Below are 56,815 nucleotides of genomic sequence, written 5' to 3'. Positions count from 1 at the left end.
GAGAAGACTCTTGAGAGTCCCTTGGACTGCAAGGAGATCCAACCAGTCCATTCTGAAGGAGATCAGTCCTGGGTGTTCATTGGAAGGACTGATGCTGAAGCTGAAACTCAATACTTTGGCCACCTCATGCGAAGAGTTGACTCATTGGAAAAGACTCTGTTGCTGGGAGGGATTGGGGGCAGGAGGAGAAGGGGACAACAGAGGATGAGATGGCTGGATAGCATCAGCAACTCGATGGACATGAGTTTGGGTGAACTCCGGGAGTTGGTGATGGACAGGGAGGCTTGGCATGCTGCGATTCATGGGGTAGAAAGAGCCGGACACGACTGAGCAACTGAACTGAACTGACTGAAACTATGGTGGAGGTAATGATGATAATGGTCACCTCTCAAAAGATCCCATGCATATACTGCTACACTCAACGTCTCCGACCCCGCAGCAGGCCAACACCAACCCACGCCTCCACCGAAAACTCCTGGATACCCACAGACATGTCCAGGACAGTCTCTTGTGGTGTCATTGCTCCTTTCTTGTGGGTCCTGGTGCACAAGGTTCCGTTGTGCTGTCCAGGGGTCTATTTCCTAGTCTGGTGTAAGTTCTGGCAGCTCTATGGTGGGGTTAATCGCAACGTCCTCAAGAGGGCTTATGCCATACCCAAGTCCGCTGCACCCAGAGCCCCTATCCCTCTGGCAGACCACCGCTGACCTGTATGTCGACACAAGACGCTCAAACACTGGAGATTGCAACAGTTTTCAAATCATTAATCACATAATCACACTCTCTTTGGCATACATCTTCAGTATTGTGATATAGTCTTCTATTAGAACCTGACAGCAATCTCCTTTAAGATTGCCTAAGACATCACCACACATTTTTTTTTTTTTTTTGGATGTATTTCACATCAGTCTCCATCATAGTGAACATGTTTGGTTCAGCTTGACTATTTCACATAATATGCCCCCATCTCTGCCTCCTAGAATGAGTACATATTTTCCAGTGTAATCTTCTTTGCCACTGTCCATGATACCCTGAAAAGTGAAAAATGAAAGTGGTTCAGTTATTTCAGACTCTTTGTGACCCCATGGACTATACAATCCATGGAATTCTCCAGGCCAGAATACTGGAGTGGGTAGTCTTTCCCTTCACCAGGGGATCTTCCCAACCCAGGTCTCCTGCATTGCAGGAGGATTCTTTACCAGCTGAACCACAAGGGAATCCCACAATGATAGCCTGGGGTATATGCCAAATCACTTTCCACCAAATTAACATCCCCATTGAGGATGAGAATATTTCCAAATAGTTTTATTTTTTCATTTTTTAATTAATTTATTTTTTTATTAAAGGATACTTACTTTACATAATTTTGTTGTTTTCTGTCAGATCTCAACATGAATCAGCCATAGGTACACATATAACCCCTCCCTTTTGAACCTCCCTCCCATTTCTCACCCCATCTCGCCCTTCTAGACTGATACAGTGCCCCTGTTTGAGTTTCCTGAGCCATAGAGCAAATTCCCATTGGCTATCTATTTTACATACTGTAATGTAAGTTTCAATTACCATATGTAATGCATGAAATTCTCCAAGCCAGACTTAAACAATACATGAACTGTGAAATGCCAGATGTTCGAGCTGGACTTAGAAAAGGCAGAGGAGCCAGAGATCAAATTGCCAACATCCACTGGATCATTGAAAAAGCAAGAGAGTTCCAGAAAAACGTCTACTTCTGCTTTATCAGCTACACCAAAGCCTTTGACTGGGTGGATCACAACAAACTTTGGAAAATTCTTTATGAAATGGGAATACCAGACCACCTGATCTGCCTCCTGAGAAATCTGTATGCAGGTCAGGAAGCAACAGTTAGAACTGGACATGGAACAACAGACTGGTTCCAAATCAGGAAAGGAGTACACCTTGCTTATTTAACTTATATGCAGAGTACATCATAAGAAACGTTGGTCTGGATGAAGCACAGGCTGGAATCAAGATTGCTGGAAGAAATATCAGTAACCTCAGATATGCAGATGACACCACCCTTACGGCAGAAAGTGAAGAGGAACTAAGAAGCCTCTTGGTGAAAGTGAAAGAGAAGAGTGAAAACGTTGGCTTAAAACTCAACATTCAGAAAACTAAGATCAGGGCATCTGATCCCATCACTTCATGGCAAATAGATGGGGAAACAGTGGCAGACTTTATTTTAGGGGCTCCAACATCACTGCAGATTGTGACTGCAGACATTAAATTAAAAGACGCTTAGTCCTTGGAAGAAAAGTTATGACCAACCTAGACAGCATATTAAAATAGAAACATTACTTTGCCAACAAAGGTCTGTCTAGTCAAAGCCATGGTTTTTCCAGTAGTCATGTATGGTTGTGAGAGTTGGACCATAAAGAAAGCTGAGCACTGAAGAACTGATGTTTTTCAACTGTGGTGTTGAAGAAGACTCTTGAGACTGCAAGGAGATTCAACTAGTCCATCCTAAAGGAAATCAGTCCTGAATACTCATTGGAAGGACTGATGTTGAAACTGAAACTCCAATACTTTGGCTACCTGATGTGAAGAACTGACTCATTTGAGAAGACCCTGATGCTAGGAAAGACTGAAGGCAGGAGGAGAAGGGGACGAAAGGATGAGATGGCTGGATGGCATCACTGATTCAATGGACATGAGTTTGAGTGAACTCCAGGAGTTGGTGATGGACAGGGAGGCCTGGTGCTGCAGTCCATGGGGTCGCAAGGAGTCAGACACGACTGAGCAGCAGAACTGAACTGACTGAATGTACTTTTCCATGTTACTCTTTCCATACATCTCACCCTCTCCTCCCCTCTCTCCATTTCCATAAGTCTGTTCTCTATGTCTGTTTCTCCATTGTTTTTTTGTTAATAAATTCTTCAGTACCATTTTTCTAGGTTCCATATATATGCATTAGAACACTATATCTATCTTTCTCTTTCTGACTCACTTCACTCTGTATAATAGGTTCTAGGTTCATCCACCTCATCAGCACTGACTCAAATGCATTCCTTTTTATGGCCAAGTAATATTCCATTGTATATATGTACCACAACTTCTCCATCCATTCATCTGTCGATTATTTCCAAATACTTTTAAGTGTAAAATTTCAGTGTTCTGATAAGGTGAGTCTTCATCACACACCACGTCTCTATGTCGTAGTCAACCAGGCAGTGGGCCAGTATCTTTCGATGTTCCCTCCACAAAATATGGGTGGGAATCACTTCACCAGCTCTGTACTGCCTGACTCAATTCTTTCATTCTTCCTTATACTTTGTTCAAAAGAGTGTCAACTTCTTTGCTTTGCACATCACCATTGTAATGCTGAAAGCCCTGCAACACCAGTTCACAAGGGTAAATTCTCAAATTGGCAAGGCTGCCGTTTTTGTTTGTTGTTGTTCAGTCGCTCAGTCGTGTCTGACTCTTTGCAGCCCCCTTGACTATAGTCTGTCAGGCTCCTCTGTCCATGGGAATTCTCCAGGCAAGAATACTGAAATGGGCTGCCATGCCCTCCTCCAGGGGACCATCCCAACCTAGAGATTGAACCCAGGCCTTCTGCACTGCAGGCGGATTCTTTACCATCTGAGCCACCAGGGAAGCCCGAGAATACTGGAGAGGGTAGCTTATCCCTTCTCCAGGGAATATTTCCAACCCAGGAATTGAACCAGGGTCTCCTGAATTGCAGGTGAATTCTTTACCAGCTGAACTACCAGGGAAGCCCATATATATATATGTATGTGTACGTATATGTGTGTATGAAAACCAAGCTTATTGATACAGAGATTGGTGATTGCCAGAAGTAGGGGATGGAAAAATGGATAAATTGGGGTGGGGGGCGGGTGTGGAGGTTCCCCTCTTTAAATAAATTGAATCTTAAAAGGGAGGAGGGGACATTATCATCCACTTACTATCATGGTTTTCATGCAAGTCTTAGAATTTTTGGTCCAGTTGATAGATAGATAGATAGATAGATAGACTGACAGATATAATTAGAGAGAGAGAGCTAGAGAGGTTAATTCACACAAATATATATTTACCAAAGAGAGAGAGAGAGAGAGATTTATTATGAGGAATTGAGTCATGCAACTAAGAGGGCTGAGAAGTCCCAGGATCTGCCCTCTGCAGCCTAGAAACCAGGAACACAGGTGGTGTGATTCGGTCTGAGCCCAAAGGCTCAAGAACCAGGGAAATAGTATTTACGTCATTGTACATGTGCACCACATCTTCCTTATCCATTCCTTTGTAGACAGACATTTAGGTTGCTTCCATGTCTTGGATATTGTAACTAATTCTGTTATAAACATTGGGGTGCATGTATCTTTGCAAATTGTAGTTTCCTCTGAGTAAATGCCCAGGAGTGAGATTGTAGGATTATATGTCCCTATATTTTTAGTTTTTTAAGGAATGTCCATACAGTTCTCCATAGTGGCTGTACCAACTTACCACCAACAGTGTAACAGAGTTCCCTTTTCTCCACACCCTTTTCAGCTTCTATTCATTGTAGACATTTAAAATATTTTATCTATTTATTTGGCTGCAAGAGGTCTTAGTCGCAGCATGTAGGATCTTTATATTCCTGAATATGAACTCTTACTTGCAGCACGAGGGATCCAGTTCCCTGACCAGGGATTGAACCTAGGTCCCCTGCATTAAGAGTGTGGAGTCAGCCCCTGGACAACCAGAGAAGGTCCTAACAGTAGACTTTTGGTGATGGCCACTCTGACTGGAGTGAGGTGATACCTCATCATAGTTCTGATTTGCATTTCTCTAATAGCGATGTTTAGCATTTTTTTCATGTGTTTATTGGCCACCTGTATGTCTTCTTTGGAGAAATGTCTATTTAGATCTGTTTAGATTTTTTATTAGGTTGTTTGTTTTTTTCATATTGAGCTATATGAACTGTTTGTATATTTTGGAAATTAATCCCTTATCAGCCACATCATTTGCAAATATTTTCTCCCAGTCTGTAGGTTGTCGTTCTGTTTTGCTCGTGGTTTCCTTTGCTGTGTGCACAGGATTCTTCAGAGAGTTTTCAAGTGCATGTTACCCCAGTTGGGCAACCACAGGTATAGGCAAACGTTTTAGAAGTTCATTGTGAAGGAGAAAATGTGGGGTCAAGGGGAGCTCTTTTTCAGATGGAAGCTGGCTTGTATGCTGATGGGAATGGTCCATTAGAAAGGAGATGTTGATGTTAACACGACTGAAAGACTGAACAACAAGGATTAATCTGTCTCCTGGTTAGAATGGGAAACTTTAAGAATCAAACCAAACCACCTCAAATCCACTTTGGAATGAAGAGGGGTATAAATCAGATACAGAAGATGTTGACAGAGCCCTGTCGGCTCGCTGGGAGCTTGCCGAGTGGGTGGAGACCTGAACTAGGAGGCTTCCTCCACCCCCACCCCTCCTGGCCCCTGCTCCCTTTCTGTTGGAGTGAGAGAGTGTCAGACTATATACTTGGCCTCCAGTTCAAGCATATAATCCATTAAAAATGGAAACCCTCATCTCCTGTGGTAGTGAACCAGGATGACTCTAGTTGAAAGATTTGGCGACTCTAGAACAACAGTTCAGAAAAGAGAGTACTTTAATGTTTACTGGAGCAAATGCTCCCATGAATTCCCCCAGAAGAGTATTTCTCTTTGCAAGTTCTAAATATTCTGTGGCAAGTCTACCAAAAATGTGAAAACTATAAATAGGGAAGAGTGGGAAGGAAAAGTGGGAACCTGTCATGAGGCCACTGAAAATAGGGAACTAAAAACTTTTCAGAGATTTGAAGTCAAAGGGGGCTAATATTACTTAGAAATGGAGCAGGAGGCACAAGCTCTAGAATGAAATGAAGGGCAGAAGAATGAAATTAGGGAATATAAGATAGAAACTTGAAGATAGAACAATGTCAAAATGAAGTCCAACTCTTGAAGAGGGAATTCATAGGGCATGGGCCCCATCTTAGGCCTGTTCATGCTGATCATGCTCAGCCACATCTCCCATGGACTCCAAACTCTGTGCTTAGTACCTATGGAAACAGCAATAGAAGGATAAGACCCCCTCCAGACAGGGGAACCTCGGAGATATCCAGGTTTCTCATCGTCTAAGAGAAAACATACACTAATCACCCCTGTCTCTGGACAGGCCATAAATTTTTCTGTATCTATCAGAGTGTAACCTCGGTCTTATTGATTATTGGCCAGTTGTTTAACTGTTTGAACACATAACACATGAATGATGGTATTTACCCTTCCTTTGTTTATGTAAGTCTCAAGGAATTTGGGCGGTGAGTTCGAACATGTACACATGGGTATAAAAGACTTTCACAAGTGCTGGTCGGAGTCCTTGGCTAAGAGAAGACTCTGCCTTGGGCCCACCGGTTTAATAAACTGCACTCCACTATCTGCATTTTCCTTCTGAGTGAGTTTGTTTCCCAGAATGCATGGCTACAACACTCTTACAAAAAGTATAGATCAAAGAATTAGGGAAGAAAATTAAGATATACTGACTGCTTACTCCTTGGAAGAAAAGTTATGACCAAACTAGACAGCATATTGAAAAGCAGAGACATTACTTTGCCAACAAAGATCCGTCTAGTCAAAGCTATGGTTTTTCCAGTGGTCATGTATAGATGTGAGAGTTGGACTGTGAAGAAAGCTGAGAGCTGAAGAATTGATGCTTTTGAACTGTGGTGTTGGAGAAGACTTGAGAGTCCCTTGGACCACAAGGAGATCCAACTAGTCCATTCTGAAGGAGATCAGCCCTGGGATTTCTTTGGAGGGAATGATGCTAAGGCTGAAACTCCAGTACTTTGGCCACCTCACACGAAGAGTTGACTCATTGGAAGAGACTCTGATGCTGGGAGGGATTGGGGGCAGGAGGAGAAGGGGACAACAGAGGATGAGATGGCTGGATGGCATCACTGACTCGATGGATGTGAGTCTGAGTGAACTTCGGGAGTTGGTGATGGACAGGGAGGCCTGGCGTGCTGTGATTCATGGGGTGGCAAAAAGTCAGACATGACTGAGCAAATGAACTGAACTGCAGTGATTTTGGAGCCCAAAAAAATAAAGTCTGACACTGTTTCCACTGTTTCCCCATCTATTTCTCATGAAGTGATGGGACCAGATGCCATGATCTTCATTTTCTGAATGTTGAGCTTTAAGCCAACTTTTTCACTCCCCTCTTTCACTTTCATCAAGAGGCTTTTGAGTTCCTCTTCACTTTCTGCCATAAGGGTGGTGTCATCTGCATGTCTGAGGTTATTGATATTTCTCCAGGCAGTCTTGATTCCAGCTTGTGCTTCTTCCAGCCCAGCATTTCTCATGATGTACTCTGCACATAAGTTAAATAAGCAGGGTGACAATATACAGCCTTGACGTACTCCTTTCCCAATTTGGAACCAGTCTGTTGTTCCATGTCCAGTTCTAACTGTTGCTTCCTGACCTGCATACAGATTTCTCAAGAGGCAGGTCAGGTGGTCTGGTATTCCCATCTCTTTCAAAATTGTCCACAGTTTATTGTGATCTACACAGTCAAAGGCTTTGACATAGTCAATAAAGCAGAAATAGATGTTTTTCTGGAACTCCCTTGCTTTTTTGACGATCCAGCGGATGATGACAATTTGATCTCTGGTTCCTCTGCATTTTCTAAAACCAGCTTGAACATCTGAAAGTTCACGGTTCATGTACTGTTGAAGCCTGACTTGGAGAATTTTGAGTATTACTTTACTAGTGTGTGAGCTGAGTGCAATTGTGTGATAGTTTGAGCATTCTTTGCCATTGCCTTTCTTAGGAATTGAAATGAAAACTGACCTTTTCCAGTCCTGTGGCCACTGCTGAGTTTTCCAAATTTGCTGACATGTTGAGTGTAGCACTTTTACAGCATCATCTTTCAGGATTTGAAATAGCTCAACTGGAATTCCATCACCTCCACTAGCTTTGTTCATAGTGATGCTTCCTAAGGCCCACTTGACTTCACATTCCAGGATGTCTGGCTCTAGGTCAGTGATCACACCATCGTGATTATCTGGGTCGTGAAGGTCTTTTTTGTATAGTTTGTGTATTCTGGCCACTTTTCTTAATATCTTCTGCATCTGTTAGGTCCATACCATTTCTGTACTTTGTTGTGCCCATTGTTGCATGAAATGTTCCCTTGGTATCTCTAATTTTCTTGAAGAGATCTCTAGTCTTTCCCATTGTATTGTTTTTCTCTATTTGTTTGCATTGATCACTAAGGAAGGCTTTCCTTTCTTTGAAATGATCACTGAGGAAGGAGATATGGAATAATTTCTGCCATATCAATAAACAAAGGATATCACAGTCATCAGCACTTGCAGCCACCATGGAAGGTGAGCTAGTGAGCCCTGAGGGTATTCAGGATGGAAATAGTGCCTGCCATCTAGTAGCCATCAAACTGCAGCCATTCCCTATGGTGAGTCCTGAGGAAGCTCAGGATGTGAAAACAGACTACTGGCCCCAGATAGTTGAGAGGCATATCAAAGGAATAATCTCAGTAAGCCTAGTCTCTTGCATCTTCCTTTACATAGAAAAGCACTAAATTTCTCAACTTGGGATATCTGGTTTTCTTTAAGTTACAAAACATTTTTGACGTTCAGACTACCTACACTTTGTTGCAAAACTTCTATATAACCTGTCCCCCACCTCCCTGCCTCCTCAGAGCAGTTCTCTCAGGGTCACTTGAGCTGCTATCTCCCGGACTTGAAGTCCTAAAAATTCTCACCAAATAAAACATAACTCTCAACTTTTAGGCTGTGAATGGTTTTAAGTAGACACTGGCTTAGATTAAAAATAAATATGTATGCACATGTATTTTGTGTGCTATGTTCTGACTAGGTAGGTGATGAGGTGCTCTTTAAGAAGAGTGAAGACCAAAGTTACTCAAAGGTGCTCCCTTAAGAAAAGTGAAGACCCAAGGTTACTCCGACCTCCCACCTGGATCTGAGCCAGACCCTAGAGCAAGATCAGGGAGAAGATCTTGGAAGAATGCTGCAGGCAGATTTTTCCCAGTGGAAACGGTGGCTGGAGAGGGAGCCCCAGACTCCTCCAGCCAGTGGTCTTCAGCCTCAGACCTACCTCAATGGGAGCCAGACTGCCCAACCCAGCTTGCCTGAGCTGCAGTGCCGCCCTCCGCCGAATGGAGGCAGCATGACCTGCAGCGCGGTGGCAGCGCCGATCCCCACGCCCCTCTTGGCGGCGGCGGTCGGAGGCCGGCCCGCGGAGCCCTCGCTGATTGGCCCCGGCGGCCGCTGCCATGTTGGCGGAAGTGGCGCTCTCTGTGCCGCGGAAAGTGGCTGTGGCTGTGGCTGTGGCTGTGGCTGCGGCTGCACGGTCGGTCCGCACAGGGTCTTCCTTCTTCCCCTCGCCCGGGGTTGGTGCTGAGAGGCGGCGTCCGGCGGGATGGAGAAAAGTAGGATGAACCTGCCCAAGGGGCCAGACACGCTGTGCTTCGACAAGGACGAGTTCATGAAGGTGCGCGCCGGGGCTGCGCTCCCCGAGCCGAGGCGGGTGGCCCGCCTTCCTTTCCCTCCGGGGCCTTCTCGGGCTGCTCTTGCTGGGTCCTGGGCCGCGCACGCCCCGGATCAGCCCCCGGCGGGACCTCGCTGCCTTCGCAGTGAGTCTTTTGGCCTCAGGTGTGGCCGGGGCAGCCTTCTGTGAGAAGGCACTTCTGTGAAATTGTGCATAGGGACGAAAAGGCCTGAAGTTGTGAGCAAGTGGTTTTGAGCTAGGTGTAAAAGCTCCTGTTATTATCCGAGCCCGTTACCATGCAGTGCAGTCGGAGTTGCCAGATCCTGGGCAGACAGAAGTTTGTCGACCGCCGCCTTGCACCTAGAAACCCAGTACGAATGCATGGACCAAATTTCTGGACCCACGTCCCTACCCAGGGATTAGGTGGGTGGAAAAGGCAATCGAAAGTTTTTCCTTAACGTTCGCCTAAAGTTTCTGAATGGGATATCTAAAAGATTAGAATCTTATTACTGATTTTGTTGCAGTACAACAAAGCAAACCATTTTGCTTTTCTAAAGTTACTCTACTTTTTATAAGGTGAACTTGAAGTTGGTCTGCAGGTAAATGTAGGACATGAGGTTACATAAACAGAATTGAAATATTATGGATATTAAAGGTTTTATCAGGCACAGCCTTGAAAATGTCCAAGATTTGAATCAGAGCTGGGAAAAACTTTGCATATTTTTTGGTGTAATGCTCTGGGACTGTACATACACCATCAAGAAATACAATTATGCTTTATTTCTAAGGATTCGGGTTTTTTATATCACTTAGCGGCTGCTTTCAGTGTTAAAAAGTTAAACGTTTTTGCTCAGTAGACACTTAAACTTTTGAGCAACTGAATTTAAGTCTTACTTTTTTTGTTTTTTTGATGACTTCAAGTCATAGTATGTTTTTTTCTTTTTAGCTTCATTAGTTTATCTTTTTCATACTTGTATTCAGTTCATAGTCTCTGGTTTTAAAAAGTATTTACATCTGTTCTTTTTTATAGCTGAGTAGTATATACCACCGGAGAAGGCAATGGCACCCCACTCCAGTACTCTTGCCTGGAAAATCCCACGGACGGAGGAGCCTGGTGGGCTACAGTCCATGGGGTCGCTAGAGTCGGACACGACTAAGTGACTTCCCTTTCACTTTTCACTTTCATGTATTGGAGAAGGAAATGGCAACCCACTCCAGTGTTCTTGCCTGGAGAATCCCAGGTACGGGGGAGCCTGGTGGGCTGCCGTCTGTGGGGTTGCACAGAGTTGGGCACTACTGAAGTGACTTAGCAGCAGCAGAATGTACCACATGGACATGAGCTTGGGCAAACTTGGGGAGATGGTGAGGGCCAGGGAAGCCGGGTGTGCTGCAGTCCATGGGGTCGCAAAGAGTCAGACGTGACTTGGGGACTGAACACCACCACATCTTCTTTATCCATTCCTGTGAGCTTTTAGATTGTTTCCATGTCTTGGCCATCGCAAATAGTGCAGCAGTGAGTATTAGGGTGCGTGTATCTTTTCAAATGATGATTGTCTTCAGATATACACCCAGGAGTGGGATTGCTGAATGATATGGTAGTTCTATATTTAGTTTTCAAAGGAGCTTCCATATTGTTCATAAAAAAGAGCAAAATAATGCCATTTGCAGCTACATGGATGGACCTAGAGATTATCATACTAAGTGAAGTAAGACAGAGAAAGAAATATATCATTTACATTTGGACTGTAATAAAAATGATACATGCATGCATGTATGCTCAGTCTTAAGCAACTCTTTGAAACCTCATGGACTGTAGCCTGCCAGGCTCCTCTGTCCATGGGATTTTCCAGGAAAGAATCCATTTCTTTTTCCAGGGGATATTCTTAACCCGGGGGTGAAACTCACATCTTCCATGTTTCTTTGCATTGGCAGGTAGATTATTTACCACAGAGCCACCTGGGAAGCCTGAGAAGTGATAACAAATGAACTTATTTACAAAACAGACTCACAGATCTCAAAATTAAATTTATGGTTCAGTTCAGTTCAGTTGCTTAGTCATGTCTGACTCTTTGCGACCCCATGGAGTGCAGCATGCCAGGCCTCCCTGTCCCATCGCCAACTCCCAGAGTTTACTCAAACTCATGTCCATTGAGTTGGTGATGCCATCCAACCAACTCATCCTTTGTCGTCCCCTTCTCCTCTCGCCTTCAATCTTTCCCAGCGTCAGGGTCTTTTCCAATGAGTTAGTTCTTTGCATCAGGTGGCCAAAGTATTGGAGTTTCAGTTTCAACATCAGTTCTTCTGGAGAATATTCAGGACCAGTCTCCTTTAGGATGGACTGGTTGGATCTCCTTGCAGTCCAAGGGACTCTCAAGAGTCTTCTCCAACACCACAGTTCAAAAGCATCAATTCTTCAGTGCTCAGCTTTCTTTATGGTCCAACTCTCACATCCATACATGACTACTGAAAAACCCATAGCCTTGCCTAGACGGACGTTTATGGTTACCAAAGGGGAAACACGGGAAGAGGTGATTAATTAGGAGATTGGGATTAATATATACACACTACTATATATAAGATAGATTAGCATATGTTTACTATATAGCACAGGGAACTCTACTCAGCACTCTGTAGTAACCTACATGGGAAAAGAATCCAAAAAAGAGTGGATACATGTATGCACACGAATGACCTACTTTGCAGCACACCTGGAACTAGCACAACACTGTATGTCAACTATAATAAAAAAAAAAAAAAAATTAAGTGATGAAGTTTTTTAAAAAAAGCATTTCCATCTGGATCTTCTCCAGTGTGGCCATGTCATTTTTATTATGCAGGCCATCTAGACCCAGGAATAATGTGCTCTTGTTCTTGTACAGTGATGTTTCTGCTAAACCTCTGTTATGAAGGGCGTAATTTGAAAGGGAATACAAAGTGAACTTGCTGATCCACAAACACTTTGTTCCATCTCCTGGCTGAGAACTGTCCTGGAGCAAGGGTAGAAGAAAAGAGCGTGCTGAGGCGAGGTGTGCTGAGAGAAGCCGGGGCACAAGCAGGGATTAGGGGCTTTGTTCTGGTCAAGAGTCTCAGAATACAGAGAGCTTAACGTGACCAACTTTTGCCTTCAAGGCTTCCTTCAGGCTCAACACCGGCATTCTTTCTGACTTGCTAGCCTCACCATGTTTCTTGCTCTGAACTGATAGAATGCCTTTGGGAAGAGAGGCTTCAGAAAGTAGAAACCTCAAAATAAGTTCTAAAGTAGAACTTGATGAAGGAGAGAGCACTGGGGAGGTGGCTGAAATGGCAGCAGTTCCATATTCTTCACGCCTCTGAATGTGCTCTGTAAATTGTAGTGCTAATACATGTGACCACTTCACGTGTAAAAGAAAAATACACAGGACAGCTGCCCTGTGTTAGATGTTGATTTTCTAGGTGAGACTTGGAGATAAAGGTTACTTGCAGTTTATGTTTCCTTCAGAGAGACATTTTAAAAGTTTTGGTCACATGGCAGAAATGTTAGGTAGAGAGTTTGCCTTTGGGGTTATATTTCTTAAGTCTGTCTGATTCAATGCATATTGTAATTTGTGTCTGTGAGAAAGTTAGAGAATGTCCGATTTGCATTAGGAGAGTGGAGGTTGCTCAAAAAATCCAGTCATTGGAAACTTTGTCGCACACATGATGAGGGCCTGTTAGGACAATGGTAGCAGTCATTCATTTACTAAACATGCACTCATGGATCACCTTGAGAAGGAAATGGCAACCCACTCCAGTATTGCGTGGAGAATCCCATGGACTGAGAAGCCTGGTGGGCTACAGTCCATGGAGTTGCAGAGAGTTGGACATGACTGAATGACTATCACTTCACTTCATTGATCACCTGCTTTGGGTCTAGACTGGATAGTACAAGGGTAGATAAGATTTAGGCTTTTGAGTATGGTCACAGAAAGACCACAGTGTGTGCTGAGAAACTGGACTTAGTCCAGAGAGGCTGGGAGGATGACCAGAATTGAGACGGGAGAAGTAGAAAGACAGCTGGGTGGGACGCCAGTTGGCCTGTGCACTGCACTGAGGGGTTTGCGCTTGATGAGCTACAGTCAGGTGTAAAGCAGGAAATACGTAGTCGTGTCTGCTGCATTGAACCCGTGTTACAGGATGCTGTGCCACTGGTTACTTCGGGTTAATATAGGGTTCTATTTCAAGGGGAAATTATGTTGGATTTGAACTGATGAGCTAGTGTTTTGATTTGGGCCATTCTTGCACGTGTATTTCAGTTCTAACTCAATGTCGTAGTGGTATCTCAGACTTTTAGGAAGTTATTTAATAAATGCTTAAGAAACAACCAACTACCTTTCTGAACACAGAGACAAAAGAGGCTACTTAAAATGCTTCAGTGGCCCTTGTAAGATCTAATGAGAAATACAGAGCACAGGACAGATTTGTGAAAGATGTAGGTGATCAAAAGCCAAGAGTGGCAGATGGTAGTAGAGGTGCCATCACTTGGGCACCTCTATCACTTGGTAATGGAGGTGGTGATGACATCATATCATTAGTTTTGTCAGCTTAAAAAAATACAAAAATCCTTAGTGAGGGCTGATAGCCAACTAATACATGAAATAGGACGTAAGATACTAGCAGTACGGGAGAGAAGAGGCTGCTAACAAAGGTAAGTTAGACCCATTCACCTAGGTGTGCTGTTGAAATCTGTCCTTCTATCCCAGCATATGACTTCTATTTTATAGAAAAAATAGTGCCATCAGGTGGGAACTTCTTCATCTTCACTGCTTACAACTCCATTCTTTCATGTGTGCCCGTCCCCTTTCTCCTCGCCTGTTTGGGAAGGGGTTTCCTTCCTGAGGTTGGTCCTTCCCACCCCACTCCTCCCCAAGCTTGCAGCCCAGACTCCCTGGGCTCTCCCCACCCTCTGATTCACCTCTCCTCTGACCTCAGCCCCAGTGGCTTTCACACACGCTCCTGCTTTGGTCTCTTCCTCTTGACCCTCCTGCCTCTAGTCATTTTCTATCACTCTCTTCCACATCACAGCCAAACTCTTGAGTTGTTTTTACTTTTGTATATGCTGATTGGCTATTTGTATATCTTCTTTGGAGAAATATCTATTCAGATCCTTTGCTAATTTTTTAATTGGTCTATTTGTCTTTTAACTGTTGAGTTGTAAGTTTTTATACCCCGGATATTAGACCCTTGTCAGATACATGATTTGCAAATATTTTCTCCCATTCACTGGGTTGTCTTTTCACCTTTTAAATAATGTGTTTTGACACACAAGGTTTAATTTTGATTGAGTTCAGTTTATCTTTTATCTTGATGCTTTTTCTGTCAATGACTGCCTAATTCAAGGTCACACAGATTTTCACCTCTTTTCTTCTTAGAGTTTTATTGTTTTAGCTCTATTTGTCTTTTAATCTATCTTGAGTTAAATTTTTGTGTATAGTGTGAGGTTGGTATCTAAATTCATTCTCTTCCATGTGGATATTTTCTAGATAATAATACCAATTGCTGGATGTTTAGTAAATCTACAGTATAAAGTGAGACTTTCTGGTAAATGAAATGTGGCAGTTACTACCTGCCACTGTGAGTCTGAAGTTGTTTTCTCTCGTAGCAAAAGCTGCCTGATCCAATATTCATAGATGTTCTAAGTCATTTTCTCTTGTGTAGTGCAGCATTTGTTTATCCAAGAACAAATATATAAATGTCAAATTGAGCACTGATATTGCCTAATAGCATTTGTTAGAGCTCAAGTTATATGATTTAGAATGCCATCATGAAGTTCAGATCTGAACTTCATCCATTTGAAGTTCATACTTTCAAAGTAACAAGCCGAGTGCTCTGCATAGAGTCATATGGCTGGTCAGCACCAAGGCCAAGATGTCAGGCTGAGTCCTGCCCCTACATTCTTTCTGTGATTGTTGTGTAACTGTGAGTCTAAGGTGTTATCTGAGGTAGTCTCAAGAAGTAAAAGAAACAGTTGGTTTTTCACTAGGTGGCTGTGAAATGATAGTTTGGTAAGAAATCTCTTATCTGACACTATTATAGCAGGTGTTTGGCTGATTAGTTAAGAAAGCCAGTTTACATAAGTACTCTTATGGAATGGTGCATGTTGTCCTTACATATTTGTACATTTGTTCTACATTGATGTGGCATGAAACTCTTTTCTCTGAAAACGTGTCTGCGAATTAGATTGTTTTGTTGTACTTTAAGTTGAATGAGAACCCTAAGGCATTTGCAGAGAATCTGGTATAGAATCCTTCAAGATGTATGTGATCCTCCTTCCCACAGTACTACCTGGTTCATGGTCATCTCGTATATTTAATATATTTCAGCAAAAATTGGCTTATCAGTTTCTCAGTATCAGGTCTTTGCAAAGCACCTGCCTTAGTTTTCATGAAAACAGTTATCATTTTGTACTTATATTTTGTTGGTTTACACAATGTTTAATAAAATTATGTAATTTTGGTGACAAGTATAAGTGGCCTTAACAAGTTTGGGAATCATCATACCTGATACTTGATAACTAAACAGCTCAGTTAGTACCGAAGTCATAAGTAGACAGTAATTTGCTGTCTATATGCCTGTGTGCCTACCAGGGGCATCAGAATGTTATAAAGGGAAATAGGGCATAATGATTCTGTTCAGTTGAATACTCAACATCCATATAAAATGTCAATACCAATTAATATGTATTATGAAAAGACATTGAAGTTATATGTAAAAGGAGAAAAATAGCTTAGAAAAGTTTATTAAGATTCTGTGTGTGTGTGTGTGTCTGTGCGTGTGCGTGTGAACATGGAAAAAGGTCAAGGTTTTCATTCAAGGAGGACCCTACAACACTTACCTCCTCCCACGGACACACGCAATCAGTAGCTACACATGGCATAGTTTCCTCCTCTGAGCAATTCCTGCACACCTGGCAAACAGCCCACATCAAAGTGGAGAGGAGAGGCTGAGACTGGGCTCGCTATCCACCCCACTCCCAGCATGGTGACCCACAATCGGAAGGAAGCTCCCATCCCCAGCTGCTCCCTGGGAAGTGAAGGGTCAGAACCCTAAGCTTGGCACCCCTCCTTTAAAGACTTTTACCTGGGAGATGAGCCCCCAAACATCTACCTTTGGGCACCTGAAAGACCCACCAGGCTCATCATCTGAGAAACAGCTTTTGAAGGGCAGCATGAACTTGGTCACCCTCCTGGGGCCTGGCACAGGGACAGCAGCTGAAAAGGGCCCAGACTTTCTGTGAAAGAGGCTTGTTTATCTTAAAGCATCAGCCTGAGGGGCCGGCCTCTAATTTAACAGTCTCTGGGGGCTTGGAGGCTGGCAGGAGCTGTCTTTGCTCTTTCTGCCTCATTCCAGCTGGACAGTATCTCCTAGAAAAGAACTTGTTTACTGGTCTGGTGCCCTGATGTCTGCAGTTGCTGCCCAGAGACAACTCTAGGTCACCTGGCTTTGGTGGCCAGTGAGGCTTACACTTGTAGGTCCCCAGTGTTCACTGTACTATGATTTGTAATAGTCAAGACATGGAAGCAGGCTTAGTATCCATCGATAGATGAATAGATAAAGAAACCATGATATACACACACCACACACACACACACACACAGAGGAATATTATTCAGCCATGAAAAAGAAAGAAATCTAGACTCCTCTGGTGGTACTGAAAAGGAAAAGTTAAAATTTTACATAACCTCCTGCTCATTCTGCCTCTGTAACTCAGCTTGCTCCTTGCAAAGTCTGGATCACATAGGTCATGTAGTCTCAGAAACTAGGGACTTAAAATACTAGGAACTGGAGCTTATCTCACCACCCTTGTCCTGCTCTTTGCAATTCCCCAGCCCCTGTAAACCTGCTTAATCATGCCTATCTGTGTAAAGGTCAGGCATCCCCCTCCCCATCTTGACTGCTGTTCTCGTGCGCATGAAACTGCTAAGTTTAAACCAGCCTATTTGGTTTAAACGAGCTAGTGTTGCCCACTGTGGTCTGTCTATAAGAACTCTGGGACCCCTTTGTTTGGGGCTCAGAGCTTAGAGTGTCAACTGCTCGGGGCCTGCTGGCGTAATAAACGTGAGTTCTCCAACTCTGCGAGTGTGGTGCTTGGTTTCTCGATTACTGGTTTCTACAACAGTACAATGGCTAAGAATCTGCCTGCCAATGCGGGGGACGCAGATTTGAGCCCTGGTCCGGGAAGATTCAACATGCCACAGGGCAGATAAGCCTCTGAGCCACAGCTGCTGCACCTGTGCTCTAGCGTCCATTGCCCACAACAAGAGAAACCACCTCAATGAGAAGTCTGCAAACCGCAACGCAGAGTAGCCCCTGCTCACCACAACTAGAAAGCCCGCACGCAACAATGAAGATGCAGCACAACCAAAAATAGTAAATACAAATATTTTTAAAAAGAAAGAAATCTGGCCATTTGTGGCAACGTGGATGGACCTTGAGGGCATTCATGCTGCATGACGTAAGTTAGGGAGAGATGGCCATGGCCTCACGTTTATGTGAGATCTAAAACTAAAACAAAAGTTAACTCAAAGGTACTGAGAACACATGGCTGGTTGCCAGAGCAGGGGTTGGGGAATGGACGAAACGGGTGAGGGGTCAGATGGTACAGACTGCTGGTTAGTTAGTTACATAGGTCGTGGGGATGCGGTGTGAAGCATGGTGACTATAGTCAATAATACTGTACAGTATATTTGAGAGTTTAAGAGAGTAAATCTTAAAATTTATCATAGCAAGAAAAGGAAATTTGTAACTGTGTGATGGATGTTACCTCATCAATCCTCACAGTGAAAATATTTGGGAAAAAAATTCCAGGAAGTTTCAAAGCACAAAATTTGAATTTGCGGCAACAAATAGTTGGCAACTCTTTACGTAGTATTTTCAATTATCTATATAACATTTACATTTTATTAGGTATTATGTAATCTGGAGATGATGTAAAGCGTATATAATACTGTGCCATTTTATATCAGAGACTAGGACATACTAGATTTTGGTGTCCTTGGAGGTCCTGTAAACAGGCCCCTATGGATGCTGAGGGATGGCTTTATTTATAGGTTGAAATTGTCACAGTGAATATTTGTTACTTTTAAAACTCAAGGGAAAAGCAACTATTTGTGTCTTGAGAAGAGCCTATTTAACGTGTGCAGTTAAAGACAAATGGACGCCTGTCAGGATTTAGGCAGCAGGAGAGCATGCTGTGGGCCAGGGCCTCCCTCTTGGCACCTTGATGGTGTGCCAGCAGCTTTACGTCCTGTGTGTTTTCAAGTGCTTTATCCTGACAGCAGTTAACCTTTCAAATGAACAGAATGGTGCTTCTCTGTTATTCTCTCTCCTTTTATTTTTATATGTAACGTGATATTGTTGCAATAATTCTTTTTTTCTGGTTTTATTTTCAGGAAGACTTTGATGTCGATCACTTTGTGTCTGACTGTCGGAAGCGAGTCCAGCTGGAAGCACTCAGAGATGACCTGGAGCTCTACTACAAGCTACTTAAAACAGCCATGGTTGAGCTCATCAACAAGGACTACGCAGACTTTGTCAACCTGTCAACTAACCTGGTAAACTTGAAATCCACACTTCCTACCTGTCAGTGTATTTACACATGTACTGCACACCTTTTTTCTCAGTCATGTTTATTCTTAACAGCTATGAGTCTTTTTAGAAACCTTTTAGTTATTTTTTTCCCCCAGAAATTTGAAGGGGTTGCTAATCTTATTAATAAAGGAACTAAACTTTCTGCATACATTTTCTTGTTGTTAGTTTGATTGTTTTTTGAATGACTTATTAAGAAGTGGTGAAAAGTAAAGGATAGCAGTACCAAGAGTGTTTGTTTCTGTTAGTTGCTAATTGATTACCATGAAATCTCACCAGTTTAGACTAATTTCCCAGAGCAGATACCAACTCCTCTTAAGGAAATGTTTAATTTACTTTCAGGTACATGTGCTAGCCAGAGATAGGTTGAGAAAACATTGGCCAGTATTGATCATTAAGAAGCCTATTTTTATACATTTTATAAAAATATAGGAATTGTTTATAAGAAGCGTGTCAATTACTTGGAAAAGTTGTTTAGAAATACTTGAGTTTTCATAGTTGTGAAAGTCTTGTTCATATTTTGTTTTTAAGTCTGTTTGTCAAAAGAGGTATGGAAAATAGCCCTCTGTATGGGAATTTCAAGAAGCTTGAGAATAATGAGCCATATTTGCTTTTGGGAAATACACCACTAAGATAAATGTTCCAGTAGGATTAGAAACCCTGAAAATTTTATTTCCATACTATTTAACTTGGATTTTTCTGAAGGGTTGTAATAATGCTTAGGAGAGATGTAGTCCATCAGACTTTCATATCATAAACAACAGAGATAGCTATTTTTCCTGTTAGTTTTTTAAGTCATTTAAAAAATTTCATCCAAAGACAAATTGTGCATAGAAATTTTTGATTTATTATGACTTTCCTTATTTTTATAGTTCTTATATATCAACAGGTTTCTCACATTCAATGAGCAATATTTATGGCAAAGTAACATTTTTGTTATGTAGTTACTAGCAGCATATAATTGTACAGAAAGAATAACCTAAGTCTAATGCTGCTGTGATCATTAAGCACAGGCTTCCCTGTTAATCCTGGCCCTGATGTGTTTGTGCCAACGTGATTTTGCCTTCAGGTTGGTATGGACAAGGCCCTCAGTCAGCTTTCTGTGCCTTTGGGACAGTTACGAGAAGAGGTGCTGGTAAGTCCCCAAATGCTATGCTGAGTCGCTTCAGTCGTGTCCGACTCTGTGCGGCCCCAGAGACGGCAGCCCACCAGGCTCCCCCGTCCCCGGGATTCTCCAGGCAAGAACACTGGAGTGGGTTGCCATTTCCTTCTCCAACGCATGAAAGTGAAAAGTGAAAGTGAAGTCGCCTAGTCGTGTCCGACTTGTAGCGACCCCATGGACTGCAGCCCACCAGGCTCCTCCGTCCAGTCCCCAAGTAACAGTAAACAATCTACCGTGAGGCATATTACACTGTTTGCCTTCTCCAGGAATTCTTTTATTAATCTGTTAGATTGTTGTGATTGTTGTCGTTGGTGTTTTTTAATGTTCCATGATTATAGTATAATACTTTTAAAGTGTAAATGATTTGCATGTGCTATTACAACCTAAGAACACATTTGGTTTGAAGATGGCAAATTCTCAAGAGTAGACACTTTGAACGTCGGGGGAGGAGAGGGTGTTTCCGATTTAAACTTGCTGATACCACCTTCCCCATGTGTAGGTGGGCTCCAGCCTAGAACTGCCTTACTTACAGTTTAGAGTTTGTCATTTCACAAGTGTTTTCTCAGACAGTATTTTATATGTAGTTAGATTCGTGGACCAGTTTATACCAGCCATTTAACCCTGATGTAACTGAAGGATAAAATAAATGTCATGTAATACTTAGTTTCTCTGAGAAAACCTCTCCCTTGGGAATGGAACTGTCTGCCTCTAAGCCCTGAGAACAAGGACTTCATCCGGGTGAACAGTGGAGGGGGAGTTTTGGCATCACCTCCGACAGAAAGCTGTGCCGCCCTGTCCGCCTCACCCTCTAGGCTGTGCTGGCACCTGGCCCTCCACTCCACCTTAGCGGTGAAGACGGCACCGTCACTTCCGCGTGTGTCAGCACTGGAGCACGCCAGACCAAGTGGCCTTATGCTCCTTGCCTCCAGACAGCACCTGGCACATGCAAGGCTCTCAGTAGATAGCGTAGTTCAGAGGTTCTGCTTAGATAAAAGCTGTAGGAAGTGCAGGACAATGGGAATGTCAGGGCTGACAAGTCCGGAGGAGGGTAGGCAAGAAAAAATTCGTACAAGAGGTTAAGTTGTGAGCTATGCCTTGAACTAGCAGATTGTTTGAAAGTTTGTGTCTTGTTTGAATTTTACAAAGCTTATTAAAGTGCCTTTTGTTGGAATGGAAGAGAAAGAAGTTTTTGGTCTGCTGCTGGATTCCACACCAGCCTCTGCATGGCCTTCCTGCCTCCTTTTCAGGACTCCTCTTACTTCTCCCAACGTGTAGCCATGACATTTCCTGAGCTCCGTCCTTTATTAACCCTCCACTCTTCCTCTGAACTGTCTCCACTCTGCTGACCTGTTCTTGAACTCCCTCGACTGCTCTCATGCGTTCAGGCTCATGTCCTACACTGCCAGCTGCCAGCACCACCTCCCATCCCTTACTCTGCAGCTGTCTTTATAACCATCCTTCTCCTCATCAACCATAGACCTCACCTGCCTTTTTAATCTCAACTCAAGAAGCTTCTCTGAGATTCTAAGATCACTGAGGGATAAGACTGTTTCTATCTAATTCATCGTTGTATCCTCATTGGCTGACAGTTAGTAGACATTTCATGTTTGTTGAATGAATTAATTCACTTTTTATAAAATTTTTGTGATTTGTCTGGTGGTGGTGGTGTAGTCACTAAGTCGTGTCTGACTCTTGCGACCCCATGGACTGTAGCCTGCCAGGCTCCTCTGTCCATGGGATCCTCCAGGCAAGAGTGCTGGAGTGGGTGCCATGTCTAGTTTATTCTAATCGTTTCTTTTACCTTTGTTTTGGCCTGATTCTTCATATTTTGTTTAATTTATTAGCTTCTGGACATGTTTCTCCACCTATGAGCTGCCTTTTCCTGGCCATTCTGTTCCTTACTCCTTGATTCGTAATATCCTTCGAACAGCATGGCATTGTGACGTATCAGTGCTTAAGGATTGTTTAGTTCCTGATAGAATCTAGTCTAAAATTCTCCTAAATCATCCCCCCACCCGATTATTTCTACTTCTGTCCAAAACGCAGCTGCTGGGCACGCGGGTGCGCCCGCCAGCCCCGCCTGTGCCCTGTCAGCCGTGCCTCTCCAGCCTCTGTCTTCTAGCGACTCCTCCCCTCCTCCATCGGCTTCCACAGGCTCTCCAAGTCAGACTCGAGTTCCATCCCCTGTGCCAGATTTTCCTGATTCTTTGATTCAGATGATTCTGTTCTCTGACCACGTTTGACGGTGATTGTATATGTATTGGGTTGGCTAGCAAGTTCCACTGGTTTTTAAGTAAAAATAAAAGACACAGTTTTCATTTTCACCAAGAACTTTACTGAACAGTGTATTCACAGTTTTGCTCCACTACCTTCTGGCGTTTTTCTCAGGCAGCTTCATAATTCCATCTTCCCAAAACTTTTTATATTTTTGAGCAAAGAACTGTTGCAGGTGTCTTTTATGGTCTTCCAGGGAATTGAAAATTTTCCATTAAGAGAATTTTGTAAAGACCAAAAGAAGTGGAAATATGAAGGTGCAGTGTCTGGTGACTATGGCGGATGAACCAGAACTTCCCAGCCAAGCTGTAACAGTTTTTGCCTGGTCATCAAAGAAACCTGGTCTTGAGTTATCCTGATGCAAGCTGATGCGTTTTCTGTTGACTAATTCCAGATGCTTTTCGTCTAGTGCTGCCTTCAGTTTGTCTAATTGGGAGCAAGTACTTGTTAGAATTAATCATTTGGTTTTCCAGAAGGAGCTCATAATAGAGAATTCCCTTCCAATCCCACCATATACACAGCATTACTTTTGGATGAAGAGCAGCCTTACATATGATTGTGGTGGTTCATTTTGCTTGCCCCACGAGCTCTTCCATTCCACATAATTGTACAGTATCCACAGAGGATGAGATGGTTGGATGGCATCATCGACTCAATGGACATGAGTTTGAGCAAACTCTGGGAGACAGTGAAGGACAGGGAAGCTTGGCATGCTGCAGTCCACGCGATTGCAAAGACGGACGCAGCTGAGCAACTGAAGAACAACAGCAATCCCCTTTTCTCTCTCCTGTCACAATTTGTTTTAAAAATTAAACATTTTTGTTATGTTTAAGTAGAGAATTACCTGTGGAAATATGGTCAAGAAGGTTCTTTTTTCGCTTCAGTTATGTGGAACCCAAATATCAAAACGATTCACATAACCAAGCTGGTACAAATGGTGTTCAACAGTTGATTTGAATATTTTGAGTATGTTGGCCATCTCCTGCATGGTATAATATTGATTGTTCTCAGTTAAGGTCTCAATTTGATTGCTGTCAACTTCAACTGGTCATTTCAACCGTGGCGAAATCTATCCAGTTAGAAGTCTCCAGCACAGAACTTTGCAAGGCATTTTGACACTTCAGTCAGTCAGAGCACCTTCTCCATACACTGCACAAATCTTACTTTGCATTTCAGTTGTATTTTTACCTTTCTTGAAATAATAAAACATAATACGCAGAAAATGTTTATTTTTTTTTGCCCTTTAATATTAAAATGACTACACAAAAATTCAGTAGTCTTTTTTTTTTTTTAATGCACACTGATATGACAGCTGTCACAATACAGTCTTACAAAATTATTTCTAATGAAATTAAAGACAGCCAAGCACTACTAGAGCCATCTTATGGTAAAAAGTAAACTAACTTTTTTGCCAACCCAATATTGTTATTCTTTTGGCCATTAGTCCTCTGTGATCGTGGCTTTATATGTCATTTTGCCCTCAAATCATGAGTACCCTCAGCACCAGTTGTATTTGATATTATGTATTTTTGTCAATATCTACATAATACTGGCCCCAAGATAATTAAGTTACATGGAATTTAATGTATAAGTTTCGTAATGCCACAAAACAATTTGTGTAATACGTTTTCTTTATTCTTTTAAAGAGTCTTCGGTCATCTGTCAGTGAAGGAATTCGGGCAGTAGATGAACGACTGTCTAAACAAGAGGACATTAGGAAAAAAAAGGTATCCTTGAGTGTCAGACTGTTAAACATGGGCTTACAGTGGCACCTGGGAGCTAACGGCACTTTCACGGATGCAGTGTGATGGACTCCTCTTGGTGGCTTTGCAGAGAGGAGTGTGGGATCTTCCTTTCTCTTTAGGGATCAGCGTTCAGCCAGGCTCCTGAGGGGTTCAGCCAGAGCTGGGGCCCAGGTCTTCTCATTCCTTGGCTGATTAAAGTTCTATTAACAAGAATGGTGTGGTAACTAACTGAAGAAAAAGACAATGTTGCATATTCTTCTCGTGCTTCATTAATGATAGCATTAAAAGTTTTAAATACAGATTTCTTATGCGACATGCCAGCTGAAAGCCTCATGTCTTCTCAACTCACCATATGAACCTTTTTTCTTTTTTCTCCGAAAACTGTTTCTGTGCTTATAATGTCATGTTAACTATTTGAAATAAAGCGGAATTTTAGAGGTACCCAAATGGACACAAAATTAGCATTCCTCAATTTTTCCAGAATAAGAAACCGTAATAATGGTATCAGTGAAGCATTTTACAGTTTAACAGGCATAAAACTAATTTCTCAGTACCCTTGTAAAGAAGATATTCAAATTTTAGTGATTAGGGAGCAAGTAGGCCTGTAAGGCCAGCTCTTGGAATGTTGTGCTGCAGGTTGAGAGACTGGTGTGTTGCTCTCTCATTCTGCCACGTTTACTTCTTTTGCTTCCGCTTCTTAACTGTACCTCTGCATGCACTACTTTTAATTTTTAGCAGTCTTATGTTTTGATTTTATTTTCTGACTTTAATGGATATAATAATACATTATAATATTATATGTCCATTATATATATTATAATAATATATAGTATATATTATATCCATTAATATTGGATATAATAGGGTTAGAATTTGAGACAATTATCAGCTTTTGTCCAGAGATTTCAAGCATGTAGTGCCTTTCTAGAAAGGTTGTCAGCTCTGTGAGAGCAGGAACTCCGCCTGTTCCATTCCCTTGTGTCCTCCCCGTCTGGAACAATGTCTGGTGTCCAATAGGTGCTCAGTAACTGTTTACATATTTTAATTTGTCTTTTTTTTAATCAATTTTTATTGGAGTATAGTTGCTTTATAATGTTTTAGTTTCTGCTGTACAGCAAAGTGAATCAGTTATACATACACATATATCCCCTCATTTTCAGATTTCTTTCCCATTTAGGTCACCACAGAGCATTGAATAGAATTCCCTGTGCTGTACAGTAGGTTCTGGTAACTATTTGTTTAATGAGTGACTTTATATCTTTCTGTTTTTTTAAGGATGGGATTTTTTTATAATGCTCAACTTCTTTGATAATGTTGTGTAATAATGTTGTTAATGAATTGATGCTTAAGCATATAATTGTGTCATATACATGTAAATAGGATAAAGGTGATCAGAAGCTACAGTTACAACATGAAAAAGGGTCATAAGAAAATAAATGTAGTACCCATAGAGAGGTTCATTTAAGATAGGAAAAGAAAGGAATAAAAGTGTGGGAAATGAGAAAACAAGAAGTCTAGTTTTCTTCTTTTTTTAACTATAAACTTGTAGTAGAATATTGAAAATGTGCTTCTTGACACCTAAAATTAAGATTTGCATCCTTGGGAATTCAGTTTTATGTAGAAGTATTCAAAATATAGAATGCCCTACATACCCTAAGTTGACTTTTTGCTTTGTATTTCCCTGTATTTAGAATGGGGAAATAAGATGATTAAGATTAAGTGTCGTGATAACTTTTTTTCCCTTAATTATTATTTTATAGATATGTGTGTTGCGGCTTATACAGGTTATTCGATCAGTTGAGAAAATTGAAAAAATCTTAAATTCTCAACATTCTAAAGAAACATCTGCACTAGAAGCAAGCAGGTAAGTATTTTCTTTACTAAATATTACATAAATTAATACTTCACATCTAGCCTAATTTTTTTTTTTTTTGTAGTTAAAATTCATTTCTGAAAAAGGAGAAAAGCCAAGTCTATGGTTCAGTGTTTTTGAGTGTAGCTTGTGGAAAGTGGAGGGTGTGAGATGGTAAAGTTTATGATACATCCTTACAAAGCCTTTATGGTTATGGGCCACAGTTCCAATACATCACTTCACAGGGAATCAGAGGAGTGTGCTTTTATTGCAAGAATTTTATCTTTGGAATTGCTTTATAGAAGCACTGGCAAAATTTTGTTGATCTTCAAGATATGAAATAGCTTTCCTCTTTCCTAAAGTCATTTAGACCAGAGTAATGCCCAGAGTATTGCCACTTAAGTGTCCTACCCTAGGATTACATCATTAAGAAACAGGATAGGCACGTTTAGTTAACATTTGTCAACAAGAAGAAAAAAGCTTGTGAAATTAGAAAAGGATGACCATTTTCTTTGTTACATACTGCAACTGTCTTATCTTTCTAGTCTGAATTTTAAATCAGCCAGGTAGGTGAGTGACTCAGAAAATGAGCAGCTCATACCAGCACCATGGGAAGCACCGTGGTGCCATGGACAGATGTGTGCTGTATATTCCACGGGGCGGCCTGAGCCGTGGAACTCCAGTCCTGGGGTCATTGACAGTGGAAGGCTAATGGGAACTCCTCTGGCAGGGTTGTCAACACTGAGATACCGTCAGCCCACACCTGGCATGTAGTAGTAAGCCCTCAGTTCAGTTCAGTTGGTCAGTCATGTTCGACTGTTTGTGACCCCATTTGATGGGTCATCCCTTCTGACCCATCCAGGGGAGCTGTTTGTCTCCAGCTGTTCCAAGTCTCTTGCCCTCAGCTGCCTTGGCAGCTCCTGCCAGCTTATCCTCACTCGACATCCACTGTACCTGCCTTCCTGTTTTCTTTCCAGTTTTGTCCATTCCTACTCTTCCTTTGATAGAAATGCATCACAATGACTTTTTCTGTAATACTGTTCCTTTGTGATATTCCATGTTTAATGTAGTAGATAGTATGCTGTTTCTTGCTCAGAATCACCTTTGAGGACTTTTTAAAAATTCAGATCAGCAACTTTGAGTTGTAGAGGAGAGACAACCAGGGCAGTGTAATGTAAATAACAGGGTAGAGCTAGAGAGGGAAGGGAAGTTAAAAATGAAGAAGGCCCTGAGCGGGAGAGCCTGGGGAGGAGATGCAAACACCCAGACTGGCCTGGCCGCTCTTGCTTCTCGGCTGGGCCCTGTGGTCGGCCTGGCAGTGTCAGGGGCTTATGCTTAACTATTATAGTTTTCCGCTGTCCTAGAACATGCTGTAGAAGCTCGTGGCACAAAGGATGCTACAGCTTCTACCTTATAGCAAGGGGGCTATGGCAAAGCACAGTGAAAGCATCAGGATTGCTGATCATGTGATATATTCTTGGGAATTAAAAACCTTTAGGAATTAACTCTTTTTCATTGTCTCCACTAGCCCGCTTTTGACTGGACAAATTTTGGAGAGAATTGCCACAGAATTTAATCAGTTACAGTTTCATGCTGTTCAAAGCAAAGGCTTGCCTCTTTTGGACAAAATAAGACCAGTAAGTGTTGTTTGAGATTTTCACGCTTTAGTATTTAGGAATTTGCTAAATAATTTTGAGTTTACCTGGTACAGGCAGACCTTGTTTTATTGCCCTTAGATTCATGGTGTTTCACAGGTATTGCACTTCTTTTTTTAAGAAAATGGATGGTTTATTGCAGCTCTGCTATCACCATGCTAGTACCCTTTTAACAGCACTTGCTCACTTCAAGCGCTGTTATCTCTGTATCTCATTCTGGTAGTTTTCACAGTATTTCAAACCTCCACCAGCAGAATGATTGTAGCCTAGTGAAGGTTCACACGATGATTACGTTTTTTAGCAATAAAGCAGTTTTTAATTAATTAAGGTCTGTATCTTGTTTTTTTTTTTTTACACATAATGCTTTGGCAAACTCAGTATCCTGTATGTAGTACAGTATAAACATCCCCTTAATATCTGCTGAGAATCCCAGAAGCCCCCATAACTGGCTTTATTGTGATAGCAGTCAGTTCATTGTGATGGCCTAAAGCCACGCCTGCAGGACTGCCAGGGTGTGCCTGTGTTGTTCTGACAGTTGTTGATCTGCAGGATTTTGAAACTAGCTTTGAATTTTCTCTTTCAGTTTTTGTTTTTTAGGCTCCTGCCTCCTAAGTGTTGCACATTATAGATTTTGTGTAAAGACACAGGCATATTCTCTGAATTATAAGGGTAAAATTAATTGTAAATTTCATGTAACTTGACACACTATATGATTTAGTCAGAATTAATTTATCCAAAACTCTTGACTGGACTTTAGAATCATGATGTTTGTCAGATTTACTCTGTAGCTTAAAAGAACCTCATTCTGAAGTGCTATTTAGATCCTCCTTTGATACAGCAAAGATTAACTTACAAAGAGATATGAGGAGGAGGAGAGATTCATTGTTACTCTCCAGAAAATGTTAATATTTAATTTTACATATCTTCTGTTGGAATAAGAAATGTATTATGTGTGTGTTTGGATCTTTAGAAATTATTACAACTGGAGCTTTTTAACCTGTCTTTCTTGCAGCGTATAGCTGGTATTACAGCCATGTTACAGCAGTCACTGGAAGGCCTCCTATTAGAAGGTCTTCAGACTTCCAGTGTCGATATCATTCGGCACTGCTTACGCACTTACGCCACAATTGACAAGACCCGGGATGCAGAGGCGTTAGTTGGTCAAGTCCTCGTGAAACCATACGTAGACGAGGTTTGTGTACTGACGACTAACGCCTTCATTCAGCAGGTGTTCATAGAGCATCTGCTCTGTCTTGGATGCTTTACTGGGTGTAAGGGGTAGTTTCGAGGCCTTTCTGTAAAGATTCTCAGTTACTGTAGTACCATCAGTTGTAAGAAAAGGTTGGTCCCTGGTGGTTACAACCAGCATGCAGGAGTCAGGCACCTTCTCAAGTGTTTTTTCTGATGCTGTAGCCCAGGGATCATGTTAATTTAGTAGGAGGAGGGTCTTGCCTAGGGAGAAGGAATGTATCAAAACGTTTTTAGGTCAGTTTTATGCTATGTACATTGTTTGCCACTAAATTCTTAAAATGAATCTTTACCTCCCGGCCTAGTGGGTAAAAGGGAACACGTAAGCAGACACCAGTGCTGCGGCTCCTGGCAAGGGGCCTGCTGAGACCCTGAGCGTGGGAGTCTGCCGAAGGCTGTCTTCACAGAGACGTGCTCTAAGTCTCGAATACTGAGGAGTCTTTTAGCCAGGAAGGTGGGAGGGAGGAAATAGTCACTGATGCAGGACTTTCATAGGCAAATGAGCAGCATATACCCTAAGTCCAGTGTCCTTCATCTACAAGGATACAGTTAAACTTTGGAAAGTAAGCATATTCTGCCTTTGAGCAGCCAGAATATAGACTGTACCATATGAAGTTGCCAATACTCAACATTTTCTGACTCACAAAAACGGCAGCTTCATCTGGTTCAAACTGATAAAAGTCACAGGCGCATCCTCGGTGTCGGCAGACTCCCTTCAGTCCGCTGTCCGTGTGGGTGCTCCTTCTGTGCAGTAGGCCCACAGCCCTGTTCACCATGACTTTGGGGTGAAAGTCTCCCATTTATAAATGGGGGAAATTGAATCTCATTGATAAAAATGAAATGTAAGGATTAACTTCAGTAGTCCTTTCAGCTTTTGTTACTAAAAATAAATGATCTGTCAGTTTCCTCTCTTCCTATCCTATTATATTTCATATCTAACTTGATAAGAATGAACAAGACAAATTACCTACTTTATTTCTTTATCAGTAAGTGAAAATCGTTAATAACTTATGCCTTTGTTTTTCATTGAACTGAACCTAATGTGCTAAATTAGAGAAACATTTGATGTTTCAGTGGCATATTAAATAAACCAAGGCCACATTTTAATTTTTTTAATTCATATGCTTATCTTGTCATTAACCTCTTGACTCTCAACCTTAACACAAAAGATAAAATAATAAAGTAAAATAAAATATATATTTCCATCTTTCTCTGTCTCACACCTTCTCCTGATCTAAATTATGGTAGAAGAAAAGGCCGAGGTCAGTACAGGGAGGGGCTGTTGTCATGGGAAATTGTCGTTTTATTTTGTTTTCAATCTCGGGAGGGGAGGAGGCAAATGTGCTTGGCTTTCCAGCTTCAGGCCAGTCTCTCACCCAGCCTGTGTCTCCCCTGGGTCAGAGCTGTGCTTCCAAATCCTGAAACGAGTTCTGAGTATAGCTGTTACTGTTAGAAAACATGTTAGCTGGGGAGGAGGAGGCATGAGGAAGCATACTTTTGAGGTTTTCTCTATTTTTCCTGTAATGTGTAATTCATATCTCTCTTTTAGATGCTTTTTAAAAAATGCTGTTCATTTAATAGGTGATCCTAGAGCAGATTGTTGATAGTCATCTGAGTGATCTCCAGCTCATGTATGATAAACTCTTGGAGTTCGTTCCCCATCACTGCCGCCTTCTTCGAGAGGTCACAGGAGGAGCCATCTCAAGGTAGTTTAAGCAGCTGTGCTTAGAACTTGTGCCTGCTGATCGCTGCTGCCTCGCTGGGGTCGGGGTCCTGTGCACTCCCCTGGTGATTTGTGGGTCGGGGCCCTGTGCACTCCCCTGGTGAACTGTTAGCATGGCACTGTGAGGTGGGCGTGGGTCATCGCCCCAGAAGGTCATCATCTTAGAAGGAAACTGTAATGAGTAGGGCGGAGGTGAAGGGAACATTGTTCTCAATTCACAACCCATACTTTTCCCCTTTTCTATACTTTTTCCTAATTACATGTGAAATAAAAGTTGGTTTCCTTACATTATTCTAATGTTGTAATCTGTTTATAAATATCAATTCAGTTTAATTCAACAAGTTTTATATTAATTGTGGTTAAAGTCATCTTTAGTATTCCCTCCTCTTGCCTGATTTCCACACTTTTAGCTTTGTTTCATAAATACCTGACTGCCTTTCACCATCACCACTGGCCTGATCCAGGCGTTTGTCATAGTTTTATCCAGAATAACGGGATCTGCCCACCTCCTCTCCCTACCTCCACCCTCTCCCTTCTCAGCCTTTCCCTCTGCCCTTCAGCTGTCACATTTACCCACAGTTCTGATCTTTAGGCACTGCCTTCTTCCTAAGTCCTAGTGCCTTGTTGTTGCTTAGCGGGGAAAGCCCAGGCCCCTGACGCGGCACACGCGGCCCTTGCGTGCGGCACTCTGTGGGCTTCCCTTGCTCCGCTGGTCCCCGGCACACGTTGGGCAGGCCTGTGTTTTTCCTCAGAGTCCTCTGCCTTTCCCTTTCTTTTTGTTGATCTGTCATTCTGTGTGAAGCCCCAACTCAGATGCCACTTCCTTCAAGAGACCACCTTTCGTCCTGAAGTCTAGCTTTAATCCTGCTCTCTTCAGGCGATTGCAAGCTGCTTTCACTTCTGTTGAGGACCAATTTCCATCTTAACAGCTTGCTCCCATCCTGCACAACCCATACTCCCCACCCTTGGCACAGTGTCTTAAGACAGCAGCTATCCAGTGTTTGTGAAATGAAACACTCAGTCAGTTTGAAGCATTAGAAAGGCAAATAAAGTCCCTTTCTTCATGGAGTAAAAATTATTTTTAGTCTTAAGATTTTTTTCTTTGAAAGGAGAAACCTGGGGAATAAATGTGCTGATTGACTGTGAAGTACCCTCTCTGTTTCCACTAGATGATTTCAGATGAAGGCTTGTTTTGCCACTTTTTAATAATCATGAAGATTTAGTTGGATTGGGGGTAAGAATTTAATAGAAGTCATCATGTGAAATTAAAGAGGCCACAGTAATGAAACAACCTATCATTAGATTTCACAAGCCTAGTCTTGGTCCTGAAATGTCAAGTTTCATGCCTCACATGTTTGTTCTTTTCCACAGTTTTCAGTGTGGCAGAACTCATGTAGAAAGCTCAGAAATTTGAGTGTCTAGACTGTACCTTGGTAGGTCATCTGCCTTTGCTTCACTCCCCATCGTCTTGTTGCCCTGGACCCTCCCTTGCTCAGCATCTGCCTTTGGGTGCTCTGTATACCCGGCAACACCAATGATGTTCAGGAGTTATTTTCCAGAGAACTTAAATTAGCTTTTCTAATTGTTGGTCTTGCATATTTAAATTTCCTTTTTGAGGCTTTAATTGTATATTTAGTTTGGAAATGAGGTGATCTTGGAATTCATTGTTGCTCATATTAGTGCATTTGTATTATAAAATCTTCAATTTCGTTCTCTCTTCCTATGCCTTATTAGAGCTAGTTCTTATTGTGATTAAAAGTATATGATATGATACGTAGAATTGGGTATGTGGGACATAGGCATCTCCTTTCCCTCATTGAATATAAAGAAAATCACCTTAATATAGAGCATGTTAGCAATGAGCAGAGTGGGTAGGTCAGTAAGATGATGCTGCCTAAAGGTACTCACAGATCTTTAAGTTCAGAGAAGCCTACGGAGCCCACCTTTTATTTATGTGCTATGCATTTAACACTGCTAATAGCATAAGTTAGCATAACACTGCTAACTACCATATGCTAGTCAGTGCTAAATGCTTTACAAACCGTACACCACCCTAAATGCTTCACAAATCTCACTCCATATAATGGCCGTATGATTTTAAAGATGAGGAAACCAAAACACAGAGAAGTTAAATGACCCGAGATTTGAACTCAGGTGCTGTGGCTCCTGAGAGCATGATTTTATCTCAGTGTTCTCTCTCACCTAAGTGTGTGAATTAGAAACTCAGAATTTGGCCTTTTTGCTGACAATGCAAAATAAAGCATGTGCATATGAAAACCATGAATATTATCAGTGTTTTTGTATTAAGATTTGTAATCCAGATTTTACATGAAATAGTCATACAACATTAGACCTGAAGATAATCAGAGATAGCTGAGTCACAAAGCTGTTAGTAACTGGTAAATCAGTGTGATTTACAGTGTTTTAGCGTTGAGTGGTGTTCAGGTTGAATGCAAAGATTGCTTTTCTTGTGGTATTAGATTGCTGCTTTTTCAGGGTAGTGTATAAACATGGCAGCCCATTTTAGGGGAGAAGACTGCGCCAGGGCAAGTCCGCACAGTTTTCCTTTATCCTTGACCCCAGCTGTCTGCTCTGTGATAATTGTAGGAGTCAGGACACAGGGGATGTATCAGGTTCTAGGTGAGAATGAGATCAGGAGTGAGATAGAAGTTTGGGCCTAAAAACAAAATAATTGACAAATATAGTTGTTTTTAAAAGATTGAAGTAAATTTTAGGCTGAGGAACTTTTATTTTAATAAAACACCACCATGGAATTTTGCTTTTTGTAAGTATATGTTTCTGCTGTATTTGACTGAAATTTTTCTCTTACCTTACAGTGAAAAGGGCAATACTGTTCCCGGCTATGATTTTTTGGTGAATTCTGTCTGGCCAGAAATAGTACGAGGATTAGAAGAAAAATTACCATCGCTGTTTAATCCTGGGGATCCTGATGCATTTCACCAGGTACCTTCCCCTCTGTTGTCTGGACTCTTGACAGTGTTAAGATAATCATGTCTTTTTCGCATAGTCTTGGTTCTGTGGTTTATTGAAAATCACAATCTGAGTTGCGGAGCCAGCATTTACCTTAAAAATACACACATTGTTTTATTCAAGTCATAGTCTCTGATATTTGGGGGACTAAGAATATTTTTTAGAATGTAAGGTAGAATTCAGTCGAGAAGCAATTATGACTAGATATGGATGTTTTTTATCTAAATTTTAAAAAAGATCTTAAGGACCATTGAAAACAAATCTCTACAGTTGTTTTTGATGAAAAATCAAGTTTGTAGAACTCTGCTATATCACTTCGAAGGAAAACAAGAAGTAGTAATTGGATTGTAGTATATATTAGGGTCAGTATATATTATATCCAATTACTACTTCTTGTTTTCCTTCAAAGTGATATAGCAGAGTTCTACAAACTTGATTTTCATCGAAAACAACTGTAGAGATTTATATAATTAATATTATAATTATTAACGTAGTATAAAAATTTCCTCTGTAATCTGAAAGATTAGGAGGCCTTCATATTTCTTTTTTAAAAAAAAAATCATGTTTTTTATTTAAAGGACTTCGTGGTTGATAGATCAAAAGTAAACCCATATGTTAACTTTCCGCTTTTAAAGATGTTATGCAGTGTCCTGGAGAAGAATGAAGACTCTAGGCCAAGTGGCCTGAGTCTGCCGTGCTCTCCTGCTCCGTTCCCTGTTGCTCAGCCTCTTGGTGCCTCTCCTCTTCCTGCTCTGGATTTTGATTTTTGTTTTTTTATTCTTTTATTCAGTGTGACAATCTTTGTCTTATAATTAGGTAATTTATTAAATTTACAATGATCGTAGTGATTGATATATTTGCGGTTTTTTCATTTCTTCCTATTTGTCCCATTTTTCTTCCTTCTTTTCCTTTCCTCTTCTTTTTTTTTTTCTTTTCCACCTTCTTTGTATTTTGCACTTTGGGAAATTTGTTTTTCTCATTGATTCTCTTTTACCCCTCTACTAATTTGGAAGTTCTGCCCTCTATTTATTTGTGTATTAAGTAACCTTAGTGGTTATTTAACAGAATTTAAAGTTACTGGTGTTCTTCAGCCTCCCAAACAGCACAGGATCTTAGATGCCAACCATGCCCTTCCATAGTATATATCAGGGTCTTATTTCTGTTTTAATATTTTTATGCCCCCAAGTTGGGCATTATTTTTATTGCTTTAACGTGGCCATCATCCTCCTCTCAAAATTATCCCACATGTTTATCATTTCCTTTGCTTATTGTTCCTTCTTGGATGTTACACCTTTTCTCTTGGATCATTTTCCTTCCTCCTGAAATTCATCTGTTACGAATTTCTGTTGATAATAAATTTCACTTTTTTATGATAAACCCTCAGTTAATATTTGTTTGAAAATAACGTTATACCTTTTATGTTTGAAAGGTAGTTTTGCTGGAAGTAGAATTCTCTGCACTTTGAACTTGGTCACTTGAAAGGAGTAGTTGCTGTTGTTTCTTGGGAGTTAAGATGGCTTTTTCCCCTGGCTCCTGTTAAAATTTCCCCAGTGACTGGTGTGCTGTTTCATTATGATATATCTAGTGTGGACTTCTTTTTATTTGCTGAATTTAAGATTTGTTGGGTTTTCTGAATCTGAGGACTGGTGGTTTTTTAAATCGTTTCTATATCATTTTTATTCATTAACTCAATTGTGCTTCTGTCTCATTCCTTTATCATTTGCTTTTAGAACTCTTGATTAATTATCCTGAATTTACTTTTTTATTTTTCATCTCTTTGTGCTACATTCTGGGTAATTTCTTGAGACTTTTCTTCTAGTTCAAGAATCCGTTCTTCAGTTGTGTCTAAAATTCCTTTTCACCTGTTTCAAATTTATCATTATTTTCATTTCTAGAAGCTCTATTTGCCTCTTTTTCTAATTGTGCTTGGTTGCTTTGCTTACTAATTTTTAAAGTGTAGAGAGGCAGAAGTTGAGTGTGGTGAGCCTGGGCCTAATAACTTCACAACAGGTAAGAAACCAAATTTGGAACTTTATTATCCCAGAAATACCACTTATCTGTTCTCTTGGCCCTTGTTACAGTGTGTTGAACCATATAATTAAGTAATATGATTTTCAACAAGTTGTGTGACACTGAGTTTTGTGACTATAAAATAGACCTTTATAAATAAATAAAGTAGGGCTTTTAAAAATAGATACCATAAGCAGAATGAAGTAATGGTCTTAAGCATTAGCAATTTAGACCCTTTACATCCCTCTTTAGAGAATCATATTGATCATGTTAGGCTCGAGATTTTTCAGCTCAGAAGTGAAGCTTTCTGATGAAATGTTGCCTTTAGAATTCTAAACCAATACTTAATGTTCGTGGTTACATTTCTTGCAAGAAATGCTTTCAGTTTTCAGTGTTAATGGGACATGCTTTTGAGAAGAGAGAAGTATTTTTGCATTCCTTTAACATCCATTATATGCAAGGGTGTAGTTTTTCCCAAAGGGGATGAGTAATATTTTTCTTTGTCTCAGCTCCTCACATCTAGACCACACTTAGGGAATTCAGTAAGTGTAGCTAAGAGTCAGACACGACTGAGCGACTTCACTTTCACTTTTCACTTTCATGCACTGGGGAAGGAAGTGGCAACCCACTCCAGTGTTCTTGCCTGGAGAATCCCAGGGACGGGGGAGCCTGGTGGGCTGCCGTCTATGGGGTCGCACAGAGTCGGACACGGCTGACGCGACTTAGCAGCAGCAGCAGCTCAAAACCAGCTGAAAGGAATTTAACACTATAGTAGTGTTTACTGTACTACAGTTCCCATGTAACCACAGACATCATATTTAGGTGATTGGTTTGGTGACCCAGAATAGAGCTTCTCTTAAGTGAGAAGTACATGGGAAATCCTGCAGTGTTCTCCCTAGAGCATGGGGATTTAGAGCCCTTGCCAAAGGATGTTGCGGCTACAGTTTTGCACTGCTGACTGACAGGGCTTCTGGTTCCTCTATTTCCTTGCTTTGTTTCTGAGTAAATTCCCTCTGAGCCTGAGCAGAAGAGGAAGTGTTATCTCTATAGGAGATGATAATAAAAGCAGTTAACCTAGTGGTGTAGTTTTCTGGATTAAATTAAACAATACAATTGTAAGCACTGTGTCCAGATGATACATGTTAAGTAAGTGTTACCTGCTGCTCTTAGTGGTGTTGCTGGATTCCCCTTGTCAGTCTTCATGCTGTCCCATCTATAAAAATGATGTAATTACTCACATGGTTTGAGTAATTTCTTTCCTTTTCTTCCCCCCTCTCTTTCCTTTTTTTAAAGTTTCTACTTCTTCTCGAAAGGCATTGAAATTGTCCCACCTAATCCATGGTCTCTTGTGGCTCCTGGGCAGTTGGGGCCCTGGGAGATGAGCGAGCACTGTCACTTGAAGACCACTGGCCTTGGAATACCTGGGCGTCTCGATGGGCTCGCCACCCAAGACCTTGAACAAGTCATAGAACCACTTTGGGCGTTGCTCAGTGTGGGGATCTTCAAAGGAAGATCCTGCAAGGTCCTAATGAGATCTTTAAACCTATGATTCTGTGTATTGATCTTTATCTTGATTTCCATTTTTCAGTATATAATCCCGATTCTGGTTAGTTTACTTAAAATGAAAATTCCACCTGTTTGTTCTTATTTTAGAAATATACCATAAGTATGGATTTTGTAAGAACATTTGAACGGCAATGTGGATCACAGGCCAGTGTAAAAAGATTAAGAGCACATCCTGCCTATCACAGCTTCAATAATAAGTGGAACTTGCCTGTTTATTTTCAAATAAGGTCAGTAATTTATTCCCATCACCTCCACCCTTCTGAAATAGAATGTGAACACCAGTTCAGATGGACTGAACTCCATCTCACAGCTCCTTCCTGGAGATCATCATATTATTCCTCGGGAAACAACTTAAAGCAGAAAGGCGCAGGAAGTATCATGATTGCCCAAGTTCTGGCTTATACGACAAAAGGATTAAGCTCTACTCTTCTGTCATTAGCACGCTGAGAACGCTAGACTCCAAGGGAGCGAGACCAGGTCCAGCTCCATTCCCAGGTGCTATGTCTCCATTCGCCACGAAGAGGGTCACCCAGCAGCTCTTCCTCTCCATTTTCCTCGTTCATCACTTGCTTCAAATAGCAGACCTATCCTTCATCTGTAGTTTTGCACATCTGTAACATTTTTATCCTCAGAGGGAATCAGGAAAAGTATTCTTTCTTGAATATTGTTTGTAGCTGGTTCCATCCATCAATTTATAAGAATTGTAGTTACAATTTATAAGAATTGTAGTTATTATTTTGGCTTCCTTTATAATCGTGGTGAGTGTTCTGGAAAATGGTGACACTTTCCTTCCGGATAGCATAATGATATCACCAGTGTCAGTAAGTGGTCCTGTAGACAATTTGGGGCAATTTAGGATAAATTCTTAACAATGTATGTTCCCCTAGAAAAATAGATGATAATATGGCCATTTTTGCAGATTCTCTTGAATGAGATCACAATAAGTTCCTCCATTAGTTAGAATGGTTTTTAAAGACTTGGAAGCTTTTTGTTTAAATTGCTGGATGCTTTCATTAATTATAATGCAGTCCTTCCCTGGAGTTCTGAGGAATAATTACAGAGAGGGAAAAATATTAAATACCTTGACTTGTAATTACTTGCCATGATTGAGAATCTATATAATCATCTTTTGATGATGAAATCAAAGCTGTCAGACTGTTAGTATGGTGCTCTTTTACATACAAAACTGAGCTTTATACTTAATTTTTCAAGGTTATATTATCATGTAGGTAAGAAATTAAGGATTTGTTTGTCTGAGATACTCATGGACTGCATGGGAAGTAACCGTTAGGTGCTGATCAAGATGTAGCCAGGGCAAGAAGCCCTTTTGGTTTGTGAGAAAAATTTAGAATGGTGAAGCATCATTCTATAGTGTAAGAGTGCAGTAGAGAAATGATATTTAAACTTTCCGTGTGTCCTGTAGTCTACGTTTTGGGTTAGATTGCTTTAGATATCTAATACCCATCACAGCCTGTACTCCTGTTTACTGCCTCCACATGCCTCTTATCTAGTCGTTTTCCCAGGCCCCATACCCCCAACTTGGTGATCTTGCCCTGTCACGTCATTCTGCCTTCCGGAGTCGTGGGCCCTGCAGGGTAGCACAGCCTGGCCTCAGCCCATTCTCCTCTCATCACAGGTTCTCTCAAAGCTGGTAATTGAGTCTTAAACTATGCTGAAACTCAGCCAGTCCCATGAAAGACATTTTTAATCTTCACCAGAGTTTAGCCATAAGCATTCAAAGGAATTGCTTAACTTTTCTGTGTAAATAGTTTTATTCAAAATTTATGAAATTTAAAAAGTTACGTTTGAGATACGAAGTGTGGAACCTGTTTTCAGTGCATTTGCTCTTTCCACTTAAAAAGAAATTCAAGTAATACTTTATAGAACACCATTCTGTTGATTTTTGTCAGTGGTTGGGTTATTTATTCTCTGGGATAACAGAATGTTCTGCAGACGTGGCTAGTGTCAAAGCTGTATTGCTGTCTGATTCACTTCAGGGTCATTTAAAGTAAGCCTAAACGCCAGTAGGGTGGTGATGTTTCAACAGATTTCTAGGAAGGAGTATCAGTACTAATACTGCACTCTCAGTAGCAATCAGACAGTCCCAGGTCTGACCCTCTGCCTACATCCCCATCATCTTCGGGAAAGAAGGCACGCCTCCCGCCACCACCATTCTGTGAGCACACGGACACCCCTTCTGTCTCTGGTGCCCTGTTGTGCCAGCACTTCATTTGTTCTTACAGGAGTTTTGGAAAGTAGGGTTAGGAATTAGTTTTCATAGAAAGAGATTAAATGCACATCGGCCCCCAACAGCCTCAAATGGTAGTAAGTCAGTGGCTGCCTGGAAGCTGGGTGTTAGCCCCTTAAATGCTACAGGCAGTGTTATGTCTTTTTTGACTGAACTCTTGCTAGAATGTTCCATGCTCCCAGGATGGTCACCTGTGCGCTCTGTCTGCTCCATTCAGCACATGCTTCACAGGGTGTAGCTTCTTCACAGCTTGGAGTCTGTGTGGCACTAACGTGCCTTCCTTCCCCTCCACCCTCCTCAAGTTGTGTCCATGCGTCAGTAGAGCCATGCGTGGGGAAGGGGGTGTGTGTCTCCAGATCATCCCCATACCCAAATGTAAAAGTTTAGGAGTGTTTGTACTTGGGGTTGCCTTTCTTACAAATCCTCTATCAAGAGTAGAATGGCATCCCATATACATGTGAAAAGTTAGCATAACTTTTCAAATTTCACCAAAGTAACATCTCACTTTGTTTATTTTCTAAGAAGTACAACCTAACATTTCAATCCTGGAAGTTACTGGCCAGCAAAGCTACTTGAGGGGCTGGTGCTGGGCTCCTGGAGGGCAGGGCGAGGGGGCGACTGGGCCGCATGACACGGACAGTTTAGTTTTAAGGATCTCACACCTGGTCACTCGTAACCTGAACATCTGTGTAAAAGGCATTAATTTAGGGGTCTGCTGCATTTGTTTCTTGCACTTTCTCGTTTGTGTGATTTTCAGATTGTTGTAGCATACGAATAGTTTTATCCTGTGTCTTTACTTACACTGAATTATACCTGTTCCTTGATGGCCACAGAACTTCAAGCTGACCTCTCTTCACGCTGCATTCAGTAGGAACTGTGCCGCATCTTACAGAAACCTCCCTTCCTTGGGGCTGTGAAGGTTGCCTCTGGCTTTCCGCGTTCTGAACAATGCTGCGTTAGTGTCAGGCCTTTTCCGTGTTGAAGCTTACTTCCTGTGTTTTATGTATTAAATGATTTGGGCAAAAGGTGGGATGAGGGATCTGAGCCTAATGCAGAGCTGGCCTCTCTCCACTGCAGGGCAGCCCCTGCCCTCTCCCCCTCACTGTGCTCAGGAGCACCGCCTCCTTTGCAGTCTCCAGTGCTCTCTTCTCTTCCTCCACTTCGCTTGTCACTTGTTCCCTCTGTGCCTCTGCCTGCTGCTTGGAGAAACTCGCCTTTTGCAGGCTTCGCGGGGCAGTTGCTGAGTTCTTCCCTCCGTGTGGGGAGCGGCTAGCTCCAGCGGTCAGGGTGACCCAAAGCCCTCTGCTCTCAGCCGCTCGTGCCTTTGAGGGCAGGGCTGCTGCTCTTTGTGTGAAGTGCTGCTGCGTCTACTCTCCAGTTTCCTGAGGATCAGTTTCAGAACTGCTTTTAAAAAGCATATAAGTACTATCGAAAAAACCAAGATCCTCGATTAGGTAAATTGATGTTAAGTATGTTCAGAATTTATTGGTAGCAAGGGAACTAGGGGGTGACAGAAGAATGCATGGTAAAGAAAGTATGAGCATGGGAGCGTTGGTTATACAGGTGGGAAGGAGGATGCTACATAGGCAGCTAATTAAGGAAATAAATGCACACACAGTTTCATTTCACAGTCATAAAAATGTGTCCACATCAGATGTTAAAACAGAAGTCTGTGAGAAGATGGTATGCAATGGCAAATAGCCAGCAGAGAAAACAGAAAACCCATTGAGAAAGCAGATCCTGAGCCTCAGGGTGGGCATGTGGGCAGCAGATATTTGATGAGCACCAGGCAGAGACTTGTTCTAGTTTAACTGCCTATTTTCAGTGATATGTCTCAAGCTGCAAACAAAGATACAGAATATAGCTTCTCCATTTCTTAGTTTGAGGGACATTTACTTTCTTCTGATAGTGTGGAGGTAAGAGGACTGGAAAATCCAGTCTTATGGCCCAGAAGTGATTACCTGATTGTAGGTGGTGGGACTTGCCAGAAATGGCTTCCTGGTCAAGTAATTCAGATAAGTTTGTTTCCTGCTCAGTAAGAAGAAAAGTCTGTGGAGGCCAGGCATCAGGGCTGCTGGGGCATCTCTGAGGCACTGGCCCTACGAGCAAGCAGGAGAAGGGTCCTATTGCCTGGGGTGGGGGCAGGTTGGGGGAGAGGCACCTGAAGCAGAGAAAACAGCAGTTTACACTCTTGTTTTTCTCTCAGATTTAGAGAAATAGCGGGATCCTTAGAAGCAGCACTCACAGACGTCCTGGAAGACGCACCAGGTAACACCCTCACAGTGACGCAGGCTGTCGTTAAGCGGGTTGATTCCATTCACCAGGTCTTCTTGGCGGCCTGAGCGCCCGGGAGCGCTCTGAACTTCTGCTGTCTTCCAGTAGTGTTACTTGCTCAGTCATGTCCGACTCTTTGCAACCCCATGGATTGCAGCCTGCCAGGCTCCTCTGTCCCTGACATTCTCCAAGCAAGATTACTGGAGTGGGCAGCCATTCCTGACCCAGAGATCAAACCCAGGTCTCCTGCATTGCATGCAGGTTATATACCATCAGAGCCAGCAGGGAAGTAAGTTAGACCCTGAAGATATAGTTTAACTTCTTTTTTAAAAAAGGTTTATAGAGCTTCCGGCTGTATAGAGACGATGTAAAGGATGCTTTAAGAACATGGGAAGGAGACCATATTTTCGTTTCTGAATATAATGTGTCAAGGGGATATAACCCCTGCTGTGCTTAAGTGACAGCCTTTCTTGTAGCCATGTGGCCACCCTCCACTTCCCTCTCAAGGTAAGGTAAAGGATCAGAATGACCCTTCCCTCCAGAGGATGACTCAGCCCGGACTGCTGCCTCAGGCCTCCAGAGCCCTTGGGCCAGTCCTGGGACAGGGGGCAGGGACTGGGCTCAGCCTACACATTCCAGACACGTTTGCATCAGGCATGCTTTAGGCGTCCCTGCTGACTGCCCACCTAGGTGGCTGTTCCTGTAGCCACAAAGCTCCACTCCACTGTGCTCCCTTTCGTGCAGCCAAGTTCCATCTAAACTGAGCTCCTTTAGCCTCAAAAGTTTATTTTCAGCTGTCTTTGGAAAAGTAGCCATGTGTAATTGACTTCTATGTTTAAATAGCGTATTCAGGAGTGGAAGAGAAGACAGGGCAAGTCCAAAACCAAAGATTAAACCCTTGCAAGTGACTGCCACTCCAGTTCGCATTTGCCAGTTTATTATAGAGTGCCTGTTAACTGACTATTTCTGATTGTTGTATATGTTTAATGTGTATCAAATGCCTGGGAGAAGGAGTCATGTAAGATTAGCAAACGGCATTACACGAGAGGTGTAGTGGCGTGCCCGCCTTACGGCGTCCTGGCTGTGCACGCCACCTCCTAGTAGCGTGCCCGCCTTACGGCGTCCTGGCTGTGCACGCCACCTCCTAGTAGCGTGCCCGCCTTACGGCGTCCTGGCTGTGCACGCCACCTCCTAGTAGCGTGCCCGCCTTACGGCGTCCTGGCTGTGCACGCCACCTCCTAGTAGCGTGCCCGCCTTACGGCGTCCTGGCTGTGCACGCCACCTCCTAGTAGCGTGCCCGCCTTACGGCGTCCTGGCTGTGCACGCCACCTCCTAGTAGCGTGCCCGCCTTACGGCGTCCTGGCTGTGCACGCCACCTCCTAGTAGCGTGCCCGCCTTACGGCGTCCTGGCTGTGCACGCCACCTCCTAGTAGCGTGCCCGCCTTACGGCGTCCTGGCTGTGCACGCCACCTCCTAGTAGCGTGCCCGCCTTACGGCGTCCTGGCTGTGCACGCCACCTCCTAGTAGCGTGCCCGCCTTACGGCGTCCTGGCTGTGCACGCCACCTCCCCAACTCTTTCTGACCTCATAGGATTCTTCAGAAGGTCACTGGCTTCACTCTTGGCTTCTCCGCTGAAGATTTTAGCTGTTAGCCCTTCTGCTGCGACTCCTTAACTGTGCGTTTTTACCTCTAGCTGGGAGCCCGTATCGCCTTTTGGCTTCTCATAGGACGTGGAGCAGCCTTCAGAGGTGCTGGTCTGACAAGATGTTCTTGCCGCTGCTGGCGCATCGTCTGTGGAGACTGACGCTGCAGATTCTGGCGCGGTACTCCATATTTGTCAAGGAGGTGAGGGCTGGCTGGTGCTCATCCCTAATCAAGACTGAAATGAATTAAAGATAGGTTAAGGAAACGTGCCAAGATTTTTAAAGCCCACGTGGTCATGAGAGGTTGATGCAAGGGCTATAGTCCAAATTCCCAAGTTTCCATCCTTTTCACTCTTGTTTATGTGACCTTTAGGGGCATCAGTCATCACATATTCATTGCTTCGTCTTTTTGAAAAGCACCGCATTGACCTTATTTTCCTTGAGGAAAACCAGAATCTTTGTATGGTGCCTCCAATACAGAGGCACCATAAAACAGAGATGATCGTTTTAATGAAGATGATAAAAATATGCATATTTTTTCCTTAATATTTGGATATTTAAAAACACCAAATGGCTGAGATTAGAAGGTTGTAAAACTGATTAACCTTCCCTTCGTTTCAGAAACCCTTTTCAGCTTGGATGTATTAGGTATTCACATGCCCATGATGATTGGTTAGTTTTTGTGCATAAAGTCACAGGAACATTCCTGTGGTCCAGTGCTGAGCACCCGGCCCCACCTGGTCTGTTCCAGGTCTTAGAGATGCCTGCACAGACAGCTCAGGGACAGACACACACCCCGGCCAGTGCAAGGTGATGAGTATAAGAGAGCATGAGCAGAAGTTTAGGAAAGATGACATGGAGAAGCCATCATCCACGGACACGAAAGCCCTCTGTCAACTGGAGGAGAGTGTTTCAGTGGAAAAAGCACAGGCTTCAAGTCAAACTCAGACCTCGGCCCTGCTGCTCTTTAATTTCACGGTCTTAGGGAAATTGGCTGAATCTCAGATTCTTCGTCTGTAAAATAGGAAAACAGCTTCTACATGTGCTTGTTGTGAGGAGTAAAGAGATTTCTTGCCCAGCAAACTGATAACGAAGGTGCCCAGCAGATAATGGTGCTCCATCCGATCTCAGTAGAGCCCCTGCCCTGTGCAGCTATTCACGGAGATCGTGCAGTTCCTGGGACACCGTGGACTTGATATGATTCTGTGAGGCCTGGGCTTGCTTCATCACCCCCAGCAAGATGCCAGCCAGTGATTATTCTTACACCTAGAATATTCCATTCTTTTCTCGATGCAAGTGCTCTTCTCTTAGGTTTTTTCCCTTGTAGCAATCCATTATGCAGAGAACATTATGCCATTTGTATTATTTGAAGCATGATTGAGGTTGAGACTTTTATTTTTTACCCTTATGATGATAATTTATCAAGTAAATACAGTGAATTGTTTACTTTTTAAAACCTTCGAGGTTCCAGATCTTAATCTCCCTTGAGTTTCGGGACCTCTTGCTTGATTTCTGACTGTCACGTAAGTCAAGGAGGGGTGCACACGGGGCCAAGTGTGTCCTGCCCCTGCTTTCACACCTGCCTGGAGAGGTGGGACGCGGTGTCCTTTCACGAGTTACTTTCACTTAATACTTTTGTGTTGAGTTACATGTTCATGTATCTTGCAGGTGGAAACATTTTATCACTGAAATCCTTTTTCAGGTTTTACTCAGGCCCATCTCTAATGAAAGTGCTAAGGATGTTAAAAAGCCTTTGGTAACTGGCAGCAAAGATCTTTCTATCACCCAAGGAAATTGCGAAGACCAAGCAAGTGGCCCTTCTGAAACAAAGCCCATCGTCTCCGTTTCCAGCACTCAACTTGTCTATGTGGTCACAGACCTGCACAGGCTTCAGGAGCAGGTAAGCCTGTGTTGCAGAGGATTCTAAGTGGGGGGTTCAGTGTTCTCACTGTCTGGCCTCATGGGGTTTAGACTTGTGGGCCCAGGGCCCCTGAGAGAGAGCATCCATTTACTTCCCTGTCCGTGTTGCCTCCACCCCTGACGGGCATGCTCTCCTCCTTGGGTAGCAGCCTGTCTACAGCATGCCTGCCTGGAGCCCTGGCTTCCCCTGAGCAGTGACGCCACAGGCCAGGAGCAAGCCAGGCCCTCATTAGCTCAGCTTACTCTGTGGAGCCATGGTCTTTAATGGGTTGGATTCCAATTATTTCTAGTCTGCTTACCCAGTACTTATACTTTAAAAGTGCTGAACGATTAAAACGTCTTCCTATTTCCTCCACATAGGTTTCATGTTCTTGCTTTTACCATTAACAGAACTTTGTTTAAGAACAGAATGTGTTTAAGTGCTGTGATACTTATTTCTGCTTTTTACAGGTTTAAGTGTTTTGTGGCGCTTGGACAAATACTGTATGTGTTGAGCAAAAACATGGTCTTTATCATAAGGTTTTTTTGGTATTGAGGGAAGCTACAGAATAGCGTTAATAGCCATGAAAATATGATTTTCCTTGTCGTTGAATTATTTTCTAGTGAAAGCATTAATTAAGAATTTTGTTTTCTTCCAATGAAAGTTATTGAAAGTTCCGAGTTTAGTTTTATCATTAATTAATAACATTCTGGAGCTGTAGGTGCATATAGAATTGCCTCCTCCTTTGACTAATAAAAAGTAACTGAATATATAAAGTGCATATTTATTTCAGCTTCCAGAACTCTTAGAAACAATCAAGCCAAAACTTGAAGTGATGGGCTTTAAGAATTTTTCCTCCATCTCAGGTAAAAATGAGTCTTTAGATTCAGCAAATCTTTGAATAAGAAATAACTTAAAATAGAATTTTGGAGACTAGGATATATTTAATTATCAGTTTTCTCTAGTTGTAAATCCTTGGTTGTTTCTGTATTCTGTTCTGTGATTTTTAACTTCTCTGAATGAAATATTTTAATTCTAATAATGTGATTTGATTTGGTTTATTGTATACTCTCTTTAGGCCTGGGCCTGAATAGAGTGATAAATCACATCTTTCCATCTCCGCAGCAGCCCTGGAGGACTCCCAGCTGTCTTTGTCTGCCTGTGTACCCGCCTTGAGTGAGAAGATCACCCAGGACTTAAGTGAGTCTTGCTTTAGTCACCTGAAAAGTGCCCTGGAGGTCCCCAGGCTGTACCGAAGAACCAATAAGGTCAGTGCACTCATTGACAAGAATTCTGAGGTGGGGAAGTATGTATCAGGAAGGCCAGAGAGGGAAGAAATGGTTAAGCAAGAACAGAAGTAGGTTCTCCAGGGGAGACTCCATCTCATTCAATTATGAGAAGATGGCCAGGGCCTGGGCACAGACATAATTTAGGTAGCTGGACTTAGGCAGTGTGGACTTTGGGCCTTGAGGGAAAATAGTATTTTCAAAGAAAGCATTTTAATAAAACATTTTAAGTCCTGCCCTTCTTTTGGTCTTCATAGTCTATATTTGAGAAGATCTGAATTTACCTTATTTCTTTTATATTGCCATTGGAAGTATCTGCTTCTGTCTTTTACTGGATATGGTATAAAAGCGTTACATTAAAAGATATTAAAGGTATTTATAAAGTGAAAAATTGAGCTTATACTGGTATTCAAAGTCAAATTCTCCTTTGTCTTCACTTTATAGGATAGGAATTGGGGAATTTGTTTTTAGCAGTGTTTTAGTTTTTCTCTTGAACTCTCATTTTCAAGTGTTTATATTCATTCTATTCTTGCTAGTTCTTATTTTGCTTCTAATTTTCTTTTCTCCTGGTTGTAAAGTTGGATTTTAGTTTACAACTAAAGTTATTCCCAGGAGCTGTGAAAATGTCCCACAGCATTGTGCTGTTTTGGAATATCCTGGAGTTTCCACACGCACACCCAGTGCGGGGCCTGGTCTGCTATTGCTGCTACTTCTCCCATCCAGCCCCTGCTCTGGATGCAGGGGGCAGCTGGGCTGCGTCCTGAGACGAGATGAGCTCATCTCTGTGGCTATTCTCCTTTTCCTTTTAAAATCTAGGACATACAGCAGAATTTCCACCTCTGGGAACATCAGCAAGAGTATCTAATCTCCTGATGTTCTGGTCTGAAGTGGGAGAGACAGACCTATTTTAGTTTGCCAAATTCATTACTTTTCCTTTAGGAATCTACCAGCTTTCCCTTTGTCATCAGCAGGGTGTTGTTATATTTACCAAGGGCTCGCCTCGTGGGTCAGTGTGCTAAACGCTTTCTACTGACTTTCGTCATATGAAGTGAGTGCCAGTGCCCTGATGTACAGATAAAGAGACCAAAGTAAGCAAACTGGATCCTCACTTCTTAAGAGCTGGTCTGTTAAGCAGCAGCAAATGGTCACTGGTCGGAGCTGGTCATAAATGCATGGTCTCAAAACTTGGCCCCGCTCACCTCCTGCCCAGTACGCACACACAAAATCAGACCTAGAATTAACAAAGTGGCCAGGTGATTTGTGTGAACACAAGGTTAGGGAACCTGAGTCCGGTCAGCTCCGGGCATCGTCCTCGGTGGCTCCCTCTTGGTCTCCAGGGTCTTTCTGTAGACAACACTTGAACGTGTCTCAACTGGTACCTTAGTAATGTCCTTTTGAACATGAGGTTGGAGTAACTTACTTTCTCTTTTTCTGTTCATCTTTAACCTCTACCACCATTACCCAGGAGGTGCCCGTGACAGCCTCCTCTTACGTGGACAGCGCTCTGAAGCCATTGTACCAGCTTCAGAGCAGGCACAAGGACAAGCTCAAGCAAGCCACGATTCGACAATGGTTAGAAGCCACCCTCTCTGAGAGCACGCATAAGTAAGTCACTTACAAGTAGACTGTTCTGGACCTTCTTAGAAAAGTCCTAAGTCAGAGGTCACTGGGGTCATCACAAGTGGTTGTTGGTAGCCTCGTCACTGGACGAGGCTGGATGTGGGCACCCAGTCTCTTCCCATCTGTGCTCACTCCACCCCAGCCAAGGCTCTGCCTGGCCTGCAGCCACGCCAGCCCTGCCTCCCACAGCTCACATACCTCTGGGGACCCAGGCATATCCCACAGGCCCCTGAGCGCGCTGCCTTTGATGTCCTTAATGTCACTCCATGTAGGGATGTTCTGCAGGTCTAGGCACACTTCTCCTTTCAGGTCCTGTTTCCTTTTTCCATAACGGCTCCGGTCATGCCGACAGTCAGCAGACTTGCCCTGGGGAGACCAGGGTAATCAAGGAAGCGAACATGTTCCTTGTGGGGTGTGATTGTAACTCTTACAGGGTTGCTGTCAAAGCCTCAAGCTAATGAGACTAGAGGAGGTCTTCAGTCTGGTTGAATGTCTCTTCAGTTCTAATTCAACCAACTATTTTCCCCGAATGCAGCATTGAGTTACATCAAAATATATTATTTGATTTTGTTGTTGAATTTTAATTATTAATTTTGCAATAGTATTTTGTTTCTACTGCTTATGAATTAAGCAGCATTTGTGAGTTAATTTAGAACACAGCAACGAGTTATAATGCGGTTTCTGTTGGCAAATGTATTCTAAATGCCAGGTAACCAGCTTGTAAATAAAATTTTTAAATATAGCTCATTTATAATTTGGAAATCATTTTGAAGGCAATTAGTTTTATTTAAAATTTTTGAAATACTGTTACTCTTTAAAAATGATGAGCTGTTCCTAGAACTGATTGTAAATGAATTTGCTAATTACATTTGGGAAATGAGCTGCTGTTCAGCCTTGATATAGGAAAGACTTTGGCCTGTGATTTCTCTTAGTGCTCAGGACGGACATTTTAAACAAAATTCATATACATAGTTCTTAAATTCTGAGGGAATACAATGCTAGAGAGTCGAGACCCTGTTTTTCTTTCAGTCTTAAACAATATTTACTATGGCTGATCTTTTATTGGAATTGAATTTTTAACTAAAAAAATCCCTTTTTTGGTCCACAAAGCTCGTGGGTGTGTTTGGTACTACGTCTCTTTGACCACTGTGTCTTATGTTCAAGGTACTATGAGACTGTGTCGGATGTCCTGAACTCTGTGCGGAAGATGGAGGAGAGCCTGAAGAGGCTCAAACAAGCCAGGAGAACCACTCCTGCCAGCCCGGCTGGGCTCAGTGGCGGCGGCATGAGCGATGATGACAAGATCCGACGGCAGCTGGCCTTGGACGTTGCGTATTTAGGAGAGCAGGTGACCCGAGCACCGCTGCGCTTCCAAGGGCCCTGACTGCGTTCCAAGGGCCCAGCAGGCACCCGGCGATGACTGGGAGGGACCAAAAGCTCATTCCCGGTGCTAGAAAAGAGGACCAGGGCCCCAGACACTTGAAGGAGAAGGATGTGCACCCAGCGAATATGAGAAGGAAAAAGCAGAGTTTTTGAGGTCCAGTGAATTGACATTCTGTTGGCTTGCTGGCATTTATGTTCCCAAAGCTGCTGGGACATGAGCCCATAGGCAGAGATGGTGTCCTTTTGGTCCAGTGTCTAACCCGTGCTTGATATGGCATTGGTGCTGGCTGTCGGAGGATCCTTTGAGATATTTGTTAGTTTGGCTTTAGAATAACTAGAGAAGCATTAGGCCATTGATTTCTCCTTGTGGTGCTTGAGAAATCATCTCAGCACAGTTTCTTTGCCTCCCTGCCTGCGGTTTTTAGGTTTTCTGTAAAACACAAATTTTGGTGTCACACAGTGGAGGGGTGGACAGTCACGTAGGCATCGTCACCTGTGGGCAAGTGTGGGTCCTACGCAGGGCCTTCCATCCTTACTGAGTGTCAAACTCTTGAATGTTCAGAAACTGGCTTTCTCAAGTGCTTAGGTTTTCTGTAGCAATAAATGCTCAAGAAAGACCTTTTTTAAATTGCTATTTATTTATCTTTGGCGCACTGGGTCTCTTGCTGCTCGTGGGCTTTCCCTCGCTGTGGCAGCAGAGCTACTCTTGGTCGTACTACATGCTTCGCAGGCAGTGGCTTCTCTCGTTGCCGAGCACAGGCTCGGAGGCCTGTGCTGCTTCGGTGGTTGTGGCTGTGGGCTAGTTGCTCTGCGGCGTGTGGAATCTTCCGGATCAGAGACTGAACCCGTGTCGCTTGCACTGGCAGGCAGATTCTTAACCACTGGGCCACCAGGAAGAGCTTTTTGCTAGAGAAAAAGTGATATCATAACATTCCCATCAAAAGATGCTTGGTTTTCTAGTCACTCTTTCTTACGGCTCAGCGTCATCACTGAAAATCCAGATTTTTCCCTTTTCAGGTGAATTTACAGGGACATCTTGGCAGAAAGTCTATTACCTTCTTCTGTTTACTTACTCTGTTTCACAAGAGACTTAAAGTCTTTTTATGGGCAAAAGAGTTGGCCATAAACAGATGAAGAGCAAGTAAGCAAAAGACCAGGGAGATGGGTTCCTCCAGCCCCCAGGCAAGCCGCAGCATGCCCGCAGAGGCTGCACAGTCGGCCTGGCGTTCTCCGGACTCTGCTGTGCATGCGTGCGCGCGTGCTTGGCGGTGGTTGAATAAAGGGTGGCGGGCGCTGTGCTGCATCTCTGCTTCCGTGTGGTTGCTGTGCCAGAGTTGTTTCTAAGAAAAAGTTGTTAATGATATGCCAACAGATTAAGACCTCAGGCGAGTCGTTTTTTGAGAATTCTGCACTTAAAAAGTTCCTTTTCTTAGTGTGAATTTTCTCTTTCAGCCTATAAGAGAGGCTCTTATCCTGGTGAGAGTATGATTTAGTGAATGGAGATAAATCGACACTGACTTCGTAGAATGACCTCCAGAAATAAATGTTATAATAAGTACACTTTTTAACTTCATTTATTTGAAAGTAAAAAATTATTGTACCAGTCTTCAGGAAACTGCCTTTTTCTGGTTTAGTGGAGGGTAAGGGGAGGGTGGATATCTTGTTTTCTGCTTTGTAAGGGTCTCTTCCACATTTAGCTCACTTGATTCATTCCTGTGGCCTTTACAGATAGAAAAGATGGGCCTGCGAACAAAGGACATAAGAAGCTTTCCAGCTCTTGCAGAGCTCGTTGCTGCTGCCAAGGACCAGGCAACGGCGGAGCAGCCTTAAGCATCTTGGAAGAACCCAGGGGAATAGAAAGTTGGACCTCACGCCTGCAGGGAAGAAAGCGGCTCTGCTGTCTCTCAGGCTGCAACAAGGACGCACGTCCACTCGTCCCCGAAAGTGCGCCAGGGCAGCTCCCTCAGCGTCTTTGGGTCTTCTTTCACCCAAAAAGAATACAAAACTCTTTTTCCGTTGTATGGAAGATAATTTTAAGATGTTTGAAACTTTCTACTATAGTTTACAGAGCAAATTATTTTATTTTTACTGTAAATCTTAGCGTGGAAGAGATGATTTCTAAAATATGATTGAAGTAAATATGTGTATGTGTGAATAAAAAGTCATCTTCTGGTCCGGCAGTTAGAAGTGGCTGGCTGCAGAGGCGTGGCTACACTGTACCAACGCCCTTCTCGGTGATGACTCACTGCCTCTCTAGAGGGCTGTACGGGCGGCTCTCCATTCTCCCACTGGGTGTTCAGAGCAGGGCTCATCGCCCAGACCTCTGTCAACAGTAAGAAGCAGCAGGGGGATCTGTTTCCTAAATAAAAGAGTCTGCCAAAACATATGCACCTCTTATTTGTGAATTCAGCAAGGTCAGATGCCACGTCCCCTCTCCTTTGCACCTGCAGGGTCCTGTCATCATGGAGTGCCCTTCAGGTATGTGGCAGGTCTGGGCTGTCGGAGGGTGACCGAACATACCTTCCCCCTGAAGTCAGCAGGACCCCTGCTGACTGCGTGTGGGAGGAGGGGGAGTGCTGGGAGGGGCACTGGGAGCACGTGGTCGCTTTGTTCCTCCCAGATTCACACAGGAGTGCGGAGCACTTGTGCGTGGCTTTGGCTCTGCCCTTCAGCCCGACACTGACATGAGAGCAGGTGCATCTCCTCCTCTGGGTTAACTGTAGGGGAGAGAAAGAATCAGTGACAGGGAAGGAAGTAAGCAGGCCTGGGAGCTGGCAGGAGTGGCGAGATGGAACTGGAGAAGCGGGAGGGAGAGGAGCGGGGCCCCAGAGAGCAGTGAGCACTGCAGGCGGGGCACGGGCCCTGTCCAGGCTGCCAGCCTCCAGTGGGGCGTGCTCTGGCATCTCTGCTCTCTGTTGGAGAACAGGTACTCTCATCTTAGCAGGGAGGGCCCTGCCCTTGGACAGATGTGTGTCTTAGTTTTAGGAAGCTGGTGAGAGGAGCAACACTGAGACGGCAGGAGGGATCTACCCCAAGGGCGTGAGCCCTCTTCCGAGGAGCCAGCTCGCCAGGCTGGGCTGTGCTTCCTTGTGTGGTGCTGGGCACGTGGGCAGCAGGGGCAGGACAGGGAAGAGAGCTGGGTATACAGTGGAGAGCTGCTGAGCTGGCACCTGCAGACTGAGTGGGACACTGGTCGCCCTGGGACTCCATGTTCAGCGCTGGGGTGCCTGGCACACAGACCTAGGATCTGAAGAAGCTAAGGGAAAGGCCTGCATTGCCCGCAGCCTCGTGCTCCAAGGTGAGCCTGTAGCAGCGTAACGGTGCATGCACACCCTGCCCTGCACCGTCACACCTTCTAGTCACACGTGTTCCCTGAGGCCACGCCGAGCTCTGCACCAGCACAGCCTGCCCCGGCAGCTGTGCCATCCAGCCTTGGGCGGAGGTGGGCTCCAGCACTGTCTGCGGCCACTTGACCTCTCTTGATCGTCCCTGAACGTGGCGGACAGCAGTCAGGTGTATCAGCCCCTCATCGCCAGCACTGCTCTTCCCAATCTGCAGAAGAGGGAGCAGAAATTAAGCAGTGAAATGAGTAAGAGATTTGGGATCTGATGACATTCTTCATGGGGCCTTGAGATGACTGCCCCTGGCTGTCCTCAGGCTAGGGCTCGTGCCCACCAGGAATATCAGATTGAAGGTAACTGTGGCTGCTGGATGATGACCTTATCTACTGGATAAGCACTGTGCAACCCCAGGAAGACATAGGATTTGCTGCAGAAATATTGAAGAGAAATCTCTACAATTAATATTTTTGTGTTGAATTATCTAGAACATGCTGCTATTGAGTGTCCTGACCAACTTTCGTTTTGTCAGAATAAAAGAGCTCCGCAACAAGGACAGCGAGTCCATTAGTCTACTTCCAGTTGCTTTCTGAAATAAAGTCAAAAACCCCAACATTCCTCTTCCTCCCTCTGCTGTGCTAGTGCTGTCCCAGGTCTATGCAGACAACTTCAGAACCACAGTTACGACTCAGGATAACTCTTGTCCGGCTGGGTCCCCTCACCCAGCACAAAGCTGGACTTTCAGTGGGCCCCTCACAAATATATGTCAAATGAGGAAAGGCATTTATTTCCTGGGAGGATATTTTTTGGCAAGCAGCTCTTAATCCAGTAATCACATATTTTGAAAATAACCATTTTATGTTTGAAGTTGTCTTAGAAATTACAGAAGACACTGCAAAGGTTATGTTTCTGGTTTGAACATGTGTCCCCTTGAGATCCTAAATCCAAGAGGTGAGTCCTGACTGGCTGCGGCCACATTCCCTTCTAGAAGCCTGTGTTTGGAGGGGAGCTTTTGAGCATCACTTAAAGCAGTGCTCCCTAAACTCTAGTGTGATCCCTGGGCCTCCTGTAAAGATACACATCCTGACTCAGGAGGTCTGGGTGGGGCCTGAGGGCCTGCCTCTCTCACAGGCTCTCAGGGCAGTGCTCCCACGAGCCTGTACGGGAGGGTCCTGTCCTTGCCTTTCAAGCTGCTTGGGGCTGTACTCACAACTTGCGCTGTGGCCCCGAGTCACTGCTTTCTCCTCTTCCAGTCTCTCTGTTCCTCCCTCTTAACAATGATGGCTGTGCCAGCGCTAAGGCCTCACCAGAGCCCAGGGTGAGTTCATCTCAAGACCTTGAATCACAGCTGCAAAGCCCCCCTTGCCATCTAAGATCATGTTCATGGATGCTAGGGACGGGAGCCTGGCTGTCTTTGCGTGCCATTATTCAGCTTGCCACAGTTGCCCACAGGTGGGCACCCCAATCCCTGTTGTGGTTCTGTGGAACAGGACTTCTAGACAGGGTGGAGGTCATGAACTCTGTATGGACTAAGGTCCAGTGATGTACTGGTGGTTATTATTCATTTATTCACCCAAGCGTTTCCCATTTTACAAATAAGGATGGGGAGGCCCAGAGAGGCTAAAGAACTGGATCTGGGTTAGTAAGTTGGAGCTGGACTCCTGCCAGCCGCTGTCTCTGGAATCCCTGCTCCTAAGCAATCCCATGCTGCCCCATGTGCCCGGTGCAGCAGACTAGAAGCCTCTGAGGCCCACCTCAGAGGCTTCCCAGGTGATGGCTGGGAAGGACAGCCATCACCCCTGACGTCAGAACTAGGCAGAGGGTTTTCAGCTGCAGAAGGGGCCCTTGGGTGTGTAGGGAGAGAGCCTGAGATGCTGGCCTGTGCTGGCCTTGGTCCAGCTGCAGACCCTGCCTCCATCCTCACAGCTCCCTCTGGACGAGCCAAACCCTTGGAATAGCTGCAATGGCCCAGACTGGGCAGCTCCTACAAGCAGACCGCCGATCCCACCCGTTTCCAGCCCTCCAGCCTCCCAGCTCCTCTGTCCCCCTGCCCTGCGCCTTGAGCCCTGTGGTAGTGGCTACACTGCAAGCCTGCTTAGTCCTCTGAGTATTCATGGAAGGGAGGGAGAGAATGTGCCTTCTGTTCATTTCACAGTCAGGGGAAAACAGCAGCGGCCCACCTCCTTCCCAGGATTTAGAAGGTGGGGTCCCCACTGAGGGGGACATGTGCCCGTGTTCATGGGTGGAGATTTCTCTCTCCATCTTCTGATTCCAGGCAGTGTGAACAGCACTCCATGGGCGGGCCCAGGAGGACGAGTGACAGCTGTCCCCCGCCCAGTTGTGCCCAGCGGGGTCTGTGCAGCTGGTCACCACCGCCCAGAACTTCTCCAGACAAGGCTGAGGACAGCCTGTGCCTTCCATGAAAGCCCCATGCAAACGGCTCCAGGTCCTAGAAAGCCCTTGTGTTGGTACAGCCTGCTGGCTACCTCACACATATTTGTCCTGCCGCTGCCAAGGGAAAGAAGTTTTCTTTTTGTTTATTGTTGCAAGACATTTATTAGTAACACAGGGATAATCAGCCAGGGATTATGGATTAACATACATTCAGACTCTTGTGTTTTTTTCATAATGTGTTTTTCAGAAACCGCAAGTATCAGGGGAAGGGAGAAGAGAGAAACCCAGAGAAAGGAAGGCATTGGGGGCCCACTTGCAGGGCATCTTCACCGTCAATAAGCCAAAGGTAAGCCTGGGGCAATGAGAAAGGGGTGTTTTAATTTTAATGCCCAATTTTGTTCTCAGTGAAAAAGGAAACCATTTTTGGTTTCAAAGTCAAGCTGATGTGTTCAAACTCATCAGAAGCAGTGGCCCGTGCAAAACAGGGGCTCATGGCCCTGCATCCAGCACCACCACCCAAAGGCTGCTCAAGGTACACAACGCACGTTTCCTGAGGAGCGGCTGCTCTCAGCTCCGGGTGGACCCGTGGAAGCGAGCGGGGGCGCAACACGCGGGTGGCGGCCTCACTCAGCACTCAGCGGGCGGGACACGCGGCCCAGGAAGTGCAGGGCGCCCGAGCTTCTCTCCAGGACAGCCAACAGGAACGGGCTGTTCAAGGTCACCTCCAAGGCCTCTGGCCCGGCCGGCTGTGGGACGGACTCTGGGGCCTGCTCTCCATCTGCTTTTAGTTCAAAAAGAACGCTGTTCAGCACCTGCAAAGCAGTGAGCCTAGGCGTCACTCCTGAAGGCCTGGGCCCCAGGGGGAACCATTCTCCAGCCTGCCCACCCTCACTTGACCCAACTCATGGGACGCAACGGCTCCTTTCCGAAGTGTCCCTAAAACCCACCTGTCTCCACTTTCCCCTGCTGTCCCGGGCAGGCGGAGTCTTTGGCCCCTGGCCCCTGGCCCACCAGGGCTTGCTTCCCCTCTCTGCTAACAGCAGAGGGCTCCGAAGCCAGGACTGTGAGCCACCCCCACTTCTCAGCCTCCCAGCATTAAGGCACTTCTCAGCTGTGGGTTGCATCACCCCTGTGCTCCTGGGACAGTCCGTCCACTGCTGTGTGCTTCCCTGAAGCCAGGAGCTGAGTGCCAGGGCCAGCGGCCAGCCCAGAGGCTCTGCTCACCAGGCCCTAGTCCTGGCCCTGCTGTAGGATCTGGAGAGGAGCCAAGGCGAGGCCTGGCTGCGCGGAGCCGCTAATACATGCAGGGGAGGGTTTCACTGCTCTCCAGCTGTCCCTGGGAAGACCCAGAGAGCGCTGGTCACTTCTCCCCCACCCTGGGCCAACAGCCTCCTGGCCACGCGCTCACACCTCTC

The 56,815-nt window shown here is 43.7% G+C and overlaps 2 protein-coding genes and 1 pseudogene across 5 annotated transcripts in view; 1 reads left to right on the top strand and 2 right to left on the bottom strand.

Moving 5' to 3' along the window:
- Positions 1-777: 777 nt before the first annotated feature.
- LOC104999067 lies at positions 778-3,399 on the bottom strand (annotated as a pseudogene).
- Positions 3,400-9,273: 5,874 nt separating this feature from the next.
- COG2 (component of oligomeric golgi complex 2) lies at positions 9,274-52,050 on the top strand. Of its 4 annotated transcripts, none has more exons than XM_010854503.1 (18): positions 9,274-9,488; positions 18,893-19,054; positions 20,158-20,223; positions 24,171-24,251; positions 26,030-26,133; positions 27,650-27,758; positions 28,789-28,968; positions 30,606-30,730; positions 33,585-33,711; positions 37,402-37,541; positions 41,769-41,830; positions 43,530-43,681; positions 45,182-45,379; positions 46,173-46,245; positions 46,505-46,647; positions 48,131-48,270; positions 49,450-49,633; positions 51,397-52,050. In XM_010854503.1, exons 1-18 carry the CDS (start codon positions 9,417-9,419, stop codon positions 51,496-51,498), a joined length of 2,220 nt encoding a protein of 739 aa, XP_010852805.1. In that variant the 5' UTR covers positions 9,274-9,416; the 3' UTR covers positions 51,499-52,050. The 4 variants fall into 4 exon arrangements, with proteins under 4 accessions (XP_010852805.1, XP_010852806.1, XP_010852807.1 ...); XM_010854504.1 differs by having other exon boundaries at positions 46,508-46,647; positions 51,397-51,848; XM_010854505.1 differs by lacking the exon at positions 20,158-20,223 and having other exon boundaries at positions 51,397-51,848.
- A 3,492-nt stretch (positions 52,051-55,542) lies between these two features.
- The window catches only part of AGT (angiotensinogen (serpin peptidase inhibitor, clade A, member 8)), an 11,514-nt gene continuing 10,241 nt past the window's right edge, over positions 55,543-56,815 (bottom strand). The window contains exon 5 of the mRNA XM_010854501.1: positions 55,543-56,212. Coding sequence (XP_010852803.1) covers positions 56,024-56,212 — 189 coding nt within the window. The 3' untranslated portion in view covers positions 55,543-56,023. The remainder of the gene's footprint in view (positions 56,213-56,815) is intronic.

This window comes from Bison bison, unplaced genomic scaffold (assembly GCF_000754665.1).
Source record: "Bison bison bison isolate TAMUID 2011002044 unplaced genomic scaffold, Bison_UMD1.0 scf7180017864341, whole genome shotgun sequence".
Classification (NCBI taxonomy): Eukaryota; Metazoa; Chordata; class Mammalia; order Artiodactyla; family Bovidae; genus Bison; species Bison bison.
This window is presented reverse-complemented; position numbering and strand designations above follow the sequence as displayed.

Coding starts and splice junctions, on each gene's coding strand:
- COG2 (XM_010854503.1), top strand. CDS start 9,417: ATGGAGAAAAGTAGGATGAACCTGCCCAAGGGGCCAGACACGCTGTGC. Junction 41,831..43,529: donor CGTCCTGGAAGACGCACCAG/GTAACACCCTCA, acceptor TTTTACCTCTAG/CTGGGAGCCCGTATCGCCTT. Junction 43,682..45,181: donor ACTCCATATTTGTCAAGGAG/GTGAGGGCTGGC, acceptor ATCCTTTTTCAG/GTTTTACTCAGGCCCATCTC.